A 72,089-nucleotide genomic window follows, 5' to 3' on the forward strand; every position below is an offset into this window, starting at 1 on the left:
ACGAATGAGAGCATTTTAGTGCTTCTTCATTCAACGAGATCTGTCAGCACAGGATGAAATGGCTGACAGTGAAACTACACTAGTCTACTAAGGGACCACTGAGTTGACTGACAGCGACCCCTGGCCATTCAGAGAAAGAGATATGCCTTGTTATTTAAAGACACCAGTTGTCTTGGCAGCACTGCAGTCCAGACAACATATAAGGCAAATGGATTAGAAAATTAACCGTTATCTAAAGTCCAGAGCTGTACCTTGTTGAAATAAATCTAGTTAAAATCTTCAATGTCTCTTCAAGTGTAAGAATAACAGGGTGCAGTTCATATAAGCAGACATGTACAGATCAATTTATCACCACCTGCATTTCATGTGATAGAGGACATTTTATAAAGGGGGCGAGTTTGTTTCTTGGGAGGAGACTCCATTTCAGAATAGATTCGCTGGGGAGCGGGTTACAGGGGCGGGCTTATTCTGTGACACCGGCCGTTTCTTGCGGATTTACGATCGAGCTGGCATGGTTTATTCACAACACGCTAAACTAGCAGTAACACAAGTATCACCTCAGTCTTTAGGACTGTGAAAACGTACCTCATACCAGGCCATCTTTTTTAAATAAACACTAAAGTTATACAGTATTTTTCAGATTATGATAGTCCATAAAATCCATGTTGTCAGTCTCCACTGCACAATGGCTGTGGATTTCAGCAAACCAACAACTCTTCTGCATTGAGACTAACACAATGCTCATTTGTCAGAATAATTGGATACCAGTGACTGGGATTGCTGGCGCACACAATAAACGTATGTTAGCTTTTTTTAGATCTCAAAAGCAGTGCCTAACAGATCTAATAAAACACTTAGTATAATACATGTATATTTGAAGGTTTAATCATTTACTCAACTCTGTCTTGTGAATTCACAATAGTACTGTATACTCACCAAGCTTTCTGTCCTTGCAGGCCAACCAGACGTACTTCTCCTTAAATTATTCCCACTTTTTCTAGTTCCAAATATCAGGCCACAAGTTTAGATCAGGAGCTGAGGTCTTTGGCATCTGAAATTGTGGTTGTTTTTAATTTCATCCATCTGTTTGCAAATGCCAAAACTGCTTTCAGAATGCTCTACATCTTCAGTCCAAACTGGTACTTTCAGAAGACTAGGACTTTTCTTTCCAAAAAATGAAAGAATGTTTGATGATGCTTTTTTTTTTTTTTTTTTTTTTAACAAAAACGATTTCACAATGTTGTAAAAACAAAATAAATGACCTTTTTACTGTAGGCCACAAGTGCAGCAAGTGATTGTTGATAAACATGTTAGCTAAATGGGAAGAGATTCTGCCAGCCATTAATGTGCCTATTTATGTGAACTAGAATGATCTCTACTGGATCTAGCTGAATTTGAGGGGTAGTGTTCTTCCAGTAAGTTTAATAGTCTACCAGTAGACTATTTAATGAGAGATACTGGGACAGATTTAGCAAGGCTATAATTGGCAGTGCAATTTAAAAAAAATGCAATTAATGTTACAAATCAACTTAACTGATTGCTTTAGAAAAATATATATTAATGTACAATTGTTAAAATTATGACATTTCCAACCAAGAAATCGCCCAGCAGAATCACAGTACAACCTTGTACTTTAAAATATAGTGTGGCACACAATGAAGAGATTTCCAAATGTGCATGTTGATGGTAAGGATTCTGAAATCCCATATTAAGAGACAACTTGATGGCAAGGGGATATTAGAATAAGTGTTCTGAGTAGGAACAAGTACTTAAATACTAAAAGCAATTACAATTAAATGAAAAGTGTTTGTCTTTGAATTTGTGTTTCTTTTAGTGTTTCTTAATTCAACACTGCTGAGTGTTTAACAGGAAGGGATGAGTACTTTGCTTTGATTTGTAACAGAAACATGTTATACTGACTCATACCAGTGAAACACTCATACCAGTGCTAGTACATGAACATCACTATATTTTGGATGTGTAATGATTACCACTTACACTACTCAATTTGTATTTTCTTTTTATATCCAAAAAGCTGTAGCAGTTCAATTTAGTTGGTTAGTATATACTGTACGTGTGCGTGTGTGTGTGTGTGTGTGTGTGTGTGTATATATATATATATATATATATATATATATATATATATATATATATTAATAGTAATAATATGAGGAAATTATAATAATTTGGCAAATGCAGTATGCATTTTGTGTTAAAATTGCTTTAGCTTGTTAAGAAATGGGGAATTTGAACTTCAAAACGTTTGATTGTTAAACCATGTTGCTGATTTAATGAGTCCTGTAATGTTTGTATTTCTAGAGCAGAAACCGAACTCTGCAGTATGTAAGTATGCATTGCTGTATTGTTGCTAATCCGTGTGCAGTAAAAGGTATAGCAGTACTGTAATTGTATCTCTCTGTGCGCATATTACGTTTCTGGTATGCAGTATTCAAGACTTAATACATCCCTGTTCACAATAAAGTGTCTCTATCACACATTTCTGCCTAAGGTTATGTTTCATAAAGCAAAATGTTAATGGAAATAGCATTTGAACAGTAAAAACAGACACTACCGCAGGCGTACAAGGGGGTAATAAAAAAAACCTTTACCTGCTGCATCAAAATACTTGGTTTCCTATTCCACTTCAAGGCATGTTTTAAAAGCAAATTTTCCAAAAAAAGAATAAAAACATTTTAATGGTCTAATACTAGCTAGAAACTAGTATTAGGCACTGGAATACACAAAGCAATATTGGGTATTGTTTGAGCAAGATCTTGCCTGATTAGCAGGTAATATTTCTTGATTGGAGTTTAAAAGTTTCTATTGGTTTCACTGGTTTCTTTTGAAACAACAAAATCTACACAATACGTGAAACACGAAACAAGATACTGGAGTGATGTGCCTCTTGTAGCTCATAACAAAAACTAAAAACTGTAAAACAGGTGCTTTCTTAAACCAAGAGCTTACAGCTATGGTATGCCATCACACGCATTTCAACTTTAAACCCACACAGTACCAACCTCTGGCCATTACAAATACAAGAGTTGTACGTTGTACATAATGTACCTTATAATTCTGATTGAGTGTTTTAAAGATATGGTTGATTGGACTTAAATGGCTTGGTGAAAATTTTGTTTTTCAGCCATTAGTCATGCATACAACTTGACATGTTGCCAACGAAAGGGAATGAAAAAACAGAAGACGCCATTTTTAATGAGAAATTTTATTGCAAAACAATTTTTAAAAAATTTGAATTTTCACAAGTGTCCTACAGCATTACACACACACTGGATTACTTGTTCCGATTTGCTTCTGTGGAAAGTTTGATTTAAAAAAAAAAATCATAATTAGAAAGTAGAAGCACTGCACAGGACTGGTTTGGAAGCAAACGCAAATTGTAACCAACATAATGGGTCTTGGTTATTGCAGAGTAGTAGGGTGGTCAAATGTAATTTTAGATTTCAACTAACAAAATGGAAATTAAATAAAATGATATTTTTACCTAAACATATCTGAAATTAAAATGCCCCAAATATGTGTTTTAAATCACGTCAAATTTGTTTTAATGCACCAAATTCATACTTAAGTCTACCAGGCGGCCATCTTTGATTTCAGTTATGTTCTCTACTGCCTGTGAGCCTTCATAACACTGTGTAACAATTTTTTCTTTTTTGTTCCTGGGTAGTAAGTGGTATTTTCTAATTGCTTATGCCTCAAAAGTATAGAAAATGGCTGTTATTCCCCACAAACTTTGCTTTTGTGACCAGGACAGTGATATTTCAAAATATCACTATTTCCAGTGAGAAAACAGGCAAATGTGTGTCTTTTCGTTCACATAAAGTAATACAAAAATGACTACAAAAGATTTAGGAGTAGTTTTTCGAGATTTACGATTATACTGTATTTACAGTATAATCGTAAATCTCGAAAAACTACTCACTTCTAAATCTTTTGTAGTCATTTTTGTATTACTTTAGTATAAATACATGTTAATTTGGATTCATATGTTGTTTTTTTCTGACTTTATGTGAACGAAAAGATACATATTTGCCCGTTTTCCCATTGGAAATAGTGATATTTTGAAATATCACTGTCCTGGTCACAAAAGCAAAGTTTGTGGGGAATAATAGCCATTTTCTATACTTTTGAGGCATAAGCAATTAGGAAATAACACTTACTACCCAGGAACAAAAATTGCGTTACATAGTGTAAGTTAAAAAAAAATTAATATGTATAAAAATAGTTCTTCTAAGCTAGATGGTGGTTTTAAACTGAAAGGTTTAAGTTTACAAGAAAGCTTCCCAAAAACACAGCTCACTGGGCAGACTAGCAGGAGGGCATGGCCCGGTACTGCACAGTATTGCAAATAGTTTACTACATATCAAAATGTGATGTATTGGTCTATTAGGAAAACATTACTATCCCAGTGCTGCATTTTTTACTGTATATTTTTTCCAACCGTGATGTAGCAACTAGTGTACATTTTACTTCAGCCCTGATTGGTTTAGGTTTTGAAATCTAAGAGTAAAGGAAAGAAATACATTTTTTCACCTGTACGTCCTACATTCAAGGGCCTACACAGTCAAAAAGCTTAGACTGCCTACTTGATTATACAAACACGAATCAAAGTCGACAAAGACACTGAATAATGACGTTTGCAAAAGGGTAGCGCTAAAAACAAAACAAAACAAAACTTCACATTGCATACGTAATCACTAACATTTTGACTGTCAGTGTTTTTAAAATCAGTCAAGAAGATACTACAACCAAAAATAAAAATACATTGCACATAGTACAGTCTTCAATTGCTATGCTATACTTCGATGTGTATTTGACTTTAAAATTCTATTTTTATTCAGTTTTTAACAGTGGAGATGATATTTTCTGAAATGGTAATGGGAAATCAAATAAAAATGTCAAAGTATTGTGATTATTATTTATGTTTACCAGAGCAATTATGCTGAATGAGCATTTATACAAAATGCAGAAAGATTGTGCACACTGATTAGTATACAATTATACAACAAGTAGAAATCTACAAAATTCATGAGTAGCAATTCTCTGAGCAGAAATCTCTGTAGGCTGAAATCTCCAGCTGCCTGCTTCGTCCACCGTAACAATAGCCAGCAGAATGCTCTGCAAAAAAATGAAGTGGTTGTGCAGTATATGAAGGATGTATGGTTCACAGTTTCTGTTGGTAGGTTAAAATAGTGGACCAAATAGGCTTTGTAAATTCACCCCCATATTGGTATTGGACAACAATTAGAATAAAATTTTACTGGAAGAACTGAAACACAAAAATATGAAGTCTGTATCTCAAACAGTTTGAGATAAGTGTTTGAAAAAATGCACACACACACAGGATTACAAAAACACCTCTGAAGACGGATTAGGTCTGCTGGCTAATGAGAACCCCTTTTGTTTGTAGGAGTTGGGAGATCAGGTTTAAATCACTGCAGTCCCAGGGGAGGTGGAATGAGGGGTCCAGGGACCCTAGAAATCAGGGGTCGCCCTGATTGTTTAGCTCAATTGAGGAGTAATTCAGGGGACGCCTGTGGGAAATAGAACATGGACAAATAAATTAGATGTTAAAAATGTTCTCATATCATTCTTAGATGTCCCTTATATTTCCCTTACAAGCAAGTTCAATTATTTTCTGTTACAAGTAATAGGTCCCAACCCGACCCTTACACTCCTGTTTTTTGCTGCAGATAGGACACTGTGGGCTCATCTAATTAGTGTCAATTGAATAATCTGTCAAGATATTTAGGGAAGTCAATAGATACAATGTTGCTGTTGCTTACTGGTACCTAATCCCTTCCTGCACTGTAGTCCAGATTGCCTCTAATAGAACATGTGACAGGAAGTGATACGGTACCTGGGAGCAACAGTTTAAACATTTAATCAATAGCAATACAAATAAGGGCCAGCAAAAATCCAAAAATCTTGAGCACAACAGAAGTGAGGGTAGTGATGATGGTGCCCGTCTAGCAATGGTTTAAATAGAGATGGAGTTCAGGTTCTTACCTCCTCCTGTACCAGTAATAAGCTGCAGCAACTGCCAGTCCAACAACCAATAATGCAGCAAAGACCAGTGCTATCTCCCAGCCAGGGGCCATCTCTGAGGAGAAAACACACACAAGAGAGAAAGAAACTAAAAACATGAAGAAAAATCACATACCATTTATACTCCAACTGACCAGCATGCGTCACCTGTGCTTTTTATAGTGTTCGGCTTGCTTAGGTTCATCACAGCTCATATCTCATAGCCTCATAATTTATAACTCTTTCAACACTGCAGAGCAATAAACAGGTTTAGTAAACTCACTGGGTCAATTGCAATGAACTGAAAGCAGTGTACTAACTGGGGATGATCCCGTGGTTAGGACACAGCTCTGTACTAAACTAGTATGCAAATTAAATACCAATTGCAACAAACTTGGCGGATGAAGACAGTCCTCAGCCACATACTAAAAAAGGTCTCAGTTGTAACAAATCCAAAAATAACTGCTGCTGCCCTCTAGATCAGGGGTTCCCAAAAGTTGTGGTGATGGAGGGCCAATTTCCAGAGGTTGCATGGGATGGGGGGCCGCACAAGAAAATGTACCACTCATGAAACCGAAATATGTCCCAAATCATACCTTTTTTTTATTTCCTATACATTTTTGTATTTTTAAATTAGGAATGTATATTACTACCACTGCAACACCAGCAGCTTTGAAATGTATTTGAATTTTATCCTGTATTTGTATTTTATCCTGTGTCTTGGTGCCACAACAGGCTTATGTTTGAGCACCAATATCATATGTCACATCTTACATTGTCCAGGTCACAACAATTAAAGAAGATAATACCACAGTAGATACTCTTCAAACTATACCAATTAAATTCATTTGTGGGTTATTCTTCAGTAGTGAGGCAGGATGCATCTTGACTTGTCAACTAACCACTTCACTAAGAGCTGAAAATATGTACAGTGAATGCTGCTTAATTCAAATCTCTGGGGACCATACAAATAGTTTGATTCGAATTAAACAAATTGTGTAAATTGCCCCATGGTGTGGACATTTAGAGCTATTTCCATAGTAAATGTGCAGAAATAAAACACAGACGCTACTGTATTTTACCTTGATGTTTTTATTTATTTTTTCTTTCTGAAATCAATGAAATAATCACACATTTCTATTTAAAGTGCAACATTATTCATAAATTATCTGCCATTAATTGGTGCTTTCTATGCAATTACATACGATTGCTACCTAACATCCTACTAGCTACTTACTGTAGCCTAACTGTAGTCTTATTCAGAAACACTGTACAAAAAAGAAATGTAACAATTTGAAATTGTAGCCTGGTACTGTTACTACAGTAGTACTTTATCTAACGTCGTATGGATGGTACCTTCACGTCTTGATATCACAGTCTTTAAGCATCTTCCCCCATTGAAAGCGATAGGAGACGACAAAATAATAATTTAAGTAGAAGCGCTTTTTCTTTCCTTAGGAGGTTCCATGTTATTTTCCTTCAGTGTGGCAAATCTACTGTGCACTATAGGTGCCGTTATTTTTTTTTTTTAAAGGGACAGTGCACATATAATGACCGTAACAACTTAATTAATAAAATTGGCTTAAGAGGGTCCAGATTTGATCCAAAACATGTATAAAACGTATGTTACAGATTTTTTATGAACTTTGCTGTGTATTATTAAATTCCCCCAAATTGCATGCATAATTTTTTAACAAATTTTCAGAAAATGTAAAAAAAGTAAATGGTCACAAGGGGGGGTGTTGAGGGTGGATTTTGGGGGGGCCGCACTAAACGTCTTCACGGGCTGCATTTGGCCTGCGAGCCGCACTTTGGGAACCCCTGCTCTAGAGGATACCAAGTACGAGACTAAGTTAGTTTAACCCTTTCTATAGACTAACGATTTATAGTAAAGTACTAAGTGAAACAAATGTGAAAAATCCCCAAATGTATTGACAACTTTTGTAACTGAACATTTCATAAATCACAAATCCATGTGCCTATATTTTACATATAAAACACATATTTACTGGTATTTATATATTTTTTAATATAAGGGATGTAATTGCTGGCATTGTATGTTTGTGTAGCGTTGGAATGAGTTTCGTGACGTTATACAATACGGAAAACGATACCCCCACACTGATCATGTCTCTTCCACAGCGAAAAAATGATCTAACGGCAAAATATTACAATTACGGTTGAAAGGATTTATTACAAATATCATGAAATAATTGAGAATATATTTAAAGCTGCAGAGTAATTATGTATTACCCACATGGAACAGAATTACAATATTTAATATATGCGTAATATATTTTTAAGCTATACATAACAGGCTATATGTATACTTGTGTCAAAAGTACGCTTTTAACAGGCTATATGTATACTTGTGTCAAAAGTACGCTTTTAGTCACCAATGCTACATATTAGTAGGCTGTAGCATGCATGGGGTAGGGGTCAGGTCTGGTAGGTGACGCAACACAACAATACTGATACATTCGTAAGGGGTCGCGGCTCTCTTGTATAGCGGATCGGTGCTGTGCTGGAGGTGCTGGGTTCAATCGCTGCCTGTGCAATGCATTTTCTTTTTCTTTTTTTTTTAAATATATATGGGATAGTAATTATAATTTATATATATATTATATTATATATATATATATATATATATATATATAATATATATATATATACTCCAAAGTTTAAAAATTAAGCATGAATAAATCAAAATAAATAGAATAATTAAGATGTTTAGGTTTCTTAAAAAAAAAAAAAAAAAAAAAAAAAAAAAACCACCACCAAAACAAAAAAAAAACAACAACGACCTTTACGAAAAACCGCACTTTTAAAATATAATTTGTACCAATAGCTCAGATTTTGCGCCCTGGCCCTCTTCAGTTCCTGTTTGGAAGCGCACCAAAACAAACCACAATCCTTAGTACTGTACTAAAGCTGGAGATCAGCTAGTCCCCAACTTTGCTCTTCTTCTTTTTTTGTTGCAATTGGTATTAAGTTAGTACGCAGCTGGGGATGATCCCGAGATAGTACCGTACTAGCTGGTACGCAACTTAGTACGCAGCTCCCTACTAACTCTGCAAGTTCGTTGCAATTGACCCAACAGTTGTACAGGAAAGGCCATGTTTATACACCTTCAGTCTGACCACATTATAGCAATTGTTGCTAACAAAAAAAAAAATACAATTTTGCACTTACATTAGCCACAAGTCTCAAAATGTAGTTTTTAAAGAAACATGTAATAAAACACATGTATTTTCAAGTTAAATATTTGGTACTACACTGGGTTAAATTAATTGTCAATGTGCTTGCATAGCCTTCCAGGGAGTCTAGTGCTTACTGTCATTTCACACCAGCAATCTTATGGGTCAAAGCACACTGTGGCTGAAAATATGAGGCAATAGAGAAAGTAGCTGACTGGTTATTGACAGGAAAAACTTTGAGAGGTTTTCACTGTTAAGACACTAACAGTTCACATGCCTGTCCTATTGCCCTGTAGCCCTCCTGTCTCTACAGTACCTGAGCCCTGGGACCTGTAGGACCCTGGTTCTTGGCAGCTCATTCCCACCATGCCCTCCGAGAGCTGCATTAGACTTGTGTTCTTCAACGTCTGGTTTATGTTGTTGCGCTGATCCTCGGACAGTGCCAGGATGTGTCCTCTTAATCGTATCTGACCCTCATAGCAGGAGAACTGGGCTTCTGTCATAGGAGAACAAGTATTTAGAAGACTGGTTGGGTACTAGGATGCACAGACACAAAACTGTTGCATTGCAATATATCATGGCATCTCAATAATGAATGACCCTTGGTCTAGCTGGGCTGTGCAAGGCACCCACTCACCGTGCAGGTGGACTGGGGAGAATCCGCAGTGGCAGTGTGACTCCAGGTACAGCGCCACCTCACTCCGCATGGCCTCTCTGCTGCCTTCCCTGTGCAGCCACTGCCTACAGTCTGCCAAGAAACAGCAAGAGAGCCTTCTCAGCAGTGTTATACACACCAGTGGATCCTTTCATTAAAGCACCCTCCAAACCTTCACCTTTCAGCTATCGGTGTGACTAGTTTCAATATACGTTAAGTGTTTAACCGCTCTCATTATAAAACATGCAGGTCAAACAGATGTTAGCCTTAGTGTACAGTAATCTGTTTCACATTCAATGTCTCTTCAGTCTTCTCCGTGTACAGTTAAATGCTGGACACAAGAATACTTGTTGCGGTAATTTATAAAAATAATGGATGTTTTTTTTATGATAGCTTAATAGCTTTTTTTATGATTTTTATGATAACATTTCCAGTAATTTAAGAGTTTAAATGTGTTGAATACCATAGTTTCAATGAAATGGAAACTAAAACCCCTAGCGACAACTGTGTATTTTCAAATCAGTGGCGAAGAGGACTGGTTCAGTTCAACAGAGCATCTGCAATACCATCATACTGTATGGATGAACAGTATTGTGCACATTTATTAGAACACTCCATTGCTTCTGTTTTGATTTGTTGTGCATATGAAATCAAACCACTTTAACAGAAAATCTCCAAAATTGGAAAATTAGTGATTGTCTAATTCAATTGATGAGAAACAGGTCACACATGCAATTCATTAAAAATAGTAAGAGAAAAGAAACACACAGCCACACATAAAATGCATGATAAAATGTTAAAATGCATGATACTTTTAAAAAGCTGTTTAACGTAGGACATATTCCCTGAATATGATAATACATGAATGTGTACTAATGATATAACTGGACTAATTAATGAACCTGCTGTGTCTTAGGAAAAACAGCAACCTCCTGTGTCTTAGGAAAATGGCCCCTTGGTTTCTGGCAGGAATACTGAACTGAAGATGACCAGGGCTAGGAGGGGAGTGTCTGGACTGGGTGAGGCTGAAAGGACAGTGAGACCGCAAAACTGCAAACACAATCAATTTGGTGCAAGGAAGACAAAGTATAGATGTCAACAAGTCCCAACTGCAGCAACAAGCTGCTGGACGAAAGGAAGCAGACAAAGGACAAATCTTGAAGAGCTGAAAAGGCAAGATACACAAATGATTTCATGAAAGTGGCTACTCAGCAGAGGAAAAAAACTATAAAAATCAAAGCAAAACTGAACATTTTGCGCTCCACATAGAATGCTAAACAGGGTGCTGTCACTCTGTTAAGCAAAGCTGCAACTCCGGGACTAAAAACGTAAAATCCTAAAGATGAAAAAATGAAAAAATGCCTAAAAACGAAATCAAGACGGGACTCTGTCTGAAAACAGACCCAAGAAGAGGAAGCAAGCTGCAAGTGAGTCAACGACCACAAGCAACGAGACTGAGACCCGGCTGCAGGACTGCAGTAAAACTGTGCCCTGCTACTTGTGTAGCTGAAAGATTCAACGAGAGGACAGAGTGGACGGGCACTGTTGTGGATCCTATACTCAGGACTGAGGACTTTTTTACAGCTGTTTCTTGATTCTGTCGAGAATTGAAAGCTTCATTACCAAGTTTGATCCAATGTAGGATTGAAGACTTCATTGCTGAGAGTAGAGTTTTGTACTGGACACTTCAACAGATTGAGTTTCCAATTATTTAGTGTGCATACTTTGCGTGTGAAAGAACTTTTAGTGAAACTTGATGAAGTAACTATAAGTAATCTACCTCATTATTGAATGAAAAATTTCTTTAAAAAGTAAACTTGCCATATACTTTTAATAAGATACTACGTCACAGCCTGCTTGCTTGCTTGCTTGCTTGCTGCTGCTGCTGGTGTGTGAGGAGACAGGCGATGTCATATTTCAGTTGCCTGCTAGTCAAGTTAAAGCAGTGAGAGTTTTTGAATTGTGTTTTGTGCATAGAGACTAAGAGATTTACTTTCTGACTTCTGTTTATTATTTGTGTACTTAGTAAAATACTGCTAGTGATTAAACATTCCTTGTGTCTGTGCATGAATGTGTGTTCATAGTAAATCCTTGATCTTTGTAACACGTCAAGAAATATTGGGAGTAAGAAAACTAATCAACCCAGATAAACATTCAATTATCAATTATTGAGTTGTTCCTACATTAAGATGTCTAATTAAAGCACAAAATGTTCTAACATTTTCACACATATTTTTTCTATTTCCCCGATTACTGACCAAAGAAATGAATTCTGACAAACTAGAGGAAAAGGTCACCTGTCAAGTGAACCATACAAATCAGAGGAGAGGTTACCTGTCTCAGCGCTGCCCCCCCTGCTCCTCTGCTTGCTCACACACAGGTCCAGCTCAAGGGGGAATGTTTGGGAGGGACACAGACTGTCATTCTGGGGGGTTGGCTTCGAAGGGGTCCAAGCCTGGGGGGTCCTCAGCTCACAGCAGGAGCAGCGACTGAGGGAGACCAACCCCAACTCTGGCCTGAGAACCAGAGAGACACAGTGAAAGGAAGAGAAAGCTTCAGATAATTGCAGCCATGTGTTACCACCTGTGAAACACTTGAGAGATCGACACGTAACAATGATCAAGTTTTGAATATCTTTCATAAAACATGACCTAATCTTAACCCTTTGCTGTCCTATGTCAGACAATTTTCCCTTTTGTAAAGCACTGGTCTCTTGTCATTTTTTCTCAGGAAAAAGCCGAAAAAAACCTTTCAATGGCTGAGTGAGATAGATAGGAGCTGAATGAAGCCGGGAAAAAAAAAATCATGCACCACAGAGATAACACAGACATAAACAAAAGAGATAGCTGCTTCCTCAAAGAATATCATGGACATTTGCAGAGCTTTTTGAGATGTTATAGTAATAAAACTTGGATCGCATTATTGAGGAGTTTGGGGATAAAACGAGTGATCAGGAAAGGATTTATCAGTATGCACGTCTATAACGAGGTATGTGAAAAATACAGAGAACAAGGGGTGGGGCTTGGCTGGAGATTCAGTACTGAGTATACTTTTGCGATTCAGTGCTTTTTAAACCTGTCGTGCTCTGAAAAAAATTATTTTCAACAGCGCATGTAAAATAAACAGAACGTGTGAAAATAAATTGGACCTGACATGCCTGAGAAGCGCTGAATAAATGGATCGCTAAGGGTTAAATGTAGAATTTGGGCCTGATTTAAGTTATGTTGAGTAAATCTGTATTAATAAAGCACTGACACCAAAAACTAATCACATCTATTTACATCAACAACATAAAGTAATAACCAATAATTTAAAAACAACGGCCTTACCTATTTTTACCTGTCATTAGCTTTAACATACACTATATAATATTTCAAATAAACTTCTTTAGACATTCCATATTCTTTCCTGAAAAGCCCAAGAAAAAAAAAAAAAAAGACTTCTTGGAGAGCTTTAGCAAACAACACAACTACCTATTGAAATCCAAGCAGAATCCCAACAGGAGTAACCACAACATAGCACAGCCAAACTGCCATCTAAATACTGTCCAGATGGGATGGTATGGAAGGAATGAAGGCTCACCTGAACTCGGGAGTGTAGAGCTGGCTGCTGGGGGTGAGAGTCTGCAGCAGCTCCTGGTCATCACTGAACACCACGGCATCAACAAGACTGCGGTTCGACGCGGGCATCCCTACGGGAAATGAGCTGGGAAAGCCGTGGTACAGTGCCACGGCACCCCTTTGTGGTATAGGAGTGCCATTGGATATCACGGGCAGGCGCTGGTCTGTAGAGGAGGCACATTGACTATTACAATCAGTAACAGGCATGAAAGTACTTCTGCATTGAATACTACAAACAAAAATATATATATATTCACTGATGAAATATGGGAGATTTTCAAATGATTGATTTGCATTAGTCTCAGAGCAACTTGGTACTGCAGGTATTATCAGTTATCTTAACTATTCTAATTCTTGTTGAGATTCACAATGCCATTTTATACTTCAGTCATCACATCCTGGAGACATTTTAAAACTCAAAGCTCTCGGAATCATGTCTAACCTCAAAGTACATTTAATACACCATTAACCATGTGGTACTTTATACTGAAACCACAAGAGAAATCTCATTAATACAGAAAGGTGCACGACAGTTTTGACACTGGCTAGACACACCATTCATCAAGTATTAACATTGATCCTTTATACTTGGGTCATTCCATGTCAAATCAAGCAGTACTGAAATATGTCGCAGAGACACTGCTTAATAACTATCACTCTAGTTGCAGCAATCTAAGCAAGTTTAGTTATTTAGGGTTAAATTGAAAGTCGCCTCTGGGTTCAATTTTTCCTATCATGAGCAGAGGCTACCATGCTTCCATAGAATTCAAGTTGATTTGACACAATGACTGAAATGACTAACGTGGATGCCCCCCCCCCCCCCCCAAGTGTGGGAGTATATATGAGAGTTCCTTACTGGTGGAGACACTGGTCCCGATCAGGTAGAAGCCCAGGCTGTTGCTCTCCCCGGTCAGCGGTATGGAGATGGAGGCACGGACGGGCCCCTGTTCAAACACCACCAGAACATAGCCCACCATACTGGACTGGGGCGGGGCTCGCAGCTCCACAAAGGCCTGCTGGTCTGTAGCGTTGGTCCAGTTAGCTCCGACCACCTCGAAGATGACAAACCCGTCGAGCTTGGGTTTGAGGGTGGGCTGGGGGTGAAGGGTGGGTTCGACAGCACAGGCGTTCTCCTTCATAGGGGTCAGCAGGGTAACCTATAGCAAGAGTTCAGGGTTGAGGCTATAAACGTGGTTCATTGGAGGTCATTATACCATTATACTCTATGAAACTAAGTCAAGTACCTTTCTTTTAGTTGTACCTCTCTCATGGAGAAGTACAGTGAAACTGCAGATAATTAAACGTCCTACAACATGTCACTTCAGCCCCAGAAAAATAAAAATGCAATCTTTCCCGAGCCCTAAAGAGAGCCTGATCTCACCTGGAAGGCAGCAAGCAGACGAGGCTTGAGACTCCCGCAGCGGCTCAGAGACTCGTCCACAGAGCTGAAGGAGGGGTCCTCCAAGAGGTGGGGCTGCCCAGGGGTCAGCACCTCTCCCAGGACCCTCGCCCCCTTGTCAGAACCCCTTGAGCGGTACACCACAGCATCCAGCAGCCCCTCCGTGGGAATTGAACCCCCTTGCGTGAAGGGGGGCCCCTGGGGGCTGCGGTACAGGGCCACAGCGTCTGGGCCATTCTGCACTGTGTTTGGGGGCAGCACAATGGAGGGCCGCGGGGTCACTCCGGAGCTTCCCACCAGGAAGAAGCCTTGTGGGTCAGTGCGGTGGCCGGTGAGGTCCATCTGCTGGTAGGCCTTGTTGTCAAAGCCATTAAAGAGGAGCAGCCAGACCCCATCCAGACTGGCTTGTTGGCCCGAGGTATGCCAAATCTCAATGAACTCGTAGTCCTCTCGTGCGCCAGGGCTATCTGCATTCACCTCACTCAACAGGAACTCACCATGACCCGAGGGGTCAACAGGAGGGATGATGGTGCTGCCCTGAACTACTGGGAGGGAATCCAAGTTAGTGCAGTCATTTAGAGAGGGCCTTACTCAAAATCACTTTGCACAGTTAGTGAGTAAGGATAGGACGCTATAAAATTTGCATGTATGATAACCGTTAAAAAAATTAAAGTGGTAACCTTAATAACACGGTATACAGTACATCAGTATTAAGCTCTATTATTTGCTCAACATGATGTGGTGCTGTAGTTTGTTAAAACATTAAATAAATAAATACTGATATATAATAGCTGATGGTAAACAGAATTGGGAAATGATCGGTCTTATTGCTTAAAACACAAACGTGTACCACAGGATATTATTTAAGAGCAGAGAGGAGTTGTTTATTTTTTCAACATGTCACGACATGTAAGCTTCCAATGATTACTACACATGTGGACTTTGTTTTAAAAAAAAAAACAAAAAAAAAAAAAAAACGATTTCTTCACTTACCTAAGAAAATTGGAAAACTGTTATAACTTGTTTAAACAAAACTATGTTGATAATAAGTAGGCTATCCTGCTGCAGTCACAGGTCTGTGCTAATTTTAATTGTGACATTGGTCGTGTTCTTATACCGCAGATTTCTGCAGTTCTGCACAGTGCTGCACAGAATCTCGGAGATGCACTGTAGACATCACTCAACACCCACAGAAATCTGTGCAGATCTTGCACAGCCCAGCGCAGCTTTGAAATGTTACTGCAGGAGGCTGGCTGGGGCTGTGAACCAAAGGGATGATGCAAAGATCACGAGTGACCTGCTAATCGTAATGCAAATAACCACTAAAACTACTGCTGCCACCTTGTTAGTGGAGGCGAACGACATTTTATCATTATACAATGAGGCCGTGAACAGCCTTGTCAACACTATATTCATTCATTCATTCATTAATTAATTAATTAATTAATTAATGTACTAAACCCATGACAAGTAGGCTATGTGGTCCAGTGGTTAAAGAAGCAGGCTTATAACCAGGAGGTCCCCAGTTCAAATCCCAGCTCAGCCACTGACTCACTGTGTGACCCTGAGCAAGTCACTTAACCTCCTTTTGCTCCGTCTTTGGAGTGAGACGTTGTTGTAAGTGACTCTGCAGCTGATGCATAGTTCACACACCCTAGTCTCGTATCTTGTAAAGTGCTTTGTGATGGTGGTCCACTATGAACGGCGCTATATAAAAAATAAAAATTATTACTATTATTATTTAGTGATGTATAATTTTACAATAAAGTTAATGTTAATCAATTACATTAAACTGATAATCCAGACAAATGTAAATATAGCACATTGAAAATGCGTGCTATGCTGCAAGGTTTGGAGAAGGCGTTTCTCTAAAAGCTGCATGTGACGTCAGAAAGACAGCAGCCAAGAGCAGCCAGCGCAGCAAGCTCTGGTTAAAGAACACAGGAACTGAAACGAGTATTCTGTATCATTGACATTTTCCTTCAAAACCATTATCAAAATACGTATCAGTTCACAAAAAGACACTTTACTTCCTCAGACACTTTACTAAGTTTGCAAGTACCATCGCTTGAATTAAAAGAAGCGTTTGCAGTTGAAAAATGCGTTAACCGTTGTGTAAAGGAATTATGATAACTACGGTTTAGAATAAAAGGAACGGTATTAATATCGTAATGTAAACCGAAAAACCAGTATACCGACCCATCCCTATTAGTGAGTCTTATTCAAAATCACTTTGCACAATACTAATTTTGTGAAATTTTGCACCATTGTTATCTTAGGGAAACTACAAATGTTACTAGCAAGAAACAATTACAGTACACATAGATGCTCTTCAACTAACCTTCTGAGTTATTTATTTGAAGCTGTGTAAATTCAAAGTTTAATTCTCTTTTTCAGGTCAATAACCTGTGTACAAACTGTCCTAACGAAAAGAAAAAAAAAAAACATGTAGACAAAACATCAATCAATGTAACTAAAAAGCAAAGGTTGGTGCATATAGGAACCACTGAAGTATAATCACAAGCTGTTTCAAAAGTACGGAGTGAGGGTTAACCCTTTGCACACCTATGTCGGACCATGTCCGACATTACAATTTTCCCTTTCCAGGCCAATATCATCAAAAAGACATAAAGTACAGGTCTCTAGTCATTTTTTCTTAGGAAAAAGCCAAGAAAACCTTTCAATGGCCAAGTGAGACTGAAAAAAAGGGCGTATCTCATAGCCCCATGCACTAGAGGTAACACGGACAGAGATAACAATGGAGATAGCTGCTTCTGCATCCAGCGCTCAAAGAATATCACAGACATTTGAAGAGCTTTTTGAGATGTTACAGTAATAAAATAATAACTTGGTTCGCATTATTGAAGAGTTTGGTGATAAAACGAGTGATCAGGAGAGGATTTATCAATACACACGTCTATAAATAGGTATCTGAAAAATACAGTGAACAAGGGGTGGGGCGTGGCTGGAGATACAGTAATGAGTGTCCTTTTGCGATTCAGTGCCTTTTAAACCTGTTTTACTCTGAAAAAAAAATAAAAATTTAAACAGCGCGTGTGAAAATAAATTAGACCTGATGCGCCTGACTGAATAAATGGACCGCAAAGAGTTAATGGTCTTGATGACGTACCCAGAGTGTAAGGACACAGCCCCAGCCCCAGGCACTCATTAGCCTGCCCCGGGGTGGGATGACCCCCTATGAAGACCCCGGGGTCCCTGCTCCATTTGGCCGCCCCACAGCGGCTCAGTGATACACCCCCTTCCTGCAACCTGTCAGAGAGAGAGAGACGAGTTATATCTACATATTCAAATTCTCATCAGAAAGCTCAGCAGCAGCCTTTACCGACTTTAAACCACCCCTGTATAAAATCACCAGGTCAAACACACAAGTATTTTGGCTAATGCTTTCATCAATGCGGTGACTGTGAAATGTAATGGCACCTGCTGCTGAGAAGGAAAGGCTCTCTGCCAGGGATCAGGGTCTGTGTGAGATTAGGGTTCAGCACCCCCCCTCCTGTGTAAACGAGGGCGTCGATTGGCTGGTCCTGGCTAATGGGGCTCCCTGTAGGATAATCAGCCACCCCCCCAGCGTACAGCACCACTGCGCCTGCCAGCGCACCCGACTGCTGGAGGAGAGAAGCACCCTCAGGGGGCAGCACCTGGGAGGCTGCAGAGAGAAAGAAAGTCACCATTTATTTTAATATGCTAGGATATGTCAGTGGTGATTACTATCCATACAACAGATTCTATCGCAGCTGAATAGCAGCCTATTGTCCGATAATGTTTCTAGTGTCCCATGGGTGTACTTGTTTCTATAGCACTGCTTAATACTGTATAGTATAGTATAGAAAACTACTGTACTGAGTATCAGAGACAACAAATACAATATAGAATAGTATAAGGGCATTACCTGATACATTTCCCCTGACTGGTGCGATAAGGAAGAGGCCCAAGCTGGTAGAATCCTGTATCTGGATGTCCAAGCTGAAGCTCACGGTTGCCGTCACACCATCTAGAAGCACCAGAGCGAGGGGGGTGGAGGTTGGAGCAGGCTGGGGCATACTGAGCTCCAGGAAGACCCCTTCCCCCAGCCGGAGCTCGCTGATCTGGACAGGGGAGTTTATACTTGGACTGGTGCAGGGATTTGTGCGGCCAGGGGAGGGAGTGCCAGCCTGGAATGTCCAGTTAGACCTGGAGAGCCAGCAACGCTCGATGGACTCATCTCCTAGCTGGAAAGACCCATCTTCTAGAAAGCATGGCTTGCCAGGCGTTAGGACCTCCTCCAGGACTCTGGAACTGTCTGAAGGTCGAGATTTGTACACAATGGCGTCTACCAGGCCTGTTGCTGTTACTTTCATGCCTACGCTGTAACCATTCTCCCCATGGTACAGAGCAATGCCATCCAGCCCATTCTGGATACTATTGGCTGGCAGGATGATAGCTGGACGAGGGGACACCGAGGCAGAGCCCACTAGGAAGTAGCCACTGTCCTCAGTCACGTGACCCGTCAGGTTTAACACCTTGTAGGCCATGTTGCCATTGCCATTGTAGAAGACCAGGGTGTACCCCTCCAGGCTGGCCCTCTGCCCACTGCTGTGGTGCAGCTCCACAAACTCTGTGGTATCCAGCCCAGGGTTGTCAGCGTTCACCTCGCTAATCAGGAGGCAGCCCTCATCCAGGCTCAGCACCAGCCCAGCGCAAGCCAGGGCCCACAGGCAGGAACACAGGAGCAGGCTGGGTCTCATTGTCATGGACTGTTCTGGGGGTTTTGATTGGTTTTGTTATGTCAACAATTCCAGGGCTCACCACAAAATCCACAGGTCAGATAGGAAATTATTCTGGAGAAAAATATATAAAAAATGAATAAAATTATTAGTTTAATTACTACTAAGTTTTCAAGTGGTTCCTAAACCTGGGGGAAGGTTTGCATCCCACCAATGTTCTGGTCCTGAATGCAATTTGACGGCAGATGGGCAGGGGTATCACGGCTTTGCTTTTTGTATCCCACGCTCTGCGGCAGGGTATGTAGATTTTGCACTTACAATGTCTTTCTGCTGGAAGATTTCATTCATACAGATGATATCCATATAGACAACACTATGTAACACAATTTTTGTTCCTGGGTAGTAAGTGTTATTTCCTAATTGCTTATGCCTCAAAAGTATAGACATAAAGTCAGAAAAAAACAACATATGAATCCGAATTAACATGTATTTATACTAAAGTAATACAAAAATGACTACAAAAGATTTAGAAGTGAGTAGTTTTTCGAGATTTACTATTATACTGTATTACTTTAGTATAAATACATGTTAATTTGGATTCATATGTTGTTTTTTTCTGACTTTATGTGAACGAAAAGACACACATTTGCCCGTTTTCCCATTGGAAATAATGATATTTTGAAATATCACTGTCCTGGTCACAAAAGCAAAGTTTGTGGGGAATAATAGCCATTTTCTATACTTTTGAGGCATAAGCAATTAGGAAATAACACTTACTACCCAGGAACAAAAAAAATAAAATAAATAAAATTGTTACACGGTGTAATAGTCATGGCCAAAAACCATTTATGCTGGATCTCTCTGATTCTCAGTGTCTCTATGGACTGTTTTCTAGCTACCGCATAAAATTGTATTTCTCAAAACACTTGTGACCATACTGACACCACCAGCCAGTTCTGTGAAGACTTAGCAGAACAGTTTTAAAACATCAGTATGTTGATATCGCTGACGTTGCTATGTTCAAACCATCATTCCTGCTGCAAAAATAGACCAGTATTGAATCTTCTAAAAAAAGTAAAGTATTATAGAAAACGATAGATGTTTTTAAAACAAGACTAATTTCTGTGTTAGAAATTTGTAATTGTTACACAGGTTGTAAATGTGTGTCTGTACCTTTAAATTACAGGTTTGAATTAATGCACGTTTGTATTTTGACAGTTAAGTTTCCCAAATATTATGACTTTTATGCAAGGTAGTGGGTAGGAAGTGAGAAACATGAGTGAGAAACATTTGCTATGCACACTTCCTAATACCTTGTGCTCTACCAATAAAGCTGTTTGAATCCACTACGCACGTGTTTTAAATGTTCGAACCACATCTACATACCAACACACCTCTCTTTGTATTTGTATGCCTCGTTCCTTTGTTTAGAGATTCCATTTTATTAAAAATATATAACAAAACATCAGAAAAACATTTGTCATTAACTTTCTTACCCCCATTGACTGGACCTACTACAACATGAACAGAGTGTACCAATGAAGCGCCAGATTGACAAAGAACAAAACCCGCCCCAGTGTCAATCTTGCTGTTGCACCAATTAGAAAAACTACTTGGAGGCAATTGCCTCTTCCTAATATCCACCCTTACTGTGGCACCACAACAGTCGGATACGCAACGGATTACTGTATTATGATAAATTACTAAAATAAATTTAAAAATATATGTTTGGTGAAATGTGTCACGTGACCACTCTAGCATATTGTTCAACGTTTAACCACTTCTTTAGATTGTATACATTTAAAATGTTTAAAATTCCCATCCCTAGTATCAACAATACACAAACCTAACATAATCTTCCCAAAGCCAAAGGAATTTGTCATCAGAAGCAGCCTCAGAAGAACAGTTGCCTGTTGTTTCTGCTGGGATTGTTGGGTAAGTTTAGCAGCGGTTGTTTGGTAACAAAACATAAAATATCACAGAGTGGGTTGAACAGCTTGTACTACAAGTCAGGGCAGTTTAAAATATGTACAGTCCATGCAAGTTATCAAAGCTGTTATTGCCTTCTAGAAATCGAGAATAATAATTTCAAAAGTTTTAAACGATAACTGCATTTGCATGGTGGCAGATGATGGCACATGATTGATGAATCAATGTGATGTATCTTTACTATAGGCTTGCCTACTGTTTTGACAAATCTCACCCTGTTCTGACCAGAAGACCACACCACTTCCCTCCCAGTCCCTCATCTATAACCATTAGACAACACTGCCTCTATCCCAGTCCCTCAGCTCTAACCACTATACCACACTGCCTCCCTCCCAGTACCTCATCTATAACCACTAGACTACATTGCCTCCCTCTAAGTCTCTCAGCTCTAACCACTAGACCACACTGCCTCCCTCAGAGTCTCTTCTCAGCTCTAACCACTAGACCACACTGCCATCATCCAAGTCCTCAACACTAGAAGATTCAATGGAAGTACTGTCATAAAGATCTGGACAGGCTTGTTTTGCTGAGACTATGTGAGATACAGCAAGGTAGGGGGAAGAAGAGACAGATGGTCCAGTGGTGAACTTTAGGAAGTCATGACTCACTATCATGAGATATCATTGGGAAGCCACAAGAAACGACTCAAAGCATTCTTGATCATAAACACTCAGTCCATGAAACAAGTGGTAATGCACCCATCCCCTGCGAAAGGAATAGTGTGGAGGTGTCGGTACAGATGCACACTACACTTACATTTCTTCACAAATCTAAAGAACTGCTTGCACAAGTCAAACTTGCTAAGAACTTCCTTTAACCCTCCTGCCCCACCCTACCCCACCCCACCAAGTCTGCAAGTTCACGAGTGGTTCAAGCAGCTGTAGTGGAGGAACAGAGACCCAACTCATCATTATCCAATCCCACTTTCTTCTCATTCAGGAATGGAAAACTAACAGTTATGTCAGCTCTGGATAATAGACTTGCTCCTGTATTAGTTCATTTGAAACATGTTGAGCCTTGTGAAACAAACGAACAAAGATAACAGTAACCCTGCATTCAGAACAGAATACAGTGCAGCGGTTGATCTGAGTACCTGTTCAATGTGTGCTGTCCAGTAGAAGCTCCTTAGAGGAGGCAAAGGAGGCATCACCATCATCATTATACTTCTTCTTCTTAATAATAATAATAATAATAATAATACTAATAATAATAATAATAATATCAACACCTTAAATTCACACTATGCAGTTAGGCGGAGGCACGGTTCTGTTAGTTTTCCCCATCTCCAATATACTCTAACACTAGTTGCCAACAGTCAACTGACCCCAGAAACATGTTTTATTGGATGAATTGCATTCCTTTTTTTTCCCACAGAGGAGGCCAGCCTCCCAAGTGTCTCTGGTATACTGCCATCTAATGATTCTTGTGCTGAGCATGCCCAATAGTCATGGGATAGCTAGTGCCTCAGATAACATCCCACCCAACTGCAGAACATTTGTAAAAAGTCAATAGTGAAATACAGTATTAAATACCTGACAGTGTTATTGAAAACTGTTATATAAAGCGAAATGGAGAATGTGGTAGAACTGTTAGAGAATCCATTTAGAATGCTGGAGTACACAGAAGGTTTCCATAAAAGGATGCTGGTAGGCCTCAGCCTAAACTAAACACAGTACAAGAAGATTCTGGAAAGAGTAGGTTATTTCATTGTAATTGGTATGACAGAGTAGACTGGCTTACTGGCAGCACTGTTACAAATCGCTTATATTATTGGCCCAGTTTACTTTTTAATATCTCTTCATCTACGCATACATGGATAAAGTACAGATATGCCGATTAAAAAAATGTGGACTATGAAATGAAACAGCATGCTAAATCAAACGCTCACATCAATTCTGAGGTGAAACTGAAGCTATTGGGCCAAATATGTTTCAATTTTGGATAATATAATACTTCAGATTCGCAATCGGTTTGCATGCATGGAGGAAACGCGATTCATGACCTACTAAATTTTGAAAATTTAGCTACGATGAATAGGGAATTTCCAGATAAAGTGTTTGATTCCCTGTATATGGACAATTCTTTGACATGGATTACTTGGAAAACAGAGCTGCAAGTTTTTCACTCTGACAGGGCAGTCTTGACCAAGCTATGCACCAGCATTACAAACGCATTCCTTTAGTAATGACAATAGGTGCAATTTCAGCTGGTGTGGAAAAGCTTCTCGTGTCTCTAGATCAGTGGTCCTCAAAGTAATTTTGGCACAGGCATAAATTGATCTTACTTGGCTGTTTGCGGGCACGCTGACTATTGCATAAGTTCTTATCTTACCTTCTTGCGACATACATTTTATTTATATATATATATATATATACACACACACACACACACACACACACACACACACACACACACACAGTGTCTTGCAAAAGTATTCAGACGCCTGACCCTCTCATATTACTGAATTACAAATGGTACATTGAAATTTCGTTCTGTTCGATATTTTTTTTTTACAACAATGAAACTCAAAATCAATTATTGTAAGGTGACATTAGTTTTATGTTGGGAAATATTTTTAAGAAAAATAAAAAAAACTGAAATATCTTGCTTGTATAAGTAATCAACCCCCACACATTAATATCTGGTAGAGCCACCTTTTGCTGCAATAACAGCTTTAAGTCTTTTGGGGTAAGTATGTACCAGCTTTGCACACAGTGTCAGAGTGATTTTGGCCCATTCTTCTTGGCAGATTTGCTCCAGGTTGTTCAGGTTGGTTGGACGACGCTTGTGGACTGCAATTTTCAAATAGTGCCACAGATTCTCAATGGGATTGAGATCAGGACTTTGACTGGGCCACTGTAGGACATTCACCTTTTTGTTCTTGAGCCACTCCAATGTTGCTATGGCCTTGTGCTTGGGATCATTGGTTCCTGCTGAAAGGTGAATTTCCTCCCAAGCTTCAGTTTTTTAGTGGACTGAAGCAGATTCTCTTGCAGTATTTTCCTGTATTTTGCTCCATCCATTCTTCCTTCAATTGTAACAAGATGCCCAGTCCCTGCTGATGAGAAGCATCCCCACAGCATGATGCTGCCACCACCATACTTCACTGTAGGGATGGCGTGTCTTGAGGCATGGGCAGTGTTAGGTTTGCGCCACACATAGCACTTTGAGTTTTGGCCAAAAAGCTCTATCTTGGTCTCATCTGACCACAAAACCTTTTCCCACATCACAGCTGGGTCACTCTCATGCTTTCTGGCAAACTCCAGATGTGCTTTCAGATGGTACTTTTTGAGTAATGGCTTCTTTCTTGCCACCCTCCCATACAGGCCAGTGTTATGCAGAGCTCTTGATATGGTTGACTGGTGCACCATTACTCCACTCCCAGCCATTGAACTCTGTAGCTCCTTCAAAGTGATTGTTGGCCTCTCTGTGGCTTCTCTCACAAGTCTCCTTCTTGTTTGAGCGCTGAGTTTTGAGGGACGGCCTTTTCTTGGCAGTGCCTGGGTGGTGTGATGCAGCTTCCACTTCCTGATTATTGATCCAACTGTGCTCACTGGGATATCCAAACACTTGGATATTATTTTGTACCCTTTCCCTAATCTATGCATTTGTATTACTTTATCTCTAACTTCTGTAGAATGCTCTTTGGTCTTCATTTTCCTTCAGATTCACAGCCTTACCAATGATCCTTCAACAGTGGGGTTTTTATCCAGAAAATGTGACAGCAACTTTAATGGTTCACAGGTGGAGGCCAATGGTAAGGTAATTGTGTCCTCGTTAGGGCAATTTCTTTCATCGGTGCAAACTGGGAGCTTCCACAGCACAGGGGTTGAATACTTATGCAAGCAAGATATTTCAGTTTTTTATTTTTCTTAAAAATATTTCCCAACATAAAACCAATATCACCTTACAATAATTGATTTTGAGTTTCAGTGTTTAAAATAAAATATCAAACAGAACGAAATTTCAATGTACCATTTGTAATTCGGTAATATGAGAGAATTGGTCAGGGGTCTGAATACTTTTGCAAGGCACTATATATATATATATATATATATATATATATATATATATATATATATATAGTGGGGTTATTCTTGGCTCACTCTGATAAGGCCAAGTCTCAGGTAGTAATTGTGCATGCTGTGCTTATTCTTTAAATAATTTACATAAAATATGCAATGCAAATATTTGTAAATAGCTTGTTTACACAGATAACCATGAATACAAGTGTAGACTGTGTTTAGCTTTGTTTCAATTTGGAAAATTTGTCGACATTATTCTGTTTTAAAGATCGCTCATCTCCAGTACAATTATTCAAAGAAAGTGGATTTGTAACTAAATATACTACAGTGTTCCCTTTTCTGGTAAAATAAAAAAAATATATACAGATAGAAAATTAAATTCTAAATATGAAATGTATTATTTTTCTCAATAATAGTTGGCGAAATTCAGTGCTTACCCAGCATATTAACATCCAACTCTGCTCACAAATGATTGGAGAGCTGTCAGATCTTTCACTTTCCCATTGGCTACTTACTCGCCTTTAATTTTCATGACGAATACTGAGAAGGGCCTCTGCTTGGTTATGATTGGACAGCTGCATAAAACTTGGCAGATATTTGACTCCCTGTCACAAAGACGGCTGTAGTGGGTGACGTCAGAACCAGGAACCAACAAATAAACAACAGAGAGGTGGAGTTTGGTGAAGCTGAGCGATTGTTTTTGCTCAGCATTTAATAATTAAACACAGCAGAAAATAAAAGGTTGCAAGACAAACAAAACAAAGGACATGACACTTTAGCCAAAATAAAGAGACAAACAAAATGGACTACAGACAAACACGGTGAGATGGTATTTCTCCAACTATTATTATTCTCTCCTCTCCACACCCGTTCTCCACTCACCGAACACACAACCCTGAGTGAGTGAAAACATATATATATTATATATATATATATATATATATATATATATATATATATATATATATATATATATATATATATATATATATATATATATATATATATATAGAAAGTCTACATCCCCTTGAAGTTTTTTCACATTTTGTTGTGTCAGTGCCTCAGAGTTTATGCACTTAAACAAGGATTTTTTTTTCCACTTATGTACACACCATACTCTACACTGTTAAGGGGGAAAAAGGTTTTATTGGGGAAAAAAAAAATATTAAATACAAAACTGAAAGATCATGATTGGATAAGTCTCCACACCCCTGAGTTAATACTTGGTGGAAGCACCTTTGGCAGCAATTACAGCTGTGAGTCTGTTGGGGTAGGTCTCTACCAACTTTGCAAACCTAAATTTGGCAGTATTTGACCATTCTTCTTTACAAAACTGTTCAAGCTCTGTCAAGTTCCTTGGGAAGCGTTGATGGACAGCAATCTTTAACTCATGCCACAAATTTTCAATTGGATTTAGGTTGGGGCTCTGACTCTCAATGACATTTACCTTTCTGTTCCTTAGCTACTCCAATGTAGCTTTGGCTGTGTGCTTTGGGTCGTTGTCATGCTGAAAGGTGAACTTCTATCACAGTTTTAGCTTTCTTGTAGAGGGCAGCAGGTTTTCCTCAAGGACTTCTCTGTACTTTGCTCCATTCATTTTCCCTTCTATCGTGACAAGTGCCCCAGTCACTGCAGTGAAAAACATCCCCATAACACGATGCTGCCACCACCATACTTCACAGTGGTGTTCTTTGGGTGATGCGCTGTGTTGGGTTTGCGCCAAACATAACGCTTTGCATTTAGGCCAAAAAGTTCCATTTTAGTTTCATCAGACCACAAAAAAAAAAAAAAACTGCCACATGGCCACAGAATCTCCCGAATTTTTTTTGCATATTTCAAATATGGATTCAAGGTGGGCTTTCTTGAGTAATGGCTTCCTTCTTGCCATCCTACCATACAGGCCAGATTTGTGAAGTGCTTGGGATATTGTTGTCACATGCACACTTTGACCAGACTTGGCCAAATTGCCATGGCCTCTTGGTAGCCTCTCTGATCAGTTTCCTTCTTGCTTGGTTATCCAGTTTGGTGGGATGGCCTGATCTAGGCAGGGTCTTGGTGGTGTCATACACCTTCCACTTCTTAATAATCGTCTTGACCGAGCTCCAAGGGACATTCAAGGCCTTTGATATTTTTTTACACCCATCCCTTGATCTGTGCCTTTCAACAACTTTGTCCCGGAGTTCTTCTGAAAGCGCCTTGGTGCTCATGGTTGAGTCTTTGCTTTGAAATGCACTACCCAGCAGAGGGAACCTACAGGAACTGCTGAATTTATCCTGAAATCATGTGAATCACTACAATTTAACACAGGTGGAGGCCACTTAACTTGGTGTGTGATTTTTAAGGCGCCTAGTTACACCTAAGCTAATTTATGATTGCTATTACAAAGGGGGGGGGGGGGGGGGGGGTGGACACTTATCCAACCAAGCTATTTCAGTTTTTATTTTTAATAAATGTTCTACATATTTCTAGAATATTTTTTTCACTTGGAAGTTGTGGGGTAGGATGTGTAGATAAATGAAAAAAAAAAACTATTTTAATACATTTTAATTCCAGGCTATAAGGCAATAAAAGGTGAACATTTTGAAAGGGGATGTAGACTTTCTATAGCCACTGTGTGTGTGTATATATATATACACACACACACACTGTACATATAAAAACGCAGCTCCCTTACAACGTGCCTCCTCCGTGTGTCAAGCGACCAGCCGCCCTGTCCTGTTGTTTATAATTAATGAATTTTAATTATCAGTCAGCTTGTAATTTTAACTGATTGCAACACTATATCTGTATGTCAGTTTATTGCAAAATAAGAAAACTCCCTGCCACGATGGAAATTGCCTGTTTTTAAGCTGAATTAGTTTTTTATTTTTATTTTGTACAATCCAAAATGCAGAAGGAAGCGAAACACTTGACCTTCTTGTAAGTCTGTGGTCATAGGCACAGCAGACACATTAGTAATGTGCTAAATTTAACTCTATAAAATGTACAAATTGTGAACCAACACAGTAACCTTCTAGGCCAGGTGATAGCAAAGCTCTCACTCAGCTGAATTAATGTAATGAGTTTTAGATGTGGGTGGAGAGGTCAGTGCTCCAGCACCGCCTACATTTAACTGGCACACTCAAAAACACAAAATTCTACCAAATTTCTCGTCCTTGCCATTATAAAGAAAAAAAAGTCCATTATGAAAATATTCTAAAGTAGATGTCTGCTCGTGCCTGAATTTTAAGCCCAACCAGACCACACATCTTTTTGGAACCGACCCGACTAAATTCAGAGATCTCAAATTCTTAAAATTGGACACATTCTTAAAATTGGACAAAAGAGAAACGAACTAAGTGTACACAAATGTGGTTAATCAAAAACTTGTCTAGAGGCAATAGGCATTGTATTATTTTAATTTAAAATTGTATTGCAAACATGTTGCCGTCTCCTCGAGTATTAAGAAAGAGAGGTCAGTTGTGTTGTAGGGATTTTATGTTTTTATGTATTAAATTAATACATTTGTATGAATGTATTTATTATTTAAAAGTCCCATAGATGCCGCTTAACTTTGCAACGGTGTCTTAACCACCTATCTTTTCTCTGTGCTCGTTGCTACTGTCAACAACATGCAGTCTGAAATAAAAAAAAAAAAAAAAAAAATGCGATTGCTGTCCCTTTCTCATCATTCTCTCCTGAAGAGATCAGTAACCGGGCACTGCATGTCCTTAAAACGCAGTTCATTGGCTATTGCTAGGTAGCACTTTGCTTCTCTTACCCAGAATGATTTCATTGCCATACAAAGTGATAGATTTAGATTGACACCTCCGCAGCATTGTACTTTCTCAGTGTCCTGCCTGAAACTAGATGAGTGCGTGCGCGTGCAGCTAAGGCACGTTTTTTGTGTAAAATCTGATGACAATTGGTAACTACTTATAGTGTGGTCCCGTCGGGTTGCAGCCAGGGCTCTATTCTAAACTTATTTACAAAAATATAGTAAAACAAAATACAGCTGTTTTGTACCATACATAGCCTACAACTGCGGCTCTTGTGCTCAAGCTGATTTTTTTTTTTCTTTAAGCACCCAAACAAAAGACAACTAGAAAAAAAAAAAAAAAAAACAAGAAAAACAACTACGTTTAAACTGGATATCTTTGGCAACGCATATTTCAAAACATGTTTTCCCCTTCAACAGAACTGATTGAACTACACGTCGTTCACAATTACGCCTACTAACACCAGATATTTGTCCATGCGCAACTTCAGTCCGTGTCGTGTCATTTGTGACTTACCCCTAACTCCTAAGATTAGCCCCCTAAATCTAAATGTCACTTATTTCAACACCGTTTGTTTCTGGTGGCTACTAGGACTACATCACAGTAATACATTCTCACATATACTTCATAATTAAATTAATCAGTTTCTGTATTCTCGTTTTTTTTTTTTTTTTTTTTATTATTATTATTATTATTATTATTATTATTATTATTATTATTAGATTACCAATTAAACTTAACGACAATCTTTTTCTTTTTTTTTTTTTTTGGACATTACACATGAAGAGAATTTGAATCTGGGAAATTCTGAGATCAGAAAAAAAACAATCTTCAAACTTATTTAATTTGGTGCATAATAATGAAATAATATAATAATATAGGAAATACCTACATTTTAAGATATGCTTGTAGTTATTTTTACTGAAAGCAATATTTATTTATAAGCCTCTCAGGGCGTCATTTATCTAACTAAAGTTTACTTTTTGCAAAAAAAGTTTATACAATTTAAATAAGATACATTATATGCATTTTATTCGTTAAAACTTAAGAATTACCGTATGTTTCGGTTTTTTTTTTTTTTTTTTTTTTAGAATTTGGAACAAGCACAAACACTTACGTTATTACCACAAAACAGTACACAGCTGTTGTAATTGCAACTTAAGGACACACGAAATCTTTTTGATATTGTATATTGTGCTGATTCAATTCAATGTTAATAATAATTCGATACTTACACAATGCAATTATTGTACTGTATATTGAAATCCTCTCCTGAAGTTCCAGTTAAGTCGACGTGTAATCTGACTTGGAAGAGGTGAGTTTAGATTTGTTTTGCATAACTACTGGAGCCATCTAACAGATTTTATTTTTCCCATACGCCTACAAAGCACACTTCCTGCCAAAACATTTGAAATAGGCGTGATGCTGCAGAACAGTGTATCGTTTGAATTGTACAAAGCAGAAGCAGACACTGTAGAGTCATCGTCACTTTTGCCTTAGTTAGAAGTATTTCATAACGAAAGTGTATGTACATCACCGCAGTAGTTTGGGATTCGTCCTTGCTTGGAATGCGGTTGATTAGAACCAGCTGCGGTACCCCAGACATTAGCACACCCCCACTCTCCCTGCTGTGCTCGGGAGGTGATCACCCACAAGGGTACGAGATTTTTTTCCTTCCACTTCCTGATGAAGACGAGCTGTGCTGCAATGCCAGGATTTCTGTAGTTGCAACACTCTCTGTACTTAACTCCACCCACAACCTTGTGTTCTAAACTTTTTACTCAGCTTCCATCTATTTATAGACTTCAATCAAGTCCCCTGTTATCCTTTTTTTCTGGGCTGAAGAGATACAGTGTTTTTACCCGTCCTCCTAGATGCTGTCATTCAGTCCTGGGATCAGCCTAGTTGCCCTTCTCTAACTTCTCAGTGCAATGATGTCTTGTTTGTTGTGAGGTGACCACAAGTGCACACAATATTCTAGGTAGGGTGCAACTAGAGCTTTGTATTACCTTATTATAACCTCTAGACTTTAGACCTGTAGCTGTTACTTTTGTACTTATAACCTGGATTATTCAGTTTTGGGTGCTTTTCAGTGTTTTTTTAGTTAAGTTTTTTTTTTTAGTTATAGTTGTAGTTATGATTTTATTTTTAAATTTTAGTAATTAGTTTAATTTTAAATGATAGTTATTATTACAGTTAACAGAGTGGTGATGACCTTGAAATCTAACTTGAGCAATGCCAGGCTCTACACCTCTTCACAGTATTCTCCTTGGGATAGCCAACTGCAAACATGTATGGATCAGAAATTTCTATTTACTAGTCAAGTCTTGCTGTACAGCCCTCCACACACTTTAATACAAGTCTAATAGATTATGTGTGCTGGAAACAAGTAGTAAAGAGCAGGCTGTTATTTCAGCTTGATTTTTACTTAACAATTTCCACAATCTGTATTTAGATTTTTACATAATTGAACCATTTAATTTGCGGTTTGTAAATGTTTAGTAGAACCTAATGAAAATAAGGCATATACAAGGGTTACATATATAAACAACTTGCCTGAATCAATGGTATAAAAAAAAAAAAAAAAAAAAAGTGAATAAAAAATAAAACATTTGCCTTTTTCTGTACAATACATAATGTCCCTGACTCACAGGCTTTCCAAGACAGCTGGAGAAAACATACTGAGAGCCATATTTATAAAGCATTGACCTTTTTTTCCTTATTGGAAAACAGCACAAAGAAGTTGTAGTGTCAGATAAATCTTTGATGTGCTAATTTAACAGTCCCTGTAGGCAGTTCAAATGCTTATTTTTGATTTTGGTTGGAAATGCTTTATGAATGTGGACCACATTGAAACAAAACTCATATTAAAATGTACATTTTCTATAGGCTTACATTACCATTCCATATTCTGATAACAGCTTTGTTGCAAGATACATTTTCATTCCATACGTTTAATATAGCATTTGTTTTGTTTGATTCACTTTTTTTCCGTTCAAGCAGAGAATGGGTGAAATTGACCTTTATGCTTTAAAAAAAAAAAAAAAATGCCATTAAGAAATGTCTCATTTAGCAAAACCCCTTTATCATATTCAACATGCAACAAAACCATGGTTACCAACATTTTAATTGAAGTAACATTTGGTCACAGCTGAGCTATACGTATACGTATAGATAAATATCCTACATGCATTTAAAAATGGTCTCAAATAAACCGCAGAAACCGCAGCATATAAAAGTATTACACAGACTTTTATAGCAGAAATTTACAGGTAAAATAATATGCACAGAGCAAAACTAGAGATAGTTGAACAGAACAAACTTGCACTTATTATTCGGCGTCTGAGCTCCACCTCGCTCCTGCTTCAGCACAGCTGGACTCAGAGTCACTAGAAGGTAAGGCAGACGCGCCTGCTTCGTCCTGCTGCGGAGACTTTAGCTGTCGGTCAAGGTATTGTGCACAATATTCATTAAGCAGGGGCGTAGGTAGGAACAGATTTTTACTGAGACAAAAATCTAATGTTTGTCTAATAACAAAAACCCCTTGTATATACTGTTCATGAAGCCTGAAGACCATTAATGCAAACTGCAAAGTAAAATATAAGTGGCTAACTCTTTTTACCTAGTGCCCACCTAATATGATGTTTGAAATTTCATGACACATATTTTCTTAAAAAAATCTCTGAGCAAAAAGAACACCAACCTAAAATTACTCTATTCACACTTAGAAATATGTGATATTAAAAGGACAAGAAGAATATAACTTATAAATATGAATAAGTAGATGGGTTCATACCTTCATTGAGAGACATATGTTTGGTTGAACTGGTAACACTGGTGCTGCTACTACTGGGACTGGTAAGACTGGTGCTGCCATTGCTTGGACTGGTGCTGCTACTGCTTGGACTGGTAAGACTGGTGCTGCCACTGCTTGGATTGGTGCTGCTTCTGCTGGGACTGGTAAGACTGGTGCTGCCACTACTAGTACTGGTAAGACTGGTGTTACCACTGCTGGGACTGGTAAGACTGGTGCTGCTACTGCTGGGATTGGTGTTGCTTCTGCTGGGACTGGTAAGACTGGTCCTGCCACTGTTAGGACTGGTAAGACTGTTGCTGCTACTGCTGGGACTGGTAAGACTGGTGCTGCTACTGCTGGGATTGGTGTTACCACTGCTGGGACTGGTAAGACTGGTACTGCCACTGCTGGAACTGGTATGACTGGTGCTGCTACTGCTGGGACGTAAGACTGGTATTGCCACTGCTGGAACTGGTATGACTGGTGATGCCACTGCTGGGACTGGTATGACTGGTGCTGCTATTGCTGGGACTGGTAAGATTGTTAATACTAGTGCTAAGACTGATTGGACTGCTGAGGCTGTATGATTAAAAACACTGATTTAGAAGGCTTTACTTGAAATAGTTTGCCACTCCTCCTATGGCCTGATCTATCCAAACGCTGTAACACTTCCTCTGTGGACATATAGCACCGCAAGGCCATTCAGTCTCTTCACCCATACTGCTGCGAGAGCATTCAAACATATCGAAAGGATGCGCTCAGTTAAACTCCTTCTCGTCATGAACAGGGACCTTAGGAATCCGTTTGATGCGGAAAACATGGGCTGCCTATACTGTAGGAGAATTTTTAGTTTTACACTTGGGGCTGGACAAAAAGGCTTTTTTTTTGTTGTTTGATTGTTTGACAACCAAACCTTTTCACTTATCATATATAATAATCAACAAAGACAATGTTGCTTTAAATTTACGTAAATATGCTTTAAACTGCTTCTGGTGTACAAAGGTCATGGTTGAACGAGGCGTGCCTTCACATTTATGCTGGAATGTAGCTGCAGTTTACTTGAGTATCCAGTGCATTGTTACCACTGTTTAAAGATGCCAAAAACGCTTTATTAAAATAATAAATAAATAAATCTACGGTATTAAAACCGTACTTCCCTGGATTTGTTTTTTTCCTTCTCTCTAGTAAAATCTATATATTATTAAACTGCTGTTGCCAAACAGCGAATTTATAAATAGAATTACAGTACCTCAATTTTTTCTAGCCCATGACATCAAATACAATTCATGAAAAGTACTACAGGTATGAATCGTTATATCGGGGGAGAGGGAAGACGTTGCCATTGCGCAAGAAAAACACTGATTAGTAAAACGTACCGCAGCTAAACATCATATTGCACAGGACTGTCAGCAGAAAAACAATATTGATATAATACAATCACTAAACATTCGTACCCAGAGTTGGATTCTTCTACGCCTCTATTAAGTATTTTCCTCTTGCGCCCCATTTTCAAAACAAACTGTCACCGTATACCTACACCTTAACCAGTTAATTTCTGCATAACAAGATGAAATGACTGACGTTAAAACGTTAGGTTATTACCATAACCCTGGTTCGCGGAAAGAGAATGACAACCATTACCGAATGGGAAAAGCCCTCTCTGACCGTTAATCACTGAGCATATATAAAAAAAAAGCTGCCCTATGAGGGCCCTGCTGTGAGGAGGAAGTCCCCCCCACCTCCTGCTGAAGAGGGTCGTCCTCTCAGTAGCATATCGCCATTTTCTTTCGAAATCGGAGGTCAGCTGGGAACACGACCTCGAAGGGTAATGGTTGTCATTCTTTCAGGGAACCAGGGTTATGGTAATAACATAACGTTCCCTTTCAATTGAATGACAACCATTACGGAATGAGAAGCTGTACCAAAGCTGTCGTGGCTCCAGATTACTGACAGTACAGCATCACGGCGATAGCCTGGTGCCCTGATGACGCCTAAGGGCATGCCGCCTGCAACACCCTTAAGCCCAGAGAGGGCTTTGCTCGGTTTGCGACATCAAGGTGGTAAAAACATGCAAATGTCTGGCTACCTGTCCGTGTAGCAGCATTGCAGAGTTCATCCAAGGAGGTGCCTTAAAGGAAAGTCTACTCCCAGGGGGCACCATGAAGGAGAGTCTACTCCCAGGGGGCCCCTGTCTCTCTCCATAGAGAACTATAGGGGGCAATGAATGGACTTGACTGTGGCAAAGATGTCGACTTGTGCAGTACGAAGCATCTCCCAACCTCTCCCTGTTTTACCACCTGAGGGTGCAGTCTCAATTTCGAGCTGTCTGGAGCTCTTCTGGACAGGAGGTCTGCTGCCTTGTTGTCCACATCCGGGAGGTGAACCACCCTGATGGAATGCAAGTTCCTGTGCGTCCAGGACAGGAGTTTGTGAGCTGTATGGTGAAGGCCCAGCGAGCGCAGGCAGCCTTGGTGGTTTATGTAGCCTACCACCGTAGTATTGACTGTCCGGACTAGCACATGTTGGCGTGCTAACTGCTGGTGAAAATGAGATAACACCAGGGTTACTGCTTGCAGCTCTTGGGCATTTATGCATACTTGCTGCCAATGCCCCTTCCACTGACATCTTATTCCTCTCCCATTCCAGACCACTCCCCAGCCCAGGCTGGAGGCGTCCGTAGTGACGGACTTCACTTCTGTGAGGGGAGCCGAGGGGAGATCGGAGGCGTAGATTGCCGGGATGGAGCCACCACTCCAGTGTCTTCTGACATTGGCTGGACACTCGCACCAGCTGGTACCGATAGCGGACCGGGTGGACCTTGAGCGTATTCACCCATGCTTGAAGAGGACACATTCTCAGCAGCCTTAAAGGAAGGATTCTCGAGGCGGCTGCCATCAGCCCCAACAACCTTTGAAATATCTTGATCTGTAGAAGAGCATCCTCTCTGAATAGGGAGAGTGTGACTTCCAACAACCGAATCCTGTCTTCCGACAGTGAGGCAAGCATGCTCACAGAGTTCAGTCCCAGGAACATGTGGACTGAGATGGTACAAAGCTGCTCTCTTGATGTATGGAGAGCCTTAACTTCGACACATGATCTGTGACTTGTTTTGTGTGCGCCTCGGCGCGTGCTTTGGAACGCGGGCAAAATAGCCAATCGTCCAGATAGTTCAGAATCCGAATACCCCGCAGCCTGAGTGGAGCCAGTGCTGCATCCATGCACTTGGAAAATGTGTGGGGCACCAGTGAGAGGCCAAACGGCAGCACGCAGAATTCGTATGCATTGCCTTGAAAGGCGAAGCGCAGATACATTCTGTGCAAAGGATGGAGCAGGACATGGAAGTAGGCGTCTTGCAGGTCGATTGATGTGAACAAGTCGCCCGGCTGGAAGGACTGGAGGATATGCTGTGCGGTCAACATGTTGAACTTCCTTTGTTTGAGGAACATGTTGAGGAGCCTGAGGTCCATGATAGGTCTGAAACCGCCATCCCTCTTGGGCACCGGGAAGTACTTGGAGAAGAAGCCGCTGATGGCATTGCTTGGGTTTACCAAGCGCACATTGTTCTTCTGTTGAAGACTGACGATCTCCTGTTGAAGGAGTATCGCGCTCGTTGGTTCAATGGTGGTAAGGAGCACACCCTTGAAGGGTGGCGGAACTAAATGGAGTAGAGCGTATCCGTGTCTCATTGTCGATAGCACCCAGCAGTACTCTGGTGCAGCAGGAAGGGCTCTTACCATTCGGTAATGGTTGTCATTCCTTTAAAAGAGAACTACAGTAGCCTATTGGGACCACTGAGTTGACTGACAGCGACATCTAGCCATTCAGAGCGGAACAGAGATGGGACAGACAGCAAGTACGAAACCTACACAAACTAGAGATGATTTCTAAATGATTATTTTTGGTAAGAAAATAAAAAAAAAAATAGCGAGTGGTTTTACACACGTTTATCTGATATAAATTTATTTCAGTCGGGAAAGTTTCAGTTTTGGGAATTCAATGTTTCACGAGCTTTACCGATTACAATCGAAAAGTATAACCCTATCTATAATAACGAAATGATTTTTTTAGTTATTATTTTGTCATCGTTTTACATTATTTTTAAGTTATAGTTATAACTACGGGAAAACGTGAACTGCCTCATCGATTCACAACAAAGTGCTGCAATCAATTTCGTTGTTATAGTTATAGTTATAACTTAATATGATTTATGTTCGTTTATAGACATTTTCGTTGTCGTTACAGTTTTAACAAAAATAAAAACACTGGTGCGTTTGCAACCAGATTTCTTGCATCTTCCCTTCTTTTCTTTTATTATTTATTTAAAATATTATCCACAGAAAGTTAAACATTTGTTTGAAATAAACTCTCTGCATGATTTTAAGCAATATGTACCTACTTTTGAGCGAATTGCATGGTGTAGCTTTCAGGCAACAAAATAACATTTCGGAAATTAAAATAGTGACCTTGGTGATCTATAAGCATGCAAATGTTTTTTAAATGATGAAACTATCAACAAATTGTGTTGAAAAATAACTCATTGACATAACCTGCCCTTTACAAGTCCAGCTTCCATAAGGGATGTCCCACCATTTCAAATCATATTGAACTGTGGTCCTCATTGGATTGTAAAGTTATATTTTGCTGCCTTAAGACAACGGCATGCCGTAGAAGGCTATCTTTAGGACTGAACCTCTCTTCTAAAATGGGTCTGATGTGCACTGTATGAACATATAAAAGTTTGACACGTACACACAGATGGACAACTGCTTTTGTATACCTCCATATTGTGATGCTGTCAATTGCTTCTGTTAAAGTATTTGGATGAGCAGTTAAGAATAAATACCCATCAAGGCGCTAGGAAATGTCCATACCAAAGAGCAGCTGTAGATATAGTTAATAATGTGTGAACATATCGATGCCTTTATTCTTGTAAACTGGGGATTCTAGAGGGGCAAGTCCATCGCTGAGGGTGGGGGATTTCTTGAAACATCTGTGTAACTGTGGGTAATATCATAGCAGTAACTATTCTTAAAACAATAACCACATTTATTATAATATCTAAACATGTTCTCAATGTCTGAAAACAACAGCAGATTTACACGTTATAACAAATTAGACTAATGGTTTACTAGAAATTGATTGCAGCACTTTGTTGTGAATCGATGAGGCAGTTCACGTTTTCCCGTAGTTTTATTTACACAGCCAATATTACACTAAAACAACATTACAATAAAGCAAGGAATTGGACAACAATTTATCAATGAAATAACAATAATAACATTCAAGTAATTAGTCAAAGCAATTTCGATAGACTTAACTGTAAGAGATTCCCTTATAATCACTTTGCTTAAAACTAAGTTGCATGCAATTACGATGGAACCTCTTTCATAGCTTACCATACACAAATCAAATTATACTGGACGCAATCAAATTAACAAAAGAAGTAACTTAATTTCGCCTAAAACAGTATTTACCTGTTCTCTAATCACATCCATCCACAGATTTGTACTCAATATCTTGCATTTACCTCTCTTCTTAGGTAAACCTGATTAGCATTAACCTTGTGTAACACTTGCGTGGAGTTTCTGTTTCAGTTAGCACCTTATGTAAAGCAGTAAGGATTCCTTAGGTAAAGCAGTAAGGACTCCTTTGGTAAAGCAGTAAGGACTTCTTAAGGCAGCAAGACTGGGTTCCTCCTCTGAGCAATTTGAAGAACAAGGTACCACTCTAATAGCTTGGAAGCCAGTTCAGAAGACCAGTCATTTTGAACACATTTGAGTTGCTAAAACTCTTGTTTTATGGGATTTTGGAAGAAAGGTGGCCAGAGAAAATTCCTTATTGGCTAGTCACTTCACATTTGACACCTCCTTTCAATTGAGGGTGTTAAGAGTTGTGTGTACATTACCTTAGCTTGATTAACTGTTGATAACCAGTCAGAGTTCTCCCCATGTTGTTTAGACTGAGAAAAGGACCTTGATTAATTGGTGATACCCAATGTCTTCAAATTTACAGACTTAAACTAATTACAAAGAATACCAATCTCTGTAATATGACCTACATAACACAACAGAAATGACCGAATTTAACTTGGATAATGGTTATCTGTTTTTTTAAAATATTAAGGACAATTACTGTACACTTAACATGATGCTTTGTATCATCAATATTTCATTTGATATGAGTTTGTTCTCTTTCATGTTTTGTGTGATACTGTTGCTTATATAATTATTTCCTATTTAGCTAAATATTCCAGCACATTTTGTATCTGGAAAGACTTGTCAGTGCTGATTGTGGGTAATGAGGTGGGGAAGCATGAGTGTTGCACAGGCTTCAAGTTAGAAATTAAATGGAATGGAGGGAAAATGTAAATTTAAAAAAAGGGTTTTATTAAATTATATTGATGTACCAGAATCATATTATTACTGTTCAGTCTCACCTGCCTCCATTCTCACATTATAATAAATTACCCTGAAAATGCTGTCCCTGATATCATGGTGGTTTTGTGTATATATAACTGCTTCATAGTCACAATCTGTAGTGCATATTAATTGCATATAATATAGATTTCTCAATAAACTTCATTTATGTAACCTACAAAATACAGTAATCTGTCGCGTATCCGACTGTGGTTGGACCAAAGTAAGGGCATGTATGTAAAAAGCCAGATAAATGAATCCTGTTTTAAATATAATTATACACAGCTGTAACAATTACTATAGTCACACAATTATTGTTTTGAGATTCACCTTTTATTAGGGAGCTCCCCTAAATTCCTTGTTTAGAAAGATACAGGGTAGTAATGCTCATGACAGTGTAGTCGTCTGCCATGTGGGTGTGTGCATTCACTGCTGAGTGACAGGCAGGAGATCGTGACGGAGGTTGAAGTTCATATGCCACGCAGGCAAACAGGATTTATTTGCATATCAACACACTGAACAGCTCACGTGACACTACCAGCAATGGCAGCACACGAAGCACATACAAGACAGTGTACGAAAACTTTGGTAGGATCTACAATCTCTGACCTGATCTTCTCTGTTCCATAATAAACTAACATTGCTGAAGAGGTTGATCATGGCAGACAAACAGTTAGGGCGGATATGTGACAGGTGGATTACTGTATACAGATTTAGTTGACAGGCAATACATTCAAAGGGTGTTTAAATTGCCCCATGGTTTATTAGGTAAACTAAGAACTGTACTATTGCTACCTGACAAGAACATTATTGTACATATTGTACTTCTTAAATTAAAAAAATTAACCAATATCATCAGGCTTTTAATATCAATTATGTGCTATGACATATTAAGACCATTTAATGCAAATATTTTTATATTGTAGGCAAACGTAGCCCAGAGAGGCAGCTCAAAAGATCCTTTGAAGATCCAGCTATGGAACCCACTGATGCCCTTTTCTAGTGAGATGATATGAAAAGTGTGTTCATGTGCCATGCAAGGTTTGACTTTCAATATTAAAGCGCAGGGATAATAAAGTAGGCAGACTGTTGTCGGATGCTGAATGTTTTATTGCTTACAAATCATTGGAAAAGCAGAAAGGTTATTAGGAACAAACCAAAATCCCAAGCATAAAAATATCTTTTTGAATATCTTTATATTGCTGGTAAGATGCAGTATTGATTTCTTAAAAGTCTGCAAATGTTATTTGCATTTGAAAGATGCATTAAATAGTTTAAATGTTTTATAGACAGGCTGGATGTGAACCAGAGACCACGCACCACGCAATGCATCTTACCCATTGTACAACTGAGCCTGACTAGGTTAAAGGCTTAATAATTGGTTGTGCAAACTAGCTGATAAAATAAAACATGCATATGTTGCAGCTGTTGTGAAAATATAAACGCAAAATATTTAAAATCAAACTGAAAAAAATTATATTTTTAACAACACAAGTGAATGAGGAGGAAAAGGGACAGATGTCCCTAATCAAATATGAAATGGTTAACTATTTCAGTATGGCTTGAGATGAATCTTTAAAGGAGATACCACATCCTGAAAACACAACTTTTTACACACCAAAATCACTTTTTGTTGTTTTGAAAACACAAATGGCAATCATGTGCTTAATGTGTGTTGATCACTTATTATTTAGGTAATGTGGTTAGGGTATTAGTCCACATATAGTTTCACATTCACAAAGAAAATCGAGAAGCTAAATTAACTGCACTAAGCATCGATAAGTTAAAAAAAAAAAAAAGGTTTCTCATTGCTTATTTGAACAACATTACAGAAAGCTGTCATTTACACATCCACTATACTAAAGGCAATCTAAGGATGATTAGACTAACACTTTGCAGTACACAAGTCAATTGTTAATTGTCTCTGTGTACCCATTCTGAATCTCCTTAAGCAGTTCACCTTTTCTTCCATGCAGGGGTGAAAGGGTGCTAACACACCACAAGCAGTGCTGGCACACAGGGCTCTCTGTAGAAAGAAAAGATTCAGGAATTAGGCAGTGAAATATACTGGCTGTGTTATGTACTGTACTGTAGAACTAACTTAAATGCTTGTAGTTTCTTGTCTTTTTACAGTGCTCAATAAAGAATCAGAAACAGTGAGTAGTAATTTATGTACTCATCAGCAAATCTGGAAAATTTACAGTAGTCAAAGATCTTACTGCGGCTCCCTTTCCCTGCACAAAACATTGTGTGCTGGACTCTGTTTTCTTAAAGCTGCATATTATTTAATGATCAGAACTTAAACATCTGAACTTTTCTGAACAACGTTCTTCTCTGTGTGCCTTCTACACATAATTACAGTTAGGGCTTTGTGGAGAAGTTTTGCAGTGTTATGGGTGATTATGTATTAGAACCTGTGGTGTTTCACCAATAGAACACTACTACTACTAATAATAATAATAATAATAATAATAATAATAATAATAATAATAATAATAATAATAATAATATATTGCTTAAGAAAAATGAATTCTTAAATCAACCCAAATAAATATTGGCACACTTTTGTAATTGCATGGAATTTTATACTTAAATCTTCAAACAATAATTTGTTACCACTCTCACAGGACTGATCTCCACACAGGGAGCCAAGCCTTTTCAAGCCCCATGGAAATTCACAACCTGTCTAAGCATTTCTTCCATGTGCTGGGTCTATCACAAGTTTACTATTCAGCCACTTTGTCTAATCCCGGTTTGAGATTTTAAACCAAGCAGGTTTCGAGTCTAATGATTGGGCATGCATTTCACTTTGTTGCAGACAGAGGCCAGCAGTGGCAAACATTTCACACCTGACGCTTCCTTGATAGACCAGAGATTTGTAAAGTGATGGTCTTATTTCCTTCAAACTAACTCTTGCCTCTCCAATCAATTTTGTTTCTATTCATCTGTAACCCGCTCCCCCTTGTTATTACCTAAAAAGTAAAGACCTTTACAAATACCTCCTTTCATTCTCTTAGGGAGGAGGGACTGTGTGTTTCTCCTCAATGGTCTCCTGCTGGGTCCTGTAGCAAAAAATACATTGTTTATCTTGCAAAGTGAATAGCAGCCAATGCACATGGTCTGAACCACTTTCAAGCAGCCTGTCTCTTCTTATTGATGGGTGATCTGAGAACACAATGAAAACTACAGTTTGAAGACTTCAGTCAATATTAATAGAGCCATTTTCCCTCTTCTCCCAATTGATGCCACAATTCTGGAATAGTGTGACAATAACACCGCTTCCCTTTTGTAGTTTAATTGTCCACATTCGTATTTTTATTTTTTTCTCGGCCACTTGCTCAATCTCTGCAAATCCTTTTTTTCATGAATCGTTTTCACAGTGCATTTGAACAAGTTCCACTATATCAGACATGACTCTTCTATACATCATGCCTCCAATCAGAAGCATGGCAATTCAATCAACACATAACAAGCAGACCTGACCTAACTTCTGTAGAATTCTCTTTGGTCTTCATTTTCCTTCAGATTCACAGCCTTACCAATGATCCTTCAACAGTGGGGTTTTTATCCAGAAAATGTGACAGCAACTTGAGCAAATAAGTTTAGTTTGGTTTGTGCTCCTTTAACTTATTCCCTAAAGTAAATAGCTGATTTGTTTTTTGATGAAAGTTAATGTTGTTTTTGTTCTGTCAGAGAAGATTGAGGATGCAGTACTCACAAAATAGGACCTATAACTACATTACAGAACATCATTGAATTCAAAGACCATGAAATGATAATCAAGGCATTTGAAAGACAGCTGTTTGATGCCCATGTCTTGTTCGTGCTCTGTACCTGTGATCAGTGTGGGCCGTGATTCCTGCAGCGTCCCGTCTTCGTCTGCGCTGCCCAATTCCAGAGTCCACTGTCTCCTGCACTGCTTGCTCTGGGGATAACAGAAAACTCATTCATTCCCAGTGGAACAGGCCTATGTGACTGTCAGACACAATGATATATACAGCAGCGTGCACATTTACTACAACACCTCAAGATCTGTCCTTTTTAACTTTTCACAAAAAAAATATAAATTTACTGCAGAAATTACTTATTCATTTTTGCAAACTCATCTTACATTGTACTAATTTAAAACTAAAATCACAGCTATCTCTGAAAGTGTCTTCATTGCTAATATTTAGTAAGGCCGCATTTGGCATAAATAGCAGCTTGGCGTCTTTTTGGCATTGAGTCTGTATTTTCTCAAAATCTCTCGTGTAATTGTATTCCATTTTGCTTGAAGTTGTGCCACCTGACTTTCTTTTGTACAGTAGGTGCTTTTGTCAAGCATGGAGTCCAATAAACTACAGAAACAAAGGGTTGTTCTAAGAAAATGGGACACTGGTGTATGTCTTTTAGAAATGTTGTGTACATGCAGCAGATGCTCTAAGCTTGCATTTTCATTATTGGAATAATCAAAGAGGTATTTACTATGCTTTTACTGTTTGGGAGAAATTACTTTGAACAACTCTTCAGTAGGTTTTAGGGCTCAATGTGAGGACCAATATGCAAGATGTGTAAATTGTTCTGAGTGGATAGGTGCTCATTCCTCAATTATTACTGTCCCTTATTCCTTCAGGGAAGTTGGGTGTGTAAATCAGCAGCAAGGTCTGCCCTATACAATCATGCAGTTTTGAAGGTCTACTATAAGCTCTTAGCTGTCTTGAATATCAAGCCTGAAAGTGACTTGCAAAGGGAGACTGAGCTTCTTCGTTATAATAAATGTCAGAGATTCCATTTTGCACCAAATTAATCTGTTGTGTGTGGTATTTACACATGTGTGCTACTGAACATACAAGCACACATTTTCTCTGAGCATATGGGCTGAATAGGGACCAGTATTTGATACATAACAGATACTGCATGGTTCAGAATCTTCGATCACACAAGTAAAAACAATTTGTTATATCAGGTTATTGTCACGTGTGAAACCCTAACAGCACGCACAGTGCATACTGCTCATTGCTGACATTTCTAACAGACTGCAGGCCTTTACGCTCACAATTGGCCATACAATACAATACAATTTGCTTTTAAATAAGTCTCTTCATGTTGAGCATCCCAGGTTGCTTTACAGTAAAAACTCTTAAAATAATAAAAAGCCATTGGCCAATCAATCCAGCTCCAAAATAAGCTAAGGAAAACAATTATGTTTTTAAACGTGATTTTAAAGATTCAACTGTGCCAGAATTTTTTACATAAATTGGGACAGAGTTCCAGAGGAACGGGGCATAACAATTAAAGGCCCTTGCCCCTCCTGATTTAAAAAAAACTTCTGGAAACCACCGATTGTTCAGCATTTACTGATCGCAAACTGCCATAGACAGAGATACTTACCGATCTCGGACAGAATGTTCTGTATGTCACTGGGGTGAGCCGGCTTCTCCTGGGAAACAGTAAAGCATGAAACACTCACTTTAGTACAGATATAGGATCTTCCAATGTATGTTTTGTTATTGTTTAATAAGAGTAAGGATTTATAAATGTTATTCGGAGTTCAAGGGTTTCCCAGCTAAATACAAAATGTATACTCACGTGGAGTATTTTCAGGAAGACAGACCATTGTTTTTCTTTAAATTTTTTTTTTTTACTCTTCTTGACATGTTTTTTTTTTACCTTTCACTAGCTGGCCATCAATTCATGTCAAATAACTCTGTGTGTGTGTGTGCCTATATATATATATATATATATATATATATATATATATATATATATATATATATATATATATATATATATATATATATATACATTATACCTTTTATAGTAAATTTTAAAATTTTAAAATTATTTTAAAAAAAGATATAATTCCGTGGTGTTTGTTAACTACTCTCTTGCATAGACCTTGTTGCTGATATTTTAGCAGTATACAATATACATTAATTATAGCATCTCCAAAGAAAATATTATCCAACTTTTATATCAGTTACTGTAAATAATTAAATTAAAATGCCTAAGATTAATTTATTTCAATATATCATTTTTTATGTTTGCTGTATATAGCTAATTCAATATTTTAAAAAATATTTCCCATTAACTTAATATGTGTTATATCTCAACAGCTCTCAATTAACAGTAAAAAATAAAACCAGACAACTCAGACTTTTGTTTAACCTTTAACCAGTAAAGGTTAAAATTATCAGCATGGGTTTATAACAACTTATTTTGTAATTAGTTGTGCGTTCAGAAATTATTAAACCACATATTTTTTTATCAGATTAAAGAATTCTAGATATGTTCAAACAATAGATTAATTTAACATTTTATTATATACCATTTAAAAATTAATGCTGTAATTTATATGCACCTTGTGAAGAAGATTTTTACATTTTAAGTCTGAAGAATGAGGTTTAGTTTTACTTTTCCTGGTGATTCCCTCAAAGAAATGAATTCTTGGCTGTGGAATGTCAACCTTTGAAAAATGTTTTGGTAGCAAGCAGAGTTAATGAAGAGCTAGTGTCTAACACAAACAGTTTTTTTTCAAACCTTTAAAAAACATGTTAGGCAGTTCCCTACAAATTCTACAATCAGATGGCTTCAGACCACTATCAATTATTAGTTCAAATCGAATCCCGGGTGTGTGTGATAGAAACTCACACCACGGCATCCAATTCACTTGTCAGTTTGAAAATACCCAGATGTGTTCATTTTAAACCAATCTCTGAAGTACCATCCAAAAACGAATTGTCTTAACCAGATCTTTTGTTTTATTCAGAACAATAAAACAAAGCTAGTGCTCACAGCAGGGAGTCTCTTTGAAGCTAGAGCATCAGTGGGTAAGGTCTTTTCGATCAGAAAGAGTCGACAGTCTGTCTTGAAAGAAGGCTTTCCAAAACCTCCCCCAGCCAGAAGACACTTTGTGCAAAAGATCACATTTAGGTTTGACAAAATCCTTAAAAACTATGTAATATATTTAAACATCATTAAATTGTATTCACAACCTTGTTGACAAACCAGTTTGTTTACATTTCACAAAAATATTTTTAGGGGTCTGTGCAGGGTGCCTCTGCCCTTGTGAGTATTTTGTGTTCTATGTTGTATGTGGACTGTTTCATGTTGTCTGTTATATGTATTATTATAGTGGTGCACAGGGTTATGTAGCACAGGTGATGTAAAATGTATAATTGTATTTAGGCACAGGGATTGCACAATCACTTCACATGCAGAGTAAAAGGGGTATTTGTATGGAAGCACAGGAAGTGCACAAAGTAGTTCACGTGCAGATGAACTGAGATTCCAATTGAAAGACTGATTAGCAATCCAATCTCGGTACAGCTGCATAAAAGGGGGGGGGGGGGGTGTTCAGGGAGAAGGAATGGGAGAGAGGACAATTAAGAGTTTAAATTGCTATTCGTGTTTGCTTAGTGTTTGTCCACTGTGTTTGTCTATTTGTTTTGGTCACTGTTTTTTGTGTTTGTTAAACCTTTTTATTTTGTTTACTTAATAAAAGAGCTGACTGCCATTGTGCCTCAGTTTCAACTGCTGTGTATCTTGCATTCATTTCCTGGCCTGACGTCACCCCTACAGCCAGTCTGTTCACAGTCACTTGTTCCTCTCATAAGCCAGCTGTAAGATATGCCTGCATGGTTCTGCTGCTGCTTGTTACCAGTGTAATCAGCAAGTGTTCTGCTGTAGTTCAAGCAAAGAAAAAATCTAAAAAGAATATTTTTTGTCTAAATACTGATTAAAAACAGAGCAACTAAGTATTTTCTTTACTATATGGGGTACTGCACTTAAGAACCGGCTTGTTCTTCAAAAATTTGTTAAATTGACAGTAAACAGTGTATGAAGATCCTCACTCATTCACTGGATTCAATATTCCATAGATGTCAAATAGCAAATTAAGGAGGGAGCACTGCATAGAGCTGATTTTTTTTTCAACTCAGGCTTATAAAGCAACAGCCTTCTTCAATATATATATATAACTATAACTAACTATTTGGGATATAACACTTAAGATTAGGAAAGACATTAAAATAAGAATGAAAACCATAGAAAAACAGGACATTGCGTTTTGAATAGAAGAGGTGCTCGGGCTTTTGTGTCCTCATTTCCTTGCAGAACAAGCCTTCTGCGTCAATTCCAACTCATTAATCTCAGTGAGGCGAAACTCACTTTTTTCTTGCTCCAGATCCACTTTCTTCCTGTGATACAATTTCTGAACAACCTACATAAGCATATCTGAGATTAGGAGCTGTGGGGGTATATTTTCCCTGTATAGTATACTCTCTTTCTTATCAATGTTTACCTTGCTATGAAATCCTTCTTTTTTAAAACCCTTCCTAGACAAATCTAGACTTTCTTTGGGTAGAGAAATATCTGCCATTATCAGGTTCTTTACAATGTTGCTATGTAGCTATGGCAGCTCTTAAAATGAACAAGTCTAGAAATGACTGTGATGGATCAGTGGTGCTGTTGTCCATTCTCTGACAGCAGCTTTATCCACAGAGGAGTTCATACAGACCAAAGTGGAGTCTGATATTAACTTGATCTACATGGTAGGACTTGGTTGAGATTACATATCACCCTGAGCATTGCATTCTCTGAGAGTCCTGACTGTAACTCTACGCTGCCATACACACTGCTGTGAAGTATAGTACCTTGTCTATGTGCACTCTATACTGCAGAAATCTCTCCTCCAGACCAGGCAATATCCTGCCACTCCAGTAGGTGTCGCCCTCTGAAAGTCTGCCTTCCATGGCATGTAACTGAATCTGGGGCCCTGGTATTTCTTTTTCTGTCTGTCTGGGACCTCAGAAAGTCACTGTCTGCCAATGTGACTGGCTGAACCTCAGGCCCTTTTTGTCCCCATAACTCAATCCTCACTGTGATGGAACCACTTCAAATCAGTCTGTGAAGATTCAAATTGCCTCCCAGCACCTTGTTATTCATTCCCTTGGGAACTGCAGTTTCTCTGAGGGGCTGCTGCAGGCTGTTTCCCTGTCACTAGACACAGAGTAGCCAGGCGAGCATAGACTGCTGCTATTACTTCAGCTATCCCTGCCTGCCATGGAACTTGAAATACAGATACACAGCACAGAGATTTCCTCGAGATCACTGAGGGTGCTTTTTACTAGCGTTTTGAGTGTTCCAGTAGCGGAGGGTTCTCATTTGAATTGTCCCCTACACTAGAGTTTGCAAGCTCTTTCAGATATGCAAAGTTTGCGCCACTACCTGTACTTCCATACTGCTTGTTGGGGTGTATAAACACTGTATTTTTACTCAGTATGCAGTCTCTGATTTCTTCCTTAGATAGCACACACATTTCCTTTTCTAATGTGTCCACATTGTCCCTAGATCTTCCCAATGGATTAACTCTGTTGCTACGGAACAGTTTAACAGCTTGCTCGTGTGGCTCACCCCACTCCCCCCTGTCTCTCTTGATTGCAGGGTGTTAATGACCCTGCCGATCATCTCAAATGCCTTCCCCCTGAAAGTTGTAAGCTGTTGGATCCTGAGGCTGCTTTATGCTGGTGGAAATCAAACTTCTGTTTACCCCTCTGTTTAAAAAGATTAAGGCAAAATACAAAAGCTGAATGGAATGTCTCTTCTGAACTGTCAGATAACTGATCTCGGATAATATATGCTTTTCTTACTTTTATTAGCTGATAACCTGACCAGATTAAGAGCTACTTCTTGGGGCAAGTTTTGAATGAAGAAATTTACCTGGGACATAGGTGCTGACTCCATGGGTGCTCCAGGGCTCAAGCACCCATGGAGAAAAATAAGCAGGTGCCCAGAACTCATCTCATGATAGTTTTTGTTTTATGCAATAAAGTTGATTAATACTCGGTCATGTTAAAAACATTGCCCTGAAATCAAACTTTAAAAAAGTATGAAATTAAAAGGTCCCGCATAGTGCAATTACATTTCTCAGTCCATACCAGTACAGCTCTGTCAAACTAGAGTAGATGCTTCACAATCTTTTTCAAAAACCATTCTGACTGTGTCTATTACATTCTGCTCATTCTCCAGCCTCAGAAGACTTGAGAACTATCTTCGGTCATCAATGGGACAGACAAGGCTGTCATGTTGCTGTCCTTAATGTTCATCAAGATCTTACCAGAGATGTAGTTGTAAATAAGAAGGCCCCCTGCAGGAAATTTCTGGGGGCTGTCTCTCTACATTGCTTGGTGCAACAGAAACAAGTTAAATCAGTTTCACATACAGTCTAAATTGTATCTAACTTCCTTATCACATCAGCACAGCGTATACAATGCAGTCTTCCAGCCAGTACGTTCATCGCCATGTCAAACAACAGCACTTAAAATGTATTTACAATAAAGAAAATAAAGCATGTCGAGCTTGGGTGCCCTGCAATGACTTAAGGCTGTGCCAAGCTGCTGAACAGTCCAAAATATTGAGAAAGCCATTTAGTTTGCTGTCATCAAAATAAGTAATAGGCGTTAAAATGATTTAAGATAACCATAGTTATCATGACAAACCTTTAGACAATAATCAAGAACTAAAAATACCATTATCATCCAATCCCAGTTGTACCTAATGCCAAAAGGCTACATTGAGATGGGGTATTGCCATTTTTACTGAAAACTATTGTAAGTTTAGTTTGCACTGCATGTAGCTAAAGCTTTTTGCTGATTAAATTATTCTATATAAAGGCTAGTTTATTAAAAACACTCTACTTATTTCAATATACCACATATTCAATGATGGTCACAGATCAAATGACCCAGATATATATATATTGACATGCCAAAAGATTTCTAAAGACAGAATCCCAACATTTAGATTTCACAGAATAATTCCATTCCTAAAGATTTATAAAGAGAAAAATATGGATGCATTCAGATTTAACCATAGCATATTTGAAAGGAGGTATAACTTTAGTGTACAAAAATGAAACATTTTTTTTTGATGTATGCAAAAGGTTTAAATGATTACAAATAATGTATTTATTTTTGGACAAAAGCCCTTCTTCAGCTGTAGGATTTTTTGTCTGAAATGTGCAAAAATAAATAAGTAAATAAATATAGTTTAAACATTGTGTGTGTACATCCAAATAAAAAAGGAATAAAAATATAGAAATATGGATATTACAGAATGTTCCTCTCAATACAGAAAATAGGCAAAAAATTGTATATCTTTCACTGTTTCAATAATATATTTTTAGGATTTTTTAAAAAGGAATTGAAGTAACAAGGATCTCCATTTGAGGGTAAGTAATTTAGTAAATGAAATAGGGTGTTTATGATCATACTCTGAAGATTGAAGCCCTTTTTAGGAAGCACATGAGAATAGCACTCGGCGATGAAGCTTACGCATACTGTATTTTTAAATTCTGGAAGTTGTTTTTCTGGAAGTTGCACTTCCACCATACCTGTGGTTTTTTTGGAGTAGGTTGCCAGATGTCGCCACCTGGAGCCCCGGGGGGCGGGGGTGGCATCCAGCTCACTGACTCACTCATTGTGGTCACAGGTTTGTGCTGCTGCGGCTCCCCTGGGACTCTGCGACGGGCCTGGTCCCTGCTGACGGCCGCATCGCTGCTGAAGACCACGCCAGTCAGCCGGTCAAGGTACCTGTCAAGCTCCTCCGGGGAGAACTCCAGCTTCTTGCCAACCCGGGCACTGGAGTAGACAGCTGGGGAGACAGGCTTGTCCTTTCCTTCAGCTTTACTAGAATCATCAGGCTTTCTCATCGACAGAAGAACAGCTACGATAGCTAAGAAGATGAGACAAATCGCTACCATCCAGACCATATCCATCGTGTGCCGACTGTAGTGCACTCACCAGAGCCCAAAGCAAATTGAAAATAAACAAAGATGATTAAAGTTGCAATAGTTAAAACATTGAATAAAAGTCCAATTGTTTTTAACAGATACGCAGGAAAGTATCACTGTCTTCTTTAAATACTTTTCATTAAAATGTTCTTAATTTATGAATTTAAGTTGGTTGTCAGACAACGCAGTTTCTAAAGCCCTACTAGTCCCTCAGAAATCAGTTACATTAGACTCTCAAATTCGACAGCAGGTGAATCGCTAGTGCCCCATTCCTGTGGCAAATGCCAAACTTATACCGAGTGCGCACCATAAAACTTTTAAAACTATTTTACTTTTGTCTGCAACGTGCAGATTGTTTGAGTCAAATTAACTTTCTCATTGCAGAAAGCTGCGGTGCAGTTACTGACTATAAGAGTACTATATCACCGACTAAAGTTAGCATGAAACTAAAAACCTGGCCATCATAGCCAACCTTGTCTATTTAAATAACTTTGTAATGGAGATGGTTTGCTGGAACCGGTTGCCCATTTTTTTTAATGCCAGTCTTGGGCTTTACATATGACCTTACAAAATCATCCCTGCGTCTGTGGCTCTCTCATTTTCAGACTACCTCAACTTACTGCTAGGTAACTTAAACCCCCACGTTTCAATTTCCTAGCGAGATTTGGCTTTGCTTTTAGGTGCCTCACTGATAACTGACTGTGTGGTCCTGACTTGTCCTTTTGAAAATTATTTTTAAAGAAAATATTCCCAGGAAGAATGCAGTTTCTGCTCTTCAGTCTTTTCCTTACCAACACATCTGAAACATATTCCTTCGCCAAGTCTCTCCTTGCCATGAACCACACATTGTTGCAGCGCTTGTAGTTAGGTTGCACATGACACATACTTGTTGCTATTTCACGTCAGACTGTGTTTCCAAAAACTAAACTCAAACCTATATCAATTTGAAATCACAATATTCCAGGGCACAAAAGAAGGCCACTAATAAAAAAATCTACCCATTTGTAATGCTTGTTTGATTTATTTGCTAACACAATAAAATATGTAATAGAAAAGGGGGAGCTTCAGTCCTTGTATTAGAAGCTGATTTGGGTTCTTTGCAGAAAGCGTTGAAGGTAAACTTCACTGGGTTCCCAGATTACCCTGCATTAGTAATGTCTTCCCAGATTACCCTGCATTAGCAATGGCACAAGTGCTATTTTTGCATTCAATTTTTTATCTATATTTGGACTCCATTCCTTGCAGCTAAGCCAGCATCATAGAGACAGCTTTGAACATAGCAAGCCCAATGCATTGGCACATTAAATATCCCAGCAGCTACACTATTTAGAATAATATTACACTGAACAAAAATCTAAACGCAAAATGTAATGTTGGTCCCATGTTTCATGAGCTAAAATAAAAGATCCCAGAAATTTTCCATACACACAAAAAGCTTATTTTTCTCAAATTCTGTGCACAAATTTGTGTACATCCCTGTTAGTGTGCATTTCTCCTTTGCCAAGATAATCCATCCACCTGACTGGTGTAACATATCAAGAAGCTGATTAAACAGCATGATCATTACACAGGTGCACCTTGTGCTGGGGACAATAAAAGGCCACTCTAAAATGTGCAGTTTGTCACATAACATAATGCCACAGACGTCTTAAGTTTTGAGGGAGCGTGCAATTGGTATGCTGACTGCAGGAATGTCCATCAGAGCTGTTGCCAGAGAACTGAATGTTCATTTCTCTACCATAAGCCGCCTCCAACGTTGTTTTAGAGAATTTGGCAGTACATCCAACCGGCCTCACAACCGCAGACCACGTGTAACCACGCCAGCCCAGGACCTCCACATCTGGCTTCTTCACCTGCGGGATCATCTGAGACCAGCCATCCGGACAGCTGATGAAACTGTGGGTTTGCACAACCGAAGAATTTCTGCACAAACTGTCAGAAACCATCTCAGGGAAGCTCATCTGCGTGCTTGTCATCCTCACCAGGGTCTTGACCTGACTGCAGTTCGGCGTCATAACTGACTTCAGTGGGCAAATGCTCACCTTTGATGGCCACTGGCACGCTGGAGAAGTGTGCTCTTCACGGATGAATCCCGGTTTCAACTTTATCGGGCAGATGGCAGACAGCGTGTATGGCATCGTGTGGGCGAGCGGTTTGCTGATGTGGTGGCGGTGGGGTTATGGTATGGGCAGGCATAAGCTACGGACAACAAACACAATTGCATTTTATCGATGGCAATTTGAATGTACAGAGATACCGTGACGAGATCCTGAGGCTCATTGTCATGCCATTCATCTGACGCCATCACCTCATGTTTCAGCATGATAATGCAAGGCCCCATGTCACAAGGATCTGTACACAATTCCTGGAAGCTGAAAATGTTCCAGTTCTTCCATGGCCTGCATACTCATCAGACATGTCACCCATTGAGCATGTTTGGGATGCTCTGGATCGACGTGTATGACAGCGTGTTCCAGTTCCCACCAATATCCAGCAACTTCACATAGCCATTGAAGAGGAATGGGACAACATTCCACAGGCCACAATCGACAGCCTGATCAACTCTATGCGAAGGAGATGTGTCACGCTGCATGAGGCAAATGGTGGTGTGAGGCGAGAGTGTATTAAATGGAATGTCCAGACAGTAATTTATGTATACAGAAATAAAATAATTTATTTTTATTATCTATACACAACAAAATAATTAAATAACAAAAGAAAACAAAATGGTGTGAGGGAAGGAGTGCAGGGGTGAAATCCAAAACAGACCGTGAGAACTCGTCTTTAATCGTCGTCGTGGCGAACCATACATAAACAAAAAAAGACAAAAGAAATGTTAGTGTTTTTTAAAACTCCCGCTGCATCAAACTAGTCTCTCCCTCCACCCGTTACTCCTCCTATTTTACTTTCGGACCAACCCCGAACACAGTAGTGCGTTCCCTTTAGTATGTAATGTCCCGCTTCTGTAGTCAGTGGAACACCAATCCCCAACTGACAAGTGTCCTTATCCTTCACTTGACTCCAGTGGCTGGAATTTACATACTCGTACTTCCGCCCCTCACCAAGGTGCCGCCCCTCAAAAAGATGACTTTTGCCATGGTCACGAGATCTTGGTAAGGGACGTCCCGAGTTGGTTTGATGCCATCTACTGTCGGGAGGCTGAATCACAGACCGAAATCCCTTTGACTCATCACAGGTGGTCACACCAGATACTGACTGGTTTTCTGATCCACGCCCCTACCTTTTTTTTAAGGTATCTGTGACCAACAGATGCATATCTGTATTCCCAGTGATGTGAAATCCATAGATTAGGGCTTAATGAATTTATTTTAATTGACTGATTTCCTTATATGAACTGTAACTCAGTAAAATCTTTGCAATTGTTGCATGTTGCGTTTATATTTTTGTTCAGTGTAAATTGTTACATTTATATCATGGATCCTCTGCAAAGAAATCTAGTTTACAACATTTGGAGTCTAACAACTAAAAAATGGCAGCAAAGAATTAGTTTATTTTTTACTTGGTTTTCAATATAACATCATAGAATGTTATAATGTGTCTGTTAAAGGCATCGCCCAGTTTGACACAATAATACATCACTCCATGCAATGGAGTTCTTCTTAATCAATGCCAACTAAAGTTTAAAGTTGAATTATTTATATAGCACCTTTCACAGTGTCAGGCAATGATAGAAAAGACGTAATCTTGGCAATATTTCATAAATGATAAAAAAGACAATTTAGTTACATTACGAATATGAGCCTGATAACATAGATCAGAGTCATTTGTAAATCCCTGGAGTCTGGCCTTGAATGTTATATTTGAATTATATTTACCTAAACTTATTTTTATGGAATCTGTCACCTAACAGCAAGACTTCAGTCTTACCTGAATTTAACAGCAGAACACTTTGGGACATCCCGCTTTCCACTTTCGACAGACATGCGGTCAGGGTGCAGACAGCCGATGCATCCCTAGGTTTTACTGAGATGTAAAGTTGTGTGTTGTCAGCATAACAGTGAACACTTACGTGGTATTTACAGATAATCACGCCCAATGGTAGCATGTATACAAAGAATAGATCAATCAATCAATCAATGTTCATATAAGCACTTCCCAAATCTTCAGTAGCAATTAAGTGGCTCTCAAATGGCAATGTAATGGTTCTACACAAGACAATGATAGCACAACCATTGGTAAAATAACCCTGCAATGGTGACATTTTCATTTTACTTACATACAGTATAGGTCAATGCTAACTGCTGATCCACTGCGGTATGCTGAGGTATCTGGACCACGAGGTTGGCATTACTGGTCAGGCTGTTGTCTGCTAATTGGTAAAGGGTAAGGGTTTTTGTGTATTTTTTATGTAATATCATTTTAAAAGGCAGGTAGAATGTTTCCGGAAGGTAGAGCTTTGGTCAGTGTAGAGAGATCTTTCTCACTTCCAATGATGCTCATGGCAGTTATCTTAAGTGGGTAACTGTGACGGGGTGCATACCCCTTGTGTATATTTATTTATTTATTTATGTATTATTATTATTATTATTATTATTATTATTATTATTATTATTATTATTATTATTGTGTGCGGGTAGACGAAAGCCTTCCGACACTATTATATATTATTTCAGACTGGCAAAAAGCTGGTCTTATACTGTGTAGTTAAAACCCCATACCTGTAGATCTCGAGGGAATGTGGCTGGAGCCTTAATAAGGTACTTGTTTAATGAGTAATTAAGGCTCCAGCCACAGAATAAAAGGACCCACTCTGGGCTCATAGACAGAAAGATGGTAGATTGAGAGCGAGAACGAATGCTATGTTATCATCCTAAGGAGGCGCAAACAATGGGGAAAATAGAAGGGCCTGATAGGAGTGTGCTTAAACAGATACAAAATGAAGTTAGGAAGGACAAGAGTGATCTAGAAAGTACTATTGCCAGGGATGTTAAACAGAATCCTGTCAGCTGCTTCTGCTGGGAGTTAAGCCCTGCTGTGCTGTTGGGCCCCTCCTGGCTGCGGTGGCTGATAGTGGTTGTTTTCACTGGGTTTCTGGTTTATATCTTGGGATGCAGGAACTGGATTGCTGGTGGCCACTGGTTGTCATTATTCTTGCAAGGGCAATGAATTCCTGGAGCAGGGGTAGCACCAACGTCTTGTAGTCTCACTCTCAGAGGGCTGTGTTTGGCAGACTGCTGGTCGGCTCCTCACTAGCCTCTCCTCTGCCATCACCTCTGTCATAACCTCTTCTTACTCCTTTGCCAAGTGCAGTGCAGCTTGTAAGGTCTGTGGGCGCTGCAGCTTCAGCTGTTGCCACAGTTCTCTGGTCCCGAGCGCTTTGACAAATTGTAACCTTCCCTGTTCTTCCTACTCGGAAACTGGCTATCCTGATCCTGCTCCGACGCGAGGTTGGCCAGACTCTTCCCCAGTTGTCACAGAAGGCGAGGCCATCGTTCAGTATTGTGTAGCTCCCCAGGCTCCCCATCACCTGTAAGTGCTCCAGTCAGACGGGCTTGCCTTCTCTGTCTCGCTCCAGCCGTGCAGCTTTGCAGACGTCTTGAGCTGTTTCTGGAACGCATCCCAACTGCTGATTCCATTGAAACCCAGGATGTTTACTGTGCCTGGCTGCGCTCTCGCCTTCGGACTTGCTCCCGCTCTGCTCTCCTATGCTGCGACAAGCTGCTCCCGCAGCCACCCTTCTGGATCGGTCTCTTCCTGCACCGACATCCACCCGAGTGGTGGTGGCTTGGCGGCTGTGGCTGCAGCTTCCTCCGGCTCTCCTGTCACCTGCCATGGCTTCCATCCACTTCTGAACAATGGGTATGAATGCAGGAGTTCTTCAAAAGCAGCAATGACTTATATTATGCATAAAAGTACAGGATACGCAGGTCAGCTATACTTCTCAGCAAGAAAGGTTACTTCTCCAACTCTCCACCTCCAACTAGCACACAGGCTGCCTCTTTTATATCTCACAACCCTTACAATATTGCAACATTGCAGGTTAACCCCGACCAATCAGTGACCGCTACCATCCCCACTCCCCCCGCCTCTTGCCAGGTGCACATAATGATCCCCGGGACCCCTTTCCCGGTCTTGGTAGGGGTCAGTGCTGGTGCAAGGTTGCACCAATAGTCCAGTATTGGGAAACAGTGTCAGCAGCAAGGTAAGCAGTTCTGCATGTGGAAGTTCGATTGCAGACTGTGCAACTTAGCCCCTTTGTTACGGTATAATAGTGTAATCATGTAGTAATTTACCTGTATTTGATTATTAAAATATACGGAAATGCCCACCCCCAATATATATACATACCTCATTGGAAATTTATAATTTCTAGAAATTTCTCGAAAACAAAGAATTTTAGGGAAAATCTTTTGTAGCAAACATTTTGCTTTTGTGGATGAGGAAAAAAAGGTACAAGAAATAACTATTTACAATTATTTATTTCAGCAATTTTTTTGCAAAACTCAAAAAATGCTAATTCAAAAGTATGCATACCCTGACAAGGAAAATGAAATTAATAGCTAGCTGAGGCACCTTTAGAAAAAATAACCTTTTTTAAACGATTAGGATATTTGCCAATGAGCTTTTGGCGTGATTCTTTAATGATTTTTTTTTTACCATTCTTCAACTTTTACCAAAGATTCTCAATCAGATTTGAATTGGGACTTTGACTAGGCCATTCCAGAACCTTAATTTTATTCTTCTTTAACCAAAAGTAGATTTTGATGTGTGCTTTGGATCGTTGTTATGTTGGAACATCCAGTTGCGCTTTAAACCAAGTTTCGTAGCAAAGGGTTTCAGATGATTGGCCAATATCTTTTGGTATGCTATGGAATCCATTTTACTATGTATTGGAACTAAATTTTCTGTGTCATTAGAGGAATAACAGCCCCATAGAAGGATATTACATCCTCTGTGCTTGACAATAGGTATGGTGTTCTTTTCTTTGTACGCCTCACCAGACTTTTTCCAAAGGTAACAACTAACAACGAATACATAACCTTTGACCAGAACTCCTTATCCATCATTCAAATGCTGTTTTGCAAACTATAAGCGATTGTCCTTGTGACATTTTCCTAAGAATGGCTTTTTCCTTGGCCTGTGACCATTGAGATCTTCACCATGCAATGCTCGACCTATGGTTGAAATGGAAACTCCAGTCCCACTTTCAGCCAATTCACTTTGAATATCTTTGGTAGTTCTTTAGTATTTCCCATATTGATTTATTGGGAATGACATCACTTATCCTATGCCTAACCCTTTTATACTCTCTAAGAATGTTCACCTACAATCCAGCATTTTCTAGAGTTTTCTAGAATTAGGTTCTGCATTATCATATTGAAATGTCTAGCACCTTGTAGACAATATTATCATGGCATCAAAGGGTATGAATACTTTTGAATGAGCATTTTTGGAGTTTTGCAAAAATAATTGCTGAAATAAATAATTGTAGTCATCTATTTCTTTAACCTTTTTTTCCTCATCCACAAGAGCAAAACTTTTGCTACAAAGATTTTTCCTAAAATTCTTTGTTTTTTTTTCAATAAATTTCTAGAAATAAATGTCCATTGAGGAATGTAAACTTGGAGGACTCTGTGTGTGTGTGTGTGTGTGTGTGTGTGTATGTATGTATGTATATATATATACACACATTTTTTTGCAAAGTCATAGAAGGGCATTATATAATTGTAGGAGGTTGGCGGCTGAAACCTCTGGTCTAGAATCTTTATATAGTTTATTTTTGATAATTTGTCTACCCACCACTAGTGGTCGTTAGTCAGACAGATATTGAAGTGGGTTCCAGAACCTTCTGAGACAGCCTCTTGTGATTGGTTTGGGGAACAGGAAATCCCACCTTCTAAGAGTCCAAAGGAAGCTGTCATGAGGGGGGAGGGGGTGAGAAATAATTAGGAAGTATCCTGCGTGGAGGAGCATGTGTTGCGAGTACTGGAAATCTTCTCTCTGATATCAAAACTAAACTGATCATTTTGTTTTATTGTAACCTTCTGTATGTGTTTGAGGAGCGTTAGCTTGTTAGTTGAACAATGAGTGGGTTGAGTTGTTTACGTTGATGTTAGCGAGTGGGTCGAGCTAACTAAAAATAACTACAATCCACAAAGGATTACTAGAACAAAGGCTCAACAGAGAGGAGCTGCTTTACACTGCTGCAAGAGAAAGCACCGACCCGACTAACATGCTTTGGGGGGCAAAGCGTTTAAGTGAAATTATTACTGCAGTGGACAAAGACAAAGAGAGGCAAAATCCTACAGCAGTTTATTGACTCTGCACACTCACTGGAAAGAAGTTGCGGAGTCTGTGGAAGGAAACAAAATGTCAAATACTAGGGAGAACCACAAGGGGCAAACACTACAACAAAGAGTCCTGCGTGGGTCCAATTTTTACAACCTGCTAATACAGGGCCCGACCCGCTTTAATAAGACCTGCAATCCAACCCAAACCCGAAAGTGTTTGTCCTTTATCTAACAAATTATCACAATGTTCCAAATAAACAAGAATAATACTACAAACAATAATTTTCATAACCATAACTTTGAACTACAGTTTGGCTCCTACACCTTTAGTAAATCACCCCAGTAGCTCCTAGACACACCTCATCCCTGCCGGATCATTTGATTTCCTCTTGTCTGACTGCCATGAGCAACAAGTGGCAACCAAGAACGAATGTAGCTTTCTGCTTTGAAAAGTGTGGGGGACCAACACTTTTTATAAATATAGTTTACAGTGATAATGAGTTTCTAATATTTGTCAGAATGTCGTTCATCGTGTTGAACGAGAGCTCACATTCTGTAATGGGTATTATTAGTGTCTTTAACACATCCAGTAACTGTTTGAGTCTCTTGGGTACTTTGTTGTCCTCATCGGATACGTCACTAACATATTCTTGAAATCCACTTACTCCCTGATCTTGAGAAATCTTGTCGACTCATGAGAGATAACGTGTGCTCTAGAGTAATACAAGAATACTGTGCACCTGCACCTTCATGTTTATCTGTCACTTAATAATAACACTATGTAACACAATTTTTGTTCCTGGGTAGTAAGTGTTATTTCCTAATTGCTTATGACTCAAAAGTATAGGAAATGGCTATTATTCCCCACAAACTTTGCTTTTGTGACCAGGACAGTGATATTTCAAAATATCACTATTTCCAATGGGAAAATGGGCAAATATGTGTCCTTTCGTTCACATAAAGTCAGAAAAAAACAACATATGAATTTTTCGAGATTTACAATTATACAGTATTTACAGCATAATTGTAAATCTCGAAAATCTACTCACTTCTAAATCTTTTGTAGTCATCTTTGTATTACTTTAGTATAAATACATGTTAATTGGGATTCATATGTTGTTTTTTTCTGACTTCATGTGAACGAAAAGACACATTTGCCCATTTTCCCATTGAAAATAGTGATATTTTGAAATATCACTGTCCTGGTCACAAAAGCAAAGTTTGTGGGGAATAATAGCCATGTTCTATACTTTTGAGGCATAAGCAATTAGGAAATAACACTTACTACCCAGGAACAAAAAAAAAATAAAAAAATTTGTTACACAGTGTAATCTTTATTTTTATATAGCGCCTTTCATAGTGGACCATGTCACAAAGAGCTTTACAAGATACGAGACTAGGGTGTGTGAACTATGCATCAGCTGCAGAGTCACTTACAACAACGTCTCAGCCAAAAAACAGAGCACAAGGAGGTTAAGTGACTTACTCAGGGTCACACAATGATCAGTGGTTGAGGTAGGATTTGAACCAGGGACCTGCTGGTTAGAAGCCTCTTTCTTTAACCACTGGACCGCACTGCCTCCCGTGATTTGGGGGGCAGGGAAACCCAATCTCTGTTTTAGACTATAGTATTTTTTGCACTTTTACCTGGTTTTGCCATGGTAATAACATGCATTAATCATAATTTATCCTGGTTTACCATGTTAATTAATATGCTTTACCATACCCTACTGTTTTTTACATTGCTTTACCACGCTTTCACTATGCTTTATTACGCTTTATTATGCTTTTACTATGGTAAACTTGTATAAGTGTTCATCATGATTTGCAGTGCAAGGAAACCTGATCTCTGTTTTAGGCTTTTTTTTTATTATTTTCATGCTAAACTTTTTACATGAATTATCCAAATTATATTGGCACAAATGGCGATTTGATAGAGAATCATTTTCGCCAAATCGGCATCATATTCGTCAATGGCAAGATGGTGAACCAGCCAGTATACAAGTGCCGGTATGGCATATCTATCTATCTATCTATCTATCTATCTATATATATATATATATATATATATATATATATATATATATATATATATATATATATATATATATATATATATATATATATACACACACACACACACACACACACACACACACACACACACACACACACACACACACACAAACACATTTCCTAAGGTAATACTTATGGACTCACCAGATATCTCATAAGCCCACGACAGTTGTATAAATATAGGAACACAAACTGAACTCCTGTCGTCATGAAATCATTCTTCTAAAATAAACTGGCAATGAGAATCCCACATTGAACTGGAAATAAGAATTGATGAGACATGGAATTCAAATAGCATTTGAGATTCAGTGCATATTTCAATATGAATAGGAATAGAAATCAGCTTTGGAGTAAATTCAAATACCCGAAGGGGGCCAGAATGGCACCTCTTGGTTTCAGCAACAGCAGCTGCAGTTTCTTGCTTGTCCACAGGATGGCACCGCCCTCAAACAAGCCATGGATAAATGTTTAGGGAAGCACATGGGAGAAGACCATGATTCACTGTAATAATCGTGTGCACATGACCTGTGTCTGCACACAGAGCAGCAGCTTTTCAATGCTTTTCCAGACATTGCCTTAAATTGTAATATACTTTCAGTAAACCTTTCAGCTGCTATGACCCCTTGCCTTTTTGCAACAGTATATTCCTTGCAATATTTATTTATTTTTTTTAGAATTGTCTTTTGTGTGTAAGTTAGGTGCATAGAATATTCTCAAGAGAAGTGGTTTTCAAACTTTCTAGGCCCATTCCCCTTCAAAATCTACCGCATACCCCCATCTGAGATAGGGTCATAATATACCTACAGTATGAAAGCATACGGTCTTAGTACTAGATTAAGTACTGTAAATGGAAAACTGCTGTTAAAAATGAACAAAATAAAAAACAATTAGTTAACCATGGTGCAGATGCACCAACTAAAAATGCTATGTAAAATTATTTCAAAATCCAGACTCCAATAAGTAAGCTGAAACGAGTCCAAATTGAGTCCAAAAACAAAAAGCAATTCTCAACAAAAGATATGCATTTCTTTCAACAAACGCAGAAGTGTAGAAAGAAAATATATTTTTTTAAAGTTACAAATATAGGCTTTTTTCATTTTTCATTTTTTTAAACTTGAAGTGTATCGTTAAACACTTGAGACAATGTGTGTCTTGTGCGGTATTGAATCCAGCCAGAATAAGCACATTTTTTTGAAGTAATTATTTCCAAGAGCTAATTTGTTGAAAGTAGAAAGGGGATATTTATATCATGCAGTCAAAATGACTTTTAGCAAAACGCTTCCATGTTAAAGTGTTTAGTGCAGGAGTTCATGTTAATCAACTGTAAGACAATTAAAGCTTGTTGATGGGCACTTACTGTATGATATGAACAATAGGTCTAAATTCACTCTAAATTGCCCTTGGTGGGTGTGTGTGTGTGTGTGTGTGTGTGTGTGTGTGTGTGTGTGTGTGTGTGTGTGTGTGTGTGTGTCTGTCTGTCTGTCTGTCTGTCTGTGTGACTGATATCACCGGGGCAATCACCAAATTGGTCATTTTCAAGGTTTGTCTGTAACATACATACATCCAAATGACCAATTCGCTGATCCAAATGACCAATTCACCAGTCAAAGTCTGAAATGAATCACAAAGATCTTTCATTGTGGGTTTTGCCCTGGCAGATCTAGGTGTGCGCAAAATTGCCAGATCAAATTATGAAATTAATCCCAAAGATCTTTCATTTTATGTTTTCAGGGGACAGAGATAGAGCTATGACTGAAGAGCTTGTTTGACCCGCCTGCCTGAGTAGCATCACTCACTCACTCACTCACTCACTCACTCACTCACTCACCTCATGCATAAAAATGTTTCGCTGAGCAGCTGTGGATGCAGCTCCACTCCTAAAGGAATGGCACAAATAGTTTGAGGAAGAAAAGCTGCCTTTTTGGAAAACATCTTGGAGTCTTGCAGGAAACCAGGAACAGGAAACTGGTAGGTTTTGTGCAGTTAGAAATGGTGGGTCCGGAGGCCACATATCTCAGCATGGAAGCGTGGGGACAGAAAACAGAATTAGTGCGAGCAATGTGAACAGTTACTCCTTCCCTTAATTTATCAGATTTAAAAAAAAGATAGAACACATCCCTGCAGCAGGACCTCGATAGGTAGTAGAAGTCACAGAAAAGTGCAAATACAGTTAGTACAATATTTTACATGATTTAAATGTACAGAATACATGACCTGAGATTGAAGTTTAAGGTCTATATGAACCGTAGCAGGATGCCTTGAAAAGTAGCCAGATAGAGCAGAAAAGGGCAATTAATACAATTAATGTGATATTTTACATGTTATAAATGTACAGAATACATGACCCTGAGATTGAAGTTTAAGGTCTCCTTATATAGGTCAATTATATAGTAGAATTCTGAGTAGTCGAAATGACCGAGCATGATTGAACTGCGATTAATATTGTAACCTGATGAGAAATGATGTATGTGAAAAGAGACACTAATTGCATTGAGTAAAGCAAAAGCAGAATTCTAAAATAAGATTTTCAGTATGCAACCTGACAAAGTATGATTGAGTACAGAATGACTTCAACTAAATGTTTCCTGTAACTGTTGGTCAGTCTCTCACATCGGTTTTGAGGAATTTTGGCCCATTCCTCCTTACAGAACTGCTTCAACTTGGTGACATTTGAGGGCTTCTTTGCATGGACAGCTCGCTTCAGGTCCTGCCACAACATTTTGATGGAGTTTAGGGCCGGACTTTGACTAGACCATTCTACAATGCAGAATTTCTTCTTCTGTAGCCATTCTTTTGTAGATCTGCTTGTATGTTTAGGATCATTGTCATGCTGCATGACCCACTTTTGGTTCAGCTTCAGCTCACGAATGGATGGCCTGACAGTCTCCTCTAGAATCTTCTGATACAATGCAGAATTCATGGTTGTGTTAATGATGGCAAGCCGTCCAGGTCCTGAGGCTGCAAAGCAGCCCCAAACCATCACACTCCCACCAGTATGCTTGACGGTTGGGATGAGGTTCTTCTGTTCGAACGCAGTGTTTGGTTTTTGCCAGACATAATGTTTCTCTTTGAGGCCAAAAAGTTCTACATTTGACTCATCTGTCCAGAGAACATTATTCCCGAAGTCTTGTGGATCTATGTGCTCTTTGGCGAACCTCAGACGGGCAGCAATGTTCTTTTTAGAGAGCACTGGTTTCCTCCTGGCTATAATACCATAAACACCATTCTTGTTCAGTCTTTTTCTGATAGTTGATTCATGAACACTCACATTAGCCAAAGTGAGAGTGGCCTGCAGATCCTTGGATGTTACTCTGGAATTCTTTGTGACTTCCTTGATGATTTTCCAATTTGTTCTTGGAGAGATTTTGGTAGGATGACCGCTCCTGAGTAGAGCGACCTTTCTCCATTTGTAGACTGATGAGCATCAATAACTGTTTATTTGAGGTCCTCAGAGATTTCTTTTGATCATGGCATGACATGTTTCCACATACCTGTATGGTGAAAATGTCCCTCAAAGTCCATATCCTTGATGCTCATCTTGATAAATTCAAGGAGAACATGGGAGCGTACTCAGAGGAGCAAGGCGAGCGCTTCCACCAGGATATACTGGACTTTGAACGCCGCTACCAAGGACAGTATAACGAGAACATGATGGGAGACTACATTTGGGGACTGATTCGTGAAAGTAATTTACAGTATAATCGTAAATCTCAAAAAACTACTCACTTCTAAATCTTTTGTAGTCATTTTTGTATTACTTTAGTATAAATACATGTTAATTTGGATTCATATGTTGTTTTTTTCTGACTTTATGTGAACGAAAAGACCATTTTCTCATTAGAAATAGGTAAATTTCAAAATATCACTGTCCTGGTCACAAAAGCAAAGTTTGTGGGGAATAATAGCCATTTTCTATATTTTTGAGGCATAAGCAATTAGGAAATAACACTTACTACCCAGGAACAAAAATTGTGTTACATAGTGTAATCAAAGTAATAGTTCAAATATCAGCTCACCGTGTTTGTCTGTGTAGTCCGTTTTGTTTGTTTATTTATTTTGGCTAAAGTGCCATGTCCTGTGTCTTGTTTGTCTTGCAACCTTTTATTTTCTGCTCTGTTTAACTATTAAATGCTGAGAGACACTAGTCGCTCAGCTCCACCCAACTCCACTTCTCTGTTGTTTATTTCCTGGTTCCTGTTTCTGGTCTGACGTCACCCACTACAGCCGTCTTCGTGACAGGTTCACAAACTTTTTCTCGGCACCGTAGCTGTGAGCATATTGATAAGCATATACACAGAAGAACATATTATTGATCAGGATTCTCATTGCAGATTTCACATTTCTGAATTTTTTCATGAAATAATAACTAAATTCTGATAATAACAATGCCTTTCTCTCATGAGAGGACACAGCAGGAATCGCCAATGCAGCAGTCAATCAAGGGCAATCGATGCAAGACCGTCCCAGCATTCATTATCAAAAACATACACACACCTCAATAGAACTTTGTCTGCTATGTGGTGTCCCAAAACATCCAGCATGTTTTTTATGGTTCCACGTCCAAAGCTCCAAGGTTGCTCCCTATTATTATCAGGAGCATAGGATGGAAGATGATAGAGACTGGTGTGATAAGTTTGAAACAAACTGACTGAAACGACGTACTAAAATAGCGAAACATGGATTACAAATGCGGCGTTTGGAAAGACTGACTTCTAAAGAATGAATGTTTTGTTGTGATCCTGTGTTACCTTAACAACGGTGAAACAATGTCTTTTGTTTTCTTTTTTCTGTGATCCTGTTGTGTGTGATTGCTCTCACATTTGGCTATAATAATAATAATAATAATAATAATAATAATAATAAACTTTATTTTGTATAGCGCCCTTAAAAGCAGTCATCTCAGAGCACTTCACAATGAATCGCCTTTCTAAAAAAGTAAGTCTTTAAATTAACTTTAAAAACACTCATAGAAGCTGAGTCCCTGATCTCTAGTGGAATAGAGTTCCATAATTTGGGGGCATAGCAACAGAAGGCCCTGTCGCCCATAGAGCGCAGGCGAGCAGGCAGGACACAAAGCAGTCTGAGATCAGCAGAGCAGGGGTTGCGAGTGGGAGTGTAAAAAGATAACAGATCTGACAGATAAGTCGGAGCTAGCCCATGAAGAGCATTATTTGTTAGCAGTAAAATTTTAAAATCAGTTCTAAACCTGATAGGCCTCCAAGACAGGAGTGATGTGATCTCTTGAGCGGGACCGAGACAAAATTCTGGCTGCAGAATTTTTAACAAATTGAATTTTAGTGAGGATGCTATTAGACACCCCAGCGAGCAGGGCATTACAGTAATCAATCCTAGAGAAAACAAAAGCCTGAACCAGTTTTTCAGCTGCAGGTAGAGGAAGCATGGGATGCAGTCTGGCAATATTTCTAAGGTGAAAAAAAGGAACCTTGACAGTATTCAGCACATGCAATTCAAGTTAACCCAAGATCGAAAATCACACCCAAATTTTTCATTTTAGATTTGAACTCAAGCATGGTTCCATCAACAGACAGAGTTAAAACATTGGTTTTCCTTACGTTGGCGGGGAGTACCTAACAGCATTACTTCAGTCTTGTCACAATTAAGGTGTAAAAATTTTTGTGACATGCAATTTTTTATATCAGAGATACAAGCAGTTAGGGCAGAGGCAGCAACATTGATATCAGGTTTATTATTAATATAGATTCGAGAAATTACTGGCCCAATCTCAGAACAAAACCCACCCAGGGAGATAAATTGTTGACATCCTGTTAGATATGCCCCATGGCAATGATACATACTCGACAGCACATTGGATATCAGTCACAGGCTGTGTTTATGAACTAAGCTGAAAGAATTCTGGGAAAGATACTTTTTAGCACAAGTGAGGTGTCGCAGTCCTGAATGTCATGGATTTCAAGGAGAAGTAACCATATGACTACATTTACATTACTACCTTTTTGCTGAATTTTGAGCATGACTTTACTGGAATGAGGAACGTCCGGAAAACAATTTGCAACCAACTGAATGAGCTGTTTTAAATCTTCACAAGAGTTAGTTGCAATTCTAAGATATAGATTAGATGTGTTTCCATTGCATTGCTGTAAAAATCTGTTTTCAACTGATCCCACAAAAAAGATATATACAGTCGCAGACAAAAGTATTTGGGCAGTTAAAAAAAAAAAAAACACAAAAAATGATTTATATAATTTCTAATTGCTCTATTGAAAGACAGCTTTATAATAAAACAACAAATGATTACATAACACGTATAAAATGAAAAATAGCATGGAAAATGAATTTCTACAACTAAACGAAAAAAGAGAAAAATAGCAGAAAGCACAGTGTGAGCTATTATTGACAAACGTAGGAGAAAGGAACTACTGCAAATAGCTCCAGGTGTGGAAGACCAAAAAAGATTTCTGCATCTGGAGGAAGAATCGTTTAAGCAGCCCATCAAAATCCTTGGATTACTGCAGAAGATTTGAAACAAGAATTGAGGTCAAGAAATTGACGCGTGAACAATTCAACGATTCCTCCATGGATAAAAGTCAAGATGCAAGCCTTTGTTAAAAATGAAAGAAAGCGATTGGAGTTTTCCATTGAATACTTGAAGAAGCCTGATGATTTATTCAACCAAATTGTATGGTCAGACAAATCCAAAATCTAACTTTTTTTCACCAAGAAAACAACAATATTTCTGGAGGAAGAGAGAAGAATTTAAATAAAAGTTAATCCTGCTCAGTGTTAAACATGGTGGAGGTTGTGTAATGGTATGGGCTTGTTTTTCTTCCTCAGACACGGGCGACCTTTGTATTGTAGAAGGATCAATGAATGCTGCAAAACATCAATACATTTGCACTCATTTATTACTGAGTGCTAGAAGGCTTATTGGACGGAAGTTTGTATTCCTGCAGAAAAATGACCCTAAGCATTCTGCGAAGTCTACAAAGGAATTTCTGAAATAAAGGAAGATAACAGTATGAATTGGCCATCTCAGACCCCAGACTTGAATCCCATTGAGATGTTATGGATTTACTTGAAGGCTGCTATTGAAAAAGGAGACCAAAGTCGATTGCAGAACTCAAAGATGTATGTGTTGAAGAATGGGCAAACATGTCCAGAAAGATGCCAGGAACTAGTTTCAAAATACAAAAAAAAAAGACTGCAAGCTATAAAGGAAGCAATGAGGTACACACTGATGTCAAAGTATAAAATTAGTTTTGCATGTTATTTTTCATTTGATGCATGTTATGTAATAATATGTTGTTTTATTATGAAGCGAAATCTCTAATTTATGTCTTTCAATAGAACAATTAGAAATTATAGAAATCACTTTCTTGTTGCTTTCTTGGTGAAAAAAGTTATATTTTGGATTTGTCTGACCATAAATGTGGTTGAAGAAATTATCAGGTTTCTTCAAGTATTCAATAGAAAACTCAAATCTTTTGTGTCAATTCTTGTGTCAAATCTTTTGCAGTAATCCAAGGATTTTGCCGGGCTGCTTAAAAGATTCTTCCTCCAGATTGTGCAGAAATCTTTCTTGGTCTTCCACACCTGGAGCTAGCTTTAAAAACAAAATATACTTGATTTATTCCAATTCTAGACTGGGGTATTTCTTATGGGGAAAAACAAGAACTGTGATTAAGAATCGCAGACGAGTATCGAAAGTAATATCCATAATTAAATAATTTAATTTCCTTTTTTTTTTTTGTAATAATGCACTTAACTTTTTTTACACAATTGAACCAAACAATATAATTTAAAACTACTTGCACGCATACTCATAACTGTCTTTAACAAGTATTTATCGGCAGGTATCAAATAGTTCCAATCACTATGTGTTGATTTAAATCAATGGCAATTAATCAATGGATACTGTAACTAAGAGTAACTGCCTGTGTAATATTGTGGTGGTGATGCATTTATTGAAGGATAGTGTATATCAAATCCATATTCCAGATTCATTTGAGTAATGTGAAACTTCTTATTACATCAGCAGGAATCATCTCTGGCACATGAAGAATTGGGACGGTGCTGTCAGGCTCTCCTGGTGGAGCAGTGGCATGGTTATTTTTAATAGGGCATGAAGTCTTAGTCCGCTCTGTCCTTCTTTTATCGATCTATGTCCTTGCTCTAATGTACAGTCCAGAGCTCTGTCATACTGCAAAGAGAAGCCAGACTTTATTTATACAACAAGCTGTGTTTGGGAAGCTTATTCATCCACTTAATATCGGCGCATGTAATCAGAGACAGTCTTCGTGGGGGGCTGAAAGAAATCTTGCCTTGATCGGCAGTGCTCTGTGACAAGAAATTCTGCATTGCTTAAGAGCACAGACCAGACTTTCCAGAAACTACAATATACAATAAGAAGCAGTTAGGGGTTGAATAAGTATGTTGATCAGATCAAATCTGGAATTTGTTAATGGGGCTGTGGAAGGGTAGGGGATTCACTGACACAGGAGGCAGAAAAGTGTATTTGGAACACCACATAGGTGCCCGGTTTTATTCACTTGTTTTCTTTTCAAATTAGTTATTTTTAGCCCACAGAGGGCGCTGTTGTCCGTGGCCTGCCTACCAACTATGGCAAACAGGACCACAGGAATACTGTAACAATTCAGTTGTGGGCACACTTGCAGGTGCTCAAAAGAATAATCGAAACAAAAAAGGAAAATAAAACACAGTAATCAAACTACAAATAAAAGGTGCTGCATTCGGCAGCGTCACCCCGACCATCGCTACCTGCAAGGCCCGGATTTCTGGTCTGGTCTAGAGGGGAAGATCTGAGGAAACAATAAAGTATTCATTTATAGCCCACAATCCCCCCAAGGCCCACCTCCCAGCCACTCAAAGAGAGGGAAAGCCCACACACCCTCTTCCCCACCTCTATTCACTTTCCACGTACAACCCCTGCCAAGCCGTGAACTATTCCCAAGCAGTGTCAAAGTTAATTTGGTTGGTAAAGTGTCATACAGATTGTACTTACCAAGTTTCTGTTTAAAACTACTACTAAAAATGTTTGATAAACTGCATCATGTGCTTGTGAATTCAACTGGTTACAGCTAGTTTACAGTACTTCAGAAAACACTTGCAAATAGCTGTCCAAACACCTGTCAGAACTACGTTACTGTAAAGTACTACTAAGTACTATATTTAAATGTGTACTCCCATGCACTTTCTCCTAGTTATGTCTGAGCAAAACCCGTTGGAGCGATGAAGAGACTTTGTGTTAATATCCATAATAAGGGAGGAGGATATGATGAGGGAGTTTGATACAAGGCACAACACAAACATTGTTTAAACCACTCTCAAAATAAAGTAAATTTATTATCTAGCAGAAGCAGTCATAGATGTACAGCATGCATAAGGATGCTATATTTGGTATAAAGATATACAAAATAAGCTAATGAAACAAAAATGTGATATAAAATAAAAGTCAGGTTACAAAAATATTGCTGTTGTGCAATTTTTGCTGGTGGCTGAGGTAGCTGTTCCTCCACTTCGCTAACTATAAAAATTTATGTGAGGAACAAACTCGTGTTTCACTTCAGTACATTTCAATAGTATCCGTCTCGAGTAAGAGTAAAGACACATGTAAACTAAATCAACGATGTCCCACTCAAATATGGCTCTGCTCAGGACTCGCTGCTGATAACCTAATATCAAAACTTTGCAAGGTTCTTCCCAAAGGTGAGTTTTATTTTACTTCATAAAATTAGAGAATAGCTACGCTACACTTCTAAACTTCAACTCTATCTAGAATAGTTTAAAGTTAATAGTATGGGATAATTTCCTTTACTGCTGTATCCTAATATTGTAGTACTTATCACTGTCAGCATATCTCTCTGAAAATGTATACCTTTTCAGGCAGATAACTGCATCCAGCATTCAGTATGTCCTTTTAACCAAATATGCATTTCTTTTTTTCTCTTTCTCACAGGTTTCAAATGGCAGAACATTCCTTGTATAACAACAGGTAAATACATCGGTTTCTAGTGTTTTAATAAGTTACCATGACGATACATATTTTCAATTCAAAAAGGATGTCCCAAGTTAGAACTTGTGTTTGTGCTCCATGTTCTTTTGTTTTTCATTTACAGGAAGGGGCTTGCTCCATCACACCCCCCTTTCAATTATTTCATTGCAACAGTTCTTCACATAAATCCTTTGTAGTGTTGAATGTGCTGTCTGTCTGTAATGGGTTAATCCTGTGCCTCTGCAGCTCCAGGGTCAAAACCTTGAATGGTCTGACTCTCTGCTCCTCTGAGAGTATGCAATTTCCACTCTGTCTAGCTAAGCAAGCAAATAGAAGATGGTATTTAAACCAAAGTGGCTCCATGGTATCGTCCTGA

The 72,089-nt window shown here is 38.7% G+C and overlaps 1 protein-coding gene across 3 annotated transcripts; it reads right to left on the reverse strand.

The window, feature by feature from the left end:
* Nucleotides 1–4,155: 4,155 nt before the first annotated feature.
* Nucleotides 4,156–31,113, reverse strand: si:ch211-183d21.1. 3 transcript variants are annotated; one of them, XM_041229843.1, is made up of 12 exons: nucleotides 30,648–31,113; nucleotides 18,827–19,754; nucleotides 18,358–18,583; nucleotides 18,047–18,186; nucleotides 14,899–15,458; nucleotides 14,374–14,674; nucleotides 13,480–13,681; nucleotides 12,232–12,413; nucleotides 9,880–9,990; nucleotides 9,559–9,738; nucleotides 6,028–6,121; nucleotides 4,156–5,136 (listed from the first exon to the last, which is right to left on the reverse strand). In XM_041229843.1, the coding sequence occupies exons 2-12, from the start codon at nucleotides 19,665–19,667 to the stop codon at nucleotides 4,956–4,958; spliced, it is 3,018 nt and encodes a 1,005-aa protein (XP_041085777.1). In that variant the 5' UTR covers nucleotides 19,668–19,754; nucleotides 30,648–31,113; the 3' UTR covers nucleotides 4,156–4,955. The 3 variants fall into 3 exon arrangements, with proteins under 3 accessions (XP_041085777.1, XP_041085776.1, XP_041085778.1); XM_041229842.1 differs by having other exon boundaries at nucleotides 14,899–15,461; XM_041229844.1 differs by having other exon boundaries at nucleotides 5,044–5,552; nucleotides 14,899–15,461.
* Between the last annotated feature and the right edge of the window lie 40,976 nt (nucleotides 31,114–72,089).

The sequence above is a fragment of the Polyodon spathula genome, chromosome 26 (assembly GCF_017654505.1).
Source record: "Polyodon spathula isolate WHYD16114869_AA chromosome 26, ASM1765450v1, whole genome shotgun sequence".
NCBI lineage: Eukaryota > Metazoa > Chordata > Actinopteri > Acipenseriformes > Polyodontidae > Polyodon > Polyodon spathula.

What these genes read in the sequence shown, in the direction of transcription:
- si:ch211-183d21.1 (XM_041229842.1), bottom strand. Translation starts at nt 19,667, where the DNA reads ATGACAATGAGACCCAGCCTGCTCCTGTGTTCCTGCCTGTGGGCCCTG. An exon ending in AGTCAGGGGAAATGTATCAG is followed by an intron (nt 18,584 to 18,826) that starts GTAATGCCCTTA and finishes TTCTCTCTGCAG; the next exon opens with CCTCCCAGGTGCTGCCCCCT. An exon ending in TATTACTGGTACAGGAGGAG is followed by an intron (nt 5,137 to 6,027) that starts GTAAGAACCTGA and finishes ATTTTTTTGCAG; the next exon opens with AGCATTCTGCTGGCTATTGT.